Consider the following 72,089-nt stretch of genomic DNA (forward strand, 5'->3'; position numbering starts at 1 on the left):
CTTGGAAGTGTGAAAGCTACTGACTATCAAAAAAAAATTTGTAGTATGTGTTTTTGAATAAAGTGTTACAAAAAAGTATAGAGTTAAAATGAATAAAATCCCAAAAAACTTGTGCAACACAATCTAGACTATAAGATAGTGGACCAAGAGACCAACACTTGGGAAAGTATTTTTCAATGTAGAGTAGACTACTCTTTGTAGAGCATATCCATGTTATGTAGCATCTGATTATTCCCTTGCGCTATTGAAACTCCATCTCTTGTTGCCTGAGGTCAAGCAGTCATTATGTCTTCCATTTATTTTTGCCATTTCTATTTCCTTGAAGACAAGCAAACCCTTAAGTGTGGGGAGGTTTGATAACTGCTTGAAAGTGCATATTTTCCATATCAGTTATACTGTATTTAGCATGAGATTTTACATGTTTAGCACCAAACTGGTACATAATTTTATTCTTTTGTTCATTATGAGCTTTTATTCTGTCTTAGTGCCAAAGAAGCGAATATAAGGGCATTTCAAAGCAAAATAAATCAACTTACTGAATTAAAGCATCACCACGGCTCACAACGGCCATAGTGCATCACATCACAACCATTATCTACTTTCATCACAGTCATTATCAAGCCGTGGCAGGGTAGAATCATAGAGAATAACATAGAAGTCACAACAGATTCAACAATAGCTATTGTGACCCATCACGGCCGTGATTCATCCACGCAACGCCTAGGAAGGATAGTGTTAGGACGCGACTGGAGACTAATTTTATTATAATTTTAGCAGATTCAGGCAAATTTTCCAATGGTGATTCAACGTGGATCAATAATGGAGGCGTAAGAAGAGATTTAGCACCACATTGATGATCTTGGGATCCTCTCAACCTCAACCATCGAATACCTATTGGAGGGAGTTAGTTTAGGAATTTTTTATTCTTTATTCTTGTGGATCTATCTTTATTAACATTTTTATTCTTGATCCATAGGACCCCAATTCTAGGGAAATTGTATGTCTAGTTACTTTGATTATTGCTTGTGAATCTTTATTGACAATCCAATAAATCTTTCTAGTCTTTTGTGATTCATTATATGTTTATTTAATGACTATCTTATTGATATGGTGAGGAAGATATGTCATACATTAGAACACACATGTTTTGTTAGATCTATGCGTGACCTAAGAGATTAGGCATATCTAGGTTTCTGGATTAGGGTTTGATTGCTCCTAAGGCTTAGGGTTTGATTTGTCCCTTTTTGAGGAAATCCTGAACTTAAGGCAGGCATATGAGGCCGATATAGAAGAGATTTCAACTTAAGTTCCTAGTGTTGTAGACCTGGTTGCCAAGAGATTGGGACTAATAGGTCCTTGAATTCCCCCGGTCCAATACTAGATCAAATTGTCACCTCTTGATTCTATTTCATAAGTACTTGTCGAGGGAATCATCATATGATTACCCAACTTCTTCCAATTGAACTTAGCGATCCTCAATTGTATTGTATGAAGTAATTTGTAGAAGAACCAGCATAGATGTTAGGCTATTAATTAAGCAAAAAGGAAGTAATAGGAGCCTCTAAACATTCGCTGAAGAATACGACCCTCGTGCTTACTCATGAAATATTAGTTGATGACCCATGCAGTTTGGTTATTCACAGACCTACATATTGCATCTGTGAGGAGACATGGAAGCAGGAAACAAGGAAGGATCCCAAGGATCAAATAGGGAGAGAAACTCAGTGATACTAACGTCGAGGGTTTGAATGGATGAGAACTGAGAAAAAATTCACATTTAATACTTTTTTAAACAATATTATAAAAAGGACACATCAGCTAAAACGAATGGCAAGACTAACTCCCATTACCTAAGTTTACTTGATTGACCCAATCGAAAAAGTAAAGGGACAAAATTGCATCAAATTAAAGTGGATGGACTTAATGGGCAGAGTTGTAATACCCTGAACCTGTGATTAACTGTTGGAAAATATATTCAGGGTATTACTATAGTTGCAGTAAGATTTTTCTACAGAGTAATATTGTTGAGAAACCCCAAGTGGACAGAACAAGGACTTAAGTGTAAAAGTTTATAAAAGATTTTGGGTTAAAGAGTAATAGAAAAAGGATTGATATAAAATATTTATGGAAACCAAGGACTGAAAGGTAAGTTGAAGGGATCATATGGAAATATTGTGTTATACTTCAAGGACCATTGGATAATTTGAAAGGATCTTTTGAGAATACTATTTTATAATTCAGGGACCATTTGTGAGTTTTTCAGAGACTGTTTTGTAAGGAATTATGTTTTGAGGGACTAAATGTAAATTTCGGCTGAAAGTTAAATTTGGAGAAAAATCTAGAGCTTGAGTGTTGTTCATCTTCTTCTCCACCATTTTGCTACAGTAACCCGAGGGTTAAAAAAAAAAAAAAAATGAAGAAATGGGAAGAAATTTGAGGTTTTAAGGAGAGGGACTTGGAGATCGTCGGAGTGAGCTCGCCGGAGGGATGACTTGGCTTGGTAAGAAGCTTCCTTGTATTGTTTTTGGCATGTGTATGTATGCATGTATATATATGTATTTATGGTTGGATTTGATGAAAATGTTGATGAATTTGAAGAAATATTAATGAGAATGATGAGGGTGTTGTTTTGAGATGAAATTTGTGTCGAAAAACCTTGTATTTGTGATGAAATTGCTTGGATTGGTGGAGTTGCTTTGACGGATTCTATGTAAGCGTTCTTTCGTAGCACCGAGATTAAAATTTGGTTTAGTTAATTAAATTGATGATTATGATGATTAAGGTGTTAATGATGATTGTTGGATTGAAATGGGTTGAGTTAGTCCAATTGATTTGATTAGATTAAACCAAGTTGGAATTGATTTGGTTGAGTTGGGCTTGATCAAATCAAGTTGAGATGGACTTGGGTTTGAATGAGAATTGGTGTGGTTGGGTTTAATTGAATTAATTTGGTCTAGGTTTGATCAAATCAAATTGAGTGTGGTTGGAATTGAATTGTTTGGTTAATTTGAGTTGGTTGAGATTGATTTGGGCTTGGTTTGGATGTTGGGCTAAGGATTTTGGCTGAACCAATTCAAGAAAATTTGGGTTCGGTTGAACCAAGTTGGTCCAGGAAATTTTTGTATAAGAATTGGGTTGGTTCAATCTGGTTCAGTGAAATTGAGTTTGGTTCAGTGCAATTAAACTTGGTTCAGTGGAATTGATCTTGGTTCAAAATTGGTTCGAGCAGTGTTTAGCCTAAATTAAGTTAATTTAAGTGCAATTGGAGACCGATTTAACTATTCAAGGCCGAGTTTTAACCGATTGGAATAAGTGGGCCCAATTAGAGAGTCAATTACTTGGTTTTTTTGTATTTTCTTTTTGGGTTTCAATGTGATATTTATTTTTTTATTATATTATTCTCTAGGGTGTTGTTCGAGCTTAGGAGGGAGTTCCAGTGTCCGAATTAACCCAAGGACACCAGGTGAGTTGGTAGTGGCTATTATTTTAAATAATTGATTAATTATTATTATTTTGAAATAACTGTTTAATGGCTAGTATTTTGGAAATAATTATTTAAGTATTTCATTTTATCATGTTTAATTTGCGTATAAGGTTAAAATATACGTATATTTACTTGCCGTTGATGTTCCTGACAATCGTATTGATACATCAGTTTGGTATAATTATACGTATTTGTGAATAGTGAAAATACATGTATATGTGATTTAATTATTCAATTCATGTATTTATTTTTGATGGTTATATATGCTTTGATTTGGAATGATTTGTGAAATCATGTGAGCATTTTAAAATGTTTTACCAACAATATTTGTGGAATTGGTTTTCATTCCTGGCATAGGAATGGTATTTTGTATTTGGATTTTACTGATATTATGCATGTATCGTACTGTGAATGTCCTGGATAAGGACCATGTGATATGATTTATACAGTTTGTATTGTTGCTGCATCTACATGTTGGTTTGGATGGTGACGGCGGGCTAAGGCCCGACTACTGCAGTAGTGGGTTCCCACGGGCCAGCCTTTAGAGGTGGCGTGGTGGACCTGATTGTTGATTGGTCCAGATCAGGTGGGAGCGTAGAGCCCTGATTGGATGATACATCGGGATCCCGGGGTCACCACACGGGACCGATGGGCCAACGTCAAGGGTACGAAGACCTTGACGGCTCCCAACCTAGTCGCGACGGCGGCTAAGTCGGGGAGAGTTTTCAGGCTATGGATTTGAGAATGGTTTTATATTATCAGTTATTTTGACATTGATTTATGATGAATTTATGTTTCAAAAGTTCTTTAAAAATGTATTTTGCTAGAATTCTAGTATTTTGGAAAAGTTGGAAAATTATTTAAGCAGTTGGTATTTATATACTTTATATACACTGTATTTTAGTATTTGAAATTATTAAGCCACTACCGACCAACTGAATGTGCTGTAGCTGCAGGAGCATGACCCTAGATTGCCTGATCGAGTATAGAGCTAGTCAGGGTTGAGTCCAGGACTGCAGTGGGTCCCTCATTTCTTTCTTTCTTCTTATTGGTGTCATGATCTTGTAGCGGTTGTACCCGCAAATTAGAGTAATTATATTTATTGTATTTATGTATTTGAACCTGTACTTGGTGAAAAATTGTAAATTGTGATTTGTAGGTCTGCTTTTGTTTAAAACAGGGTGTCAGTTTCCAGTTAAAAGGGAATTTTAACTGATGGGTGCCACATTTACCTCGGTAGAAGGGGTGGGTGTGACAAGAGTAGCATAAGTAGAAGGAATATTTAGGGTACTACACCTCATAGCAACCAAGACAAATACAATCAAAAGAAGCACATAATGTAAAACTCCCTTTAACACCAATCTCGGTTGGTGGAAAGTCCTTCATGGAGACACATTTTTGCTCTCCAATCTTTTACAAATAATGTGAATAATACCACCTAAGATATCTTCCTAGGATTTCTTTAAAATATAGATGCCTTTGAGAAGTCAAAGAAGAAGATTAAAAAGAAGTACCAGACATATCCACTAGAATTGGGTTTTACCTTTTATTTTTAATTGAACACAAGTGTGCTCTGCCCGTGTACTTAATCTTCAAGACACCAAGATCGAAGTTCTCAACAAAATATGATAAAGCACTAATTTCTTATGATTTACTTAGTCTTGAGCTAATTTATATGACCGTGTTGTGCTGATAGAGATGTAAGTGTACATGACGATTGTATAATAATAGAGTGTATAAAGCAGAGTGTCAGTCCACACGGAAGAAAGTGAATACTAGTAATAGCTTTAATTCTTAAAAATAGCCTAATTGATCGAATGATGTGTGTCTGAACAATAGAAACTAAAATGAGAAATACGGAAATAAAGAAAGAGGAAAATCAAGGGAAAAAATGATGTCCATGCATAGCATCCCTCTATGGTTATGAAGTATAGGACAAAGATTGTATAGATTTACAATCCTATTTGAACCGAGAGGTTTCCAGAATTATACTAAACTCTAATTTCTAAGGCGCAGAGTAACTGAGTAAGTGTAGAGCTGATACAGACATCCACACAATCGCATTAATACTCTATGAAACCTTACTGTAGGCTAATAAAAATATCTTAAGTAGATGATCTCCCTAGTAGAGATAAATTATTCCTAATCTGAATACAGAGTAAAGATACAATTTCTACTAAAATGTATTGCACGTGATTGCAAACAGTATGGAGATTATCAATAACTCACTATGAAGGGTTGTGGGAGATGATGTCTCCAAAGTACCTAATAAGTGCTTGAGTAGACATATTTTTCTATATGTTTTACTTGTATTGAGCATCATTTTTACCATGGTTTATGTCTCATATACTGTATTTGGTGTTCTTTTGTGCAATTAAGTTGTGAATGCCTTGAAGAAAGAAAAAAGAAGCAAAGATAGGTTATAAAGACACATTTTGGGAGTTTTTGTGCAACATAAGGATCAAGACACAAGAGGAGCTCATGTACATAGAGGTGTGTGCCAACTTCCAAGAGAATTCAAGCCAATTTATGAGTTGGAAGGGCAAAAAGGCAGTCACACCCCCATGTCCCACTTGTGTGAAAAATGCAAGAGCTTCCAGATGATGATTCGACGATTAAAAGATTTATAACCTACCACGTGGACGTGTGCCCGACATATGGCCGCGTTTATGAAGAGCACTGTAGAAGTATTGTAGCAAAATCACTGTTCATATGACCACATGAAAATTCCACACGGTCGCATGGGAATTTCTGCAGCTCATGTGGGCGCATGAAATCTCACATGGTCACGTGAAGACACGTGAAAAACGCGGTTTAGGCTTCTAAATAGCCCTTTTGCCCTATTCTATGGGACTTTTTTGCTAGCATTTGAAGGGCGAAGTCGCTAGGATTTCAAAAGGAGGTCTTTGCCGAATTTGGGGGCCATTCTTCACCAACTTTGATAGATCTTTTCTTCATCATAGCATCGAGGAGGCCTTCGGCAACCTAGCTTCGAAAAGGGATCCTTCAAGACATTGAGCGACCCATAAAGGCCATCATTAGGAATTCAAGGGGGTTTTACTCTGTCGTTTTCATTGCTTTTTATTGCATTATTCTTTACTTTGTAACTTGCCCCATGGAGGGCTAAAACCTAGTAGGTGTTTAGGCATGTGAACCTTAGGATCTTATCTTTGTATTGATTTACTTTATATTTTCTAATAAATCCAAGTTTATTTGAGTTTCAATCTTGTTTTCTCATTGCTTGCATGTCGTATTGATCCTTGTGATTGATATGGATTACATGATTTGTTACCTTGGTGAGAGAGAGGTCTCCATTAGGGTTAGAACTCCAAGATTGAAGGGGGTTGAGAGGGTAAGTCATGATATAGTGGAGTGTCCCTTTTCCCCTCTGATGAGAGCTTCCTATCTCTGTATTCCCTATGCATTATGCAACCATATTTGCTGTGAGGAGAGAGATTGAGAGATTTCTCCGCTGGGACCTTGTAAGATGTTAGGGATCTTTCTCCTAGAAGTAGGGTTAGATCTATCTTTAGGAATCAGTTGCACTCCTAGGTATCCCTAGAGTTTATTGGGGTCATATGTAGTGTTAGGTGTTGAGATTGAGCGATTTCTCCACCGGGACCTCGTAGGGGACTAGTATTGGTGGCCTGGAGGCAGGGACCAATTACTCTTGGATTACCTCGACTAATTTCACTCAGTTTAGAAACATTTAGTAAATCTTATGCTTCATGTTAGATCCCAGGGGAAACATTACTCGGGTACCTCATCTTTATTGATTGAGATCTCCCTTGTCTTTTACTTTCCTTTTTCTTGCTTATTGGTATTCTTGCAATTAAGTTTATTTTATTACAATTTTTTATTCTGACTAGATAACTGAGAATTGGTTAGTACTGATACTTCCGTTCCCTGTGGACTCGACTACCTAACTTGCAGGGTATTTTTATTACTCCAACACCAGTGCACTTGCAGAACACGCATACAAATTGGTTATGTCAGTACCCTGACCAGAGGCATACTCACTATCCTCTCGAATTACGGCATGTCTATGCTATGTGGGAATTTCTTTTCATCACAAAGCACACTAGACGTATGTAAACTAGGGGGCTGTCACCACAATAACAATCATTCGATAAAAACATGCCATTATATTCAAATAGAAATGATTGCAATTAAGAAAACAATTAAATCATCAAAGATCCAACAACCAATGTCACTGAAATAAACTCTAGAGCTCAACTATGCCCAAATATCTACAAATTAGCCCTCTATTAAAGGAAGGCAAGCATTCAAGATACAAGTAATAGAACGATACATGAAAAACATGAAAACCATCTTCTCAATCGTGCCAATGGAGGATCGCCGGAGAAGCCCTAGGAAAGCTTTCATGCACGCAACGAAGATGAGCTTGATGGCTATAACCTCCAATCCCCTTGAATATGGATCCAAATTTCCCTTCAAATAGCCACTTGAGTGCTAGAGATTCATCTCTATTCTTAACTACCTTCGCCTCCGCCCAAAAGAAATATAAAGAATGCCCTAAAAATCTACATCAGTTTTATTTATACCTGAATGCTTACGGGCTGCTTACAAGCGTAAGGACGTAGCCGTAAGGGAGCTGGAGAAACTAGTCATGAGCCATATGAGACAGCTTACAGCCTTAAATCACGTCTGTAAGGTCCTATGATTGTGTTATGGTCCAGCTTATGGCCATAAGCGTTGGACAATAAACTTCACTATGTATGCTATGGTCGTAAACTCCTCTGGATGGTCCTTACGGGCATAAAACATGCCCGTAAGGTTCTCTGATTTAGTTTTGAATACTCCTTACAAGCATAAGCATGCCCACAAGGTTCTCTAGAATCTACTTATGGCCGTAAGGTTGGCCGTAAGGTTGGCCGTAAGCCACCCAGTTTGTCTTGTCCTTATTCAAATGATGCCGAGAGAACTCCAACTCCTTCGTTTAAGGTCTAGAATGTTTCTTTTGCCTCTCTCTTGTCTTGAAGTCATGCCTTAAGCCTGAGAATGTAAAACACATTATATTTAGTATCGAATTCCACAATACGGTTTTAATACAAGTCGAATGAGTGTACAAAATGATATGAAATATATGATCATTGTACAATCATGTGACCATGTAGATCCTAGGAAATTTGCTACAATAACCTTACCACAGTATTCGCCACTAATGCTTTGTTGTGGTGATATCGTACAATACATGAGCATGTTCAACACATGTAGATTGCAGGAGCTTTGATAATTGACCTAACACTACAAGAAAAATCCTAAATCGGCACAGTAATATCGGCATGGAAATAAATTTAAAAACCGTGCCAAATTGATTTTGGCACCGTATTTGGCACCGAAAATTAACTATGCCTATATAATGGTCACAAATAAATTTTGGCTCCGTCTTTTTATACCGTGCCAAATTGTGTCACTGTTTTTGACACCATTTTTTTACTATTGTGCCAAATATTATCATTGATTTTTGGCACGGACTTTGGTTCCATATTTGGCACGATTTTGGTACGGTTTTATTGGTTCAGTATTTGGCACGGTTTTTAGGCACGATTTTATATACTAAATTTTTTCACGACATTTGGAACAGTTTTTGGTAAAAAAATTTTGTTACGGCTTTCGGCACGCTTTTGTTTATTCTTTAAAAAAATAATTTATATGAAATTAATTTTATTTAAATTTTCTTGAATTACATCAATCAAATTTTTGTTTGAATTGCTAAACAAAAATCATTTTATTGAATTAACAATACATACACATTCCTTTAATCAACTTCTTCAACATCTTCTGACTAGTAATTAAAACATTGGCTGATGGTAACTGGAGAGCTTATTTGAAGCTCTGCATACCCACCTGAAAATAATTATAATATCAATTGTGAGAAAACAACAACTGAACAAACAATAATAATAATTTTTCCCACTGAAATAATTGATTCGAAGACCTTGGCCAACCAAACAAGCTTTTTCCCCACACTTTGCTTTACTATCCAAGACCCCTGCAAGCACACCGAATCATTGATACATAATGTCGAAAGGATTTCTAATAGCTAACAGTAATAAGAATGTGATAATGTGCTTACTTTTGATATATATGGTATGAGCCTGAACCTTGAATTCCTATATGTATCGTCGCCTTTGACATAACTTTTTAAGTAAAGGAATGGTTTCCAATGGGTCCATCATATAATAAAAGGCAAGATTGTATGTTGTCGAACCGGGGACCTAATGTTCAATCAAGAAGTTCAATGACTTGATTTGATTCTATTGTTTAAAATGATTTGATATTAAGAAGATGAGAAGAAATAACCTGTATGTTAACAATGAAAAAAATTCGCTACCACCTCCTGCAGCATACTCCTCCAACATACAAATTCAGTGAATTTCTTTTGGCAATGATGTAGTTGAAGAAGTTTATTTTCTTAAAAGGAAATATACATGTACCTGAACTATGCTCCCCGATCGACCACCAAGATCATCTTCCCGCTTATCAGACAATAACCAATCAGCGCGCACCTACAAGTTTCATCAATGTACTCATCACTTTCACTTGTTGCACAAGTTAAATTAGTGAAGAGAATATGAATGGAATTAGTGAATTGATATGTATATGTATTGACAAAACCTTCTGATTGTTTTGCAAATAAGTTGGACCATGGATCAAAAATGACGAAGGATCAGCAATGGCCCAAGTGCAACATGAAGCACAGCTTGAATCATTTGGAAGAGTAGTTCCATATATGCATGTCACCATGTTGCATGTTCTTATGTCTAGTGAATACATGCTGTTACTCCTTTCAACTATAGATGCATAGTTAAAATTAAGTCAATGAAACTTAACAGTCAGATTGTGGGAGGTATATATCAAAAATCTTGAGACAAATATTACTGAAACTGACTAGTAAGGTTCTGAAGTCCATGCACAAGCACGGCAGTTGTTGGTAAAGAATGACACTTATCCTGCACGAAAGACAAGAATCATAATGCAAAATTTGGACTTGAGAATTTAGTGTCAATCATGAATACAAAGTAGAATCTAGAATGCAAACTTAAACATGAGGTGAAATAACCTGAGAGAGCATTTTGGCATCAGATGGCCAAGTAGAATCTAGATCATGCTCTGATTCATCAAGAACATCAAAGAATTCCTCAACAACATCATTTCAACAAGGAATTGAAATATAGAATTCCACACACCATTTCATATATAATTGTGTTAATCTAGTGACTGAAAGCACTTGTTAATACATATGTTATAAATGAATCTGAGCAATACAGAACCCCATACAAGATAAACCCACACCATTTGAAGGAGGTTGGAGCATACCATGCCTGAGGAGCTAATCGATCAGTGGATATAAGTTCTTGCGCAAGGTAGCTCAGCTTCATTTCCTCTTTCAAATGCTGCCAAAAAGAAAAGTCATTTAAACTTTAAAGCCTCACTATTAAAAATCTGACACACAAAGATAGGGTTGTTTACGGAAACAAATAGCATGTCACTGCCATGTGCGTTCCAAGGATATGCAATGATATGCAATAATATGCCCAAGCAATATGAAGGAACTTGAGTAAGGTGTTCCCAGTAGAGCATGCTCATTTATGTTTGATGTCATGCTGAGTAGAAAAAATATGCTCTGTTGGCTTCCCAAGGACAAATAATCCTGAAACTATACAAAGTCCAATGAACAATCGCAGGAAAAACTAGTCATGCCTAGGTGCAGCATCATTAAAAATCATGGTCTGAAGTGTTAGGTGATCCTGAAGTCTAAAAGGGACAATAAAAGATGGATAGATAGTATAACATCAACAAAACAATGTAATATAAAAATCTTTAAGCAAGCCATGAAGTCATCCCCCTTGACCAGCCAAAAAAATGTATTATCAATGTAATAACAATACCAGGACAGAAAATAATGATTAAAATGAACTTACATAAAGGATAGTGGAATAAATGTCCATCCCTTCTAATGAGTATGGTGACACTCGACGTGCCAAATCAAAGCAGCGAGCAGCTTCAAAATAGTCTACCATTTCAAAATGTGCTTTCCCTACCTGCATTAAATATAATTATTCAACAGAAGTTTCCAACAGCGAACACATGCATAGTATGATCATCTATATACTTGTAGTCTCATACCAATTATCAATATACTACTAGTTCATATCAACAAACCATCGATTTCATGACAAGAGTCTTCTAAGCCCTAGACACTAGACGCATTCATGAATGGTACAGCTACATCAATTTAATTTTTGTTTTGTTTTTTTTTTTGTTTTTTTTTGTTTTGCTTGCACACACACACAAATGAGCAATTACCATTGTAAACATGCAAAACACCATATCTACTTATACACCTATACAAAATCATAGTTATTTGCTAGTATTCCTCTGATCGTAAGTTAACCAAAAAATTTTATGAAAAACCAAACTACCACTTTCTGTCTTCTCTTCACAAAAAACAAAAATGATAAACGAGCAAATCTTTATAGAATTATCTAAAGAAATCACAGTAGTCCAAACTTATAAACACAATTTGAAAAAAAATAAATACAATTCAAAGAAAAGCATATATTGTTTATGAACAAAGTAAGTTGGAGGAGGCTAAGTTGTTCTGTAATTATCGAATTCATGCTTCCATGAATTTATGACAGAAATTCTTTGATTTAAACTTTGGACCACACAAAGTATCTGTTTCATTTAAAAAAATTGCTTGTGCTTTTCCTTGGAGAGAAACCTTCAGAATTTTAAAACCAGGTTAAGATGATTCATAAACCAGCATATCTGATATTTTTCAAGAAAGTTAAACCAACATCTGACAATGATTAAAATCATTAATATTCCACAAATGACGACAGTCTACATAAGCAAAATACCTGAGAAAGCACCCATCCAGTATTATATTGATTCTGTGAAAGCTTTTGATAAACTTCCAAAGCTTCGTGCTCACATCAGAAACACACACTATAAGCCATAGAACATATGAAAATGAATGTTGTTTTTTGAATAGTTTCCATACCTGCCTTCTATGCATACAAGAAAATCTATAGCCTTCCCCAAGAGTACGCAAGAGTCCCAATAGTTCTCAGATGCCATTTATCAGTTTTGAATCATGCACAGATAACCCACCAGCATGTAAATTAATCTTCTCTTCTTCAAGATATCTACAATCAACAAAAATTGCTACAGATGACATTGTTGTCGAAAGCATCCTCTCCACAGGAATCGCCAAAAACCTCTGTTTTCCTCCCTTAAGAAAGAAGAATATAGATCACAATTGTAATTAAGAGATACATAGAGAACCAGCTCAAAAAATCTGGGGATTTTACTCCTATTACACACAACATAAGATTTCTCATAAGAAAGCTTGCAAACTACCTTCATCAAAACTTTCAGAAATGCATGATGGTCCCTTACGACCTGCCATGGTCCGAAAGGCAGCTGAACTAGTTTTAGAAGATGATGAAGAGAATCATCCAAGAAATCTAGATGATGAAGAATGATTAGTCCCAGTTCCTCCTCCTGCTTGTGAGGCATTGGAATTTATACTAGAAGTTGCTTCTCCAGAAAGTCTTGTACTTCGTCGTGCTCATTCAAATCCATCTTCAATAAAAAAAAAGGGCAAGTTATGCGACAATATGATGTGTTTATGCATGCACAAATCCACACATAAGCAGATGAGGAGTCAAAAACTCAAGACACTTGTATGATTAACAAAAATCAGAAAACTACATGACACCTGCAATGGCATTATGAAGTAAACAAACCATTACTAATTCTATGGCGCAGAGTGATAAGTAAGTCTCGTCTCTCAAATTTATACTTATCCTCATGACGAAGCACATCTTCCAAATCCAATGAACTTTGCATTGAAAAAACTTTCCCAAAGATTGATCAAAATGATGGTAGTCTTATATTAACATAATGATCATTCTAGAGAATCAAAGGAAGATGCTTATCAAAGGTCAAGTTAAAGTGTAAAAGGGAATAAACAATAATAAGAAAACCACAAAACATAACAATTGCTGAACTATGACAATATAACAAAGCATTCCTCTAAGAACATGTTACAACCAAAAACCCATATATATAAGCATGTAAATCATACCAAGTGAGTTAAGCAAAAGCAAAGTTAAATTTAACTCCATAATCAACTTGCAGTCAAAATAAAAAGCATGCAAAGTTTATATGCACTAATGTGCTATCCCACATATCGGCGCTTTCAAGTTTAAAGAAGAATTCTTTTTAAATGTTAAGTTAGATCCTCAAAGAAGTACTTCTCAAGAAATCTATGCACTACATATAGTCAAGAACATAAAACACATTAAAATTATCTAACAGGAAGTAGTTCTCACATTTTGCTAAGAACATGAAGATTATGTTCAGATATTCAACGAATTCTAACCAAGTCATATAAAATTCCTGCGGAATTGGTTCCTATACTTCAAATAACACATGTTCCAATATAAAAAAAAGAACATCATAATGGTAAACTCAAATCAAAATTATACAAACTCCAACCCAAAAACATCAAATTCTACCAAAAAAAATTCCAAAAACTTCAAATAATTCACATAATCTGGGGTGCCACATCTCAAATCAATACCTAATTCTAAATCCCAAAACCTACCAGAGAGGTAGACTTAAACCGAATACATAGTACAACAAAAAAACAATCAAAAAATCTCACATTCAATACGGAAAATTCTGAATAACATTAGGCTCGATAGAGATCAAAAATCGAAGAAGAAAAGAATGATACCTTCGAACTGCTGAGACAGCGAATTGAGCAGCATCTGCCGCGAACCAAGAGGAGGGTGAGGTGGGCTGCTAAGTACCAATGATGATCTGCGATGATGCATTCATCCGCAACCTAATCTCAGTTAAAGCCACGATCAATATACCAATCGAACAAGAAGGTGAGATCGGCGGCAATTAGAGATGGCGATGATAGTGCTGGTGAATGTGATGGAGGTCTCAATGAAGATGGATTAGGGTTTGAAGGGGATGAAGATGTGATAGGCTTTTAAGTTGTGGCATTGTTTAAGATGGGGTTAAATAGGGTTAGTCTTACTTATAAGAGTGAAATTGACCTAATCATGCTACTAAACTCCCAATTGTATTAATTATTTTTAATATATAAAAACTTAACTAATTATTAAATTAATAAATATATTTATATTTTTGGCACGGTATTTGTCACAGTATTAATAAATTATTATATTTATATTTTTTTGGCATGGTATTTATAAAATTAATATATTTATATTTTTGGCATTGTATTTGGCATGGTATAAATATATTATTATTATATTTTGGTTTTGGCACAGTATTTGGCACGGTATTAATTAATTAATATATTTGTATTTTTGCCACTGTATATGGCACAATATTAATATATTATTATATTTATATTTTGGGCATGGTATTTGGCACGATATAAATATATTATTATATTTTGGTTTTGGCACGGTATTTGCCACGGGTATAATAAATTAATATGTTTCTATTTTTGGCACTGTGTTTGGCACAGTATTAATATAATAATATATTTATATTTTTGCTACAGTATTTAGCACGGTATAAATATATAATTATTATATATATATTTTTGGCACGACATTCGGCACGTTATTAATATATTATTATATTTGTATTTTGGCACGACATTTGGCATGGAATTAAATATTATTATATTTGGGTTCTTGGCACCGTATTTGGTACAGAATTAAAAAATATTTTTTAAAAAAATTAGATATGTGACATAGTTTGTTAGTTCCGTGCCAAATATTGTAACAAATTTGTCATAATTATTTTTCCGTGCCAATTTCTCCATGCCGATTTGCAATTTTTCTTGTAGTGTAATTTGGCTTTGAAATGTTCCAATATCACTCCGTTTGCTCCATGTGTATAATTTTTATACCTAAACACAAAATAGAACTAAATTGAGTACCAAAATCGCTTGATTTCATATGGAAGACAAGCTAAGTGCATTGAATTATGAAACAAAAGAAATAAAAGCATATATAATCAAGCACTCATCATTTCCTCTATTGTTTATATAATTGTTTAAACTCTAGTTACAAGGACAAACCTCTTTGGAATAGGCTGCATGCCCATTGAAACTCCAATTAGTCTCTAAAATAAATTCTTCATTCAGATCCTAGCCCATGGCCAAGTTTCCACCTTTCTGAGTGTTGATTTGCTCTTAAAGTTTAGACTCATGTTTGGATGAAAACTAGATTTGCTTATAACTAGAATATTCTGTGATGGTTCCAGGCTCATTTACGACAAGATTATCTATTTTAGTTGGAATTTAACTACCTCAATTGCTATGATGGTATTTTAGTACATCTGAAAGGCAAGTACTGGATATGTATTTTAGAACAGCAAGGTAGATAATTCTCTTGTTGTTGCCAGTTGTTTTACACAAGTTTCTATCTAATTAATTATCTATTCCTAAATATTGTGGGGAACTTAGCTTCAACTCTACTAAGTATATTTATAACCATAACTCTCTTCTTAATTTGCATGCTTCTCAGTTATACGTGATGCATATCTCGGGCGAGTCCTTGAATGCAAGTTGAAGCGAAGTTCATTTACTCACAAATATATATGAGTTTGTTCGTCCAGGATTAACCCTTACTTTTGTAAGCTCATTGAAGCTAAGGCCTTGACTTTCCTTTTGCCTAGGAGCATCTGATTGGCTTGGCTACCTTGGTTGACTACCTTCTATACAGGAGTTAAGGATTCATAGTGCATGACAAAAAATGTCAGGAAGCCATTGTGATGGTTTACTTCTAGTGATTACCCTAACCATGCATACAATGCCGCAAGAATGTAGGTTGCGCAAGAAGCAAACTATACCTTAAGGTTAGGGCAGTCGAATCCACAGGATCAAGTGCTTCTAGTACTAATTCACCCTCTATTATCTAGTGACTCAATCAAGTGATGTTGCTAAATTTCTAAACTAAGAAAGCAATGAAATAAACTAAAAATGATGACAAATCTAGAGAAAAATCATGGTGAGAACATGGTACCTCAGAATCATATCCTCTTGAGATTCTATGCAATAATGTCCTATATCGACTAATTGTTTAGTGTTCTTGGACTATGGAAACTCCTAATTTAGTTGACCCCTTTCTCAAAATGATCAAACCCTAGTCACATCCAATGACACCAATTGGCCTAGGATTTCATTAGACACTCCATGAATCCCTCTATTAGGTATCTTGATAGTTTGACACCATACACCCTATCTCTAGACGCAAACTCAATCTCTATCCTTTATATGTGATCTATACATGGTTGATTTTTCAATCCTAATCATGCAAATCAAATATATATTTGGAAGTTTCACACAAGCTAACACAAACATCAAGCAACATAGAAACTTCACAAGGACAACTCAAATAGCCAATACAATAGCAAAGGAAATTTAAAAAAAAAAAAATCATCTCACATTCAATAGTCCAAGGAAATAATAAAAGTTTAGCCTCTTATATTACAAAATAATCATGACAAAATCCAAACAAGAGACATGATTAAAGACATTGAAAACACTCCCAATGCTTCTCTTAAGATGGAAGATGGAATCTCCTGGATTGAAGTCGATGTTATCGTCGAATCTGGTACCCAAAGCGCAGAAGGAGAGACGTCAATTCATCCCTAATTGGCCTCCTTTAATCTCAACATGAAGTCCTCTCCTCCTACTGAGATTTCACCAAAAGTCTCTTTCAAAACCTTAGTTGTTAGGCTTCATACTATAGGTAAAAAAGATGATGAATGGCCATGTTCTAGGTGTTCTTCATCCATGTTGATTGTTGGCAACACTCGAGACTCAAATGTTCATAATTTCAGACTTCCAATAATAAGCATGACCAAAGAGTACACCAGTGCTCTTTGAGCATAGTCATGCTCTAAGCAGGAGTGTTATGCTTAGGTTGTGCTCATCAATTTCCACTTTCTTGTGATTTGCACGCCTTAAGCACACAACGTGCTTAGGTTATGCTCTTCTCTGGAAAGATGCTCAATATGTTGCTCACTTTGCTCTGATTTATTCTATTTTTCTTCTTTTTACTACTAGAATCTAATTACCTGCTAATAATCACAAAATACTCAACAAAGAACAAAATTGGAAAAATTTATGCTAAAAGACAAGCTAAGTGCATGTGTTTATGGTATGAAAAATGTGTACTTCATGCACTCATCGGTTTCCAAAAGATCAAGCTAGGGCTTTGATAACATCATCTAGTAAAGGTCCTTTTGTGGTTATCCAGATATATTGATTCTCGTGGTATCACTACAAGAAAAATCCTAAATCGATACGGAAAAATTGGCACGGAAAAAAAATCGTGACAAATTTGTTACAAGATTTGACACGGAACTAACAAACCGTGTCAAATATTTGATTTTTTTAAAAAAATATTATTTACTTCCGTACAACATCATGCCGAATATACAAATTTAATAATTTTACATGACAGTGCTAAACATATTTTTTAAAAATAATTTATTAATACAAGACTCAAATACTCGTGCTAAAACCCAAATATAATAATATATTAATACTATGCTAAATACTATGCCAACAATATAAATATAGTAATATATTAATATCGTGCCAAATACCGTTACAAAAAAATAAATATATTAATATATTAATGCCGTGCTAAATACCGTGCCAAATATAAATATAATAATATATTAATGCTATGCCAAATACAGTGCCAAAAATATAAATATAATAATATATGAATACCGTGCCAAATACAGTACCAAAAATATTAATTTATTAATACCGTGCCAAATACAGTGCCAAAAAAATAAATATATAAATATATTAATCTCAGAATAAATACTGCATGATAAATATATAAATATATTAATATATTAATGCTCAGTCCCAACATCATGCTAAAATATAAATATAATAATATATTAATACTCGTACTAAATACGATTATCAAAAAATATAAATATATAAATATATTAATCATCGTGCTAAATATCGTGACAAATATATAAATATATTAATATATTGATGCTGGTCACAAATCATCAGTCTAAATATAAATATAATAATATATTAATACCGGTACATAAATCAGTCTAAAAATATAAATATATAAATATATTAATATCGTGCTAAATACCGTGACAAATATATAAATATATTAATATATTAATGCTGCTACAAATCATGTGCTAAATATAAATATAATAATATATTAATATCAGTCTAAATACTAAATACTAAAAATATAAATATATAAATATATTAATATCGTCTTAAATACTGGTGACTAAATATATAAATATATTAATATATTAATGTTAGCTACAACATCGCTCTTAGAATAAAAAAATATAATAATATATTAATATCATACGAAATCATAGATCTGAAAAATATAAATATATAAATATATTAATACCATATCAAATCTAGTACAAAATGTTAATTTATTAATACTATATCAAATATAGTACAAAAAAATATAAATATATTAATATGTTAATATTGTGTATTTGATGCCTAAAATATATTTAATATATTAAATATAATTTTTTTCATTTTTTTATTAAACAGAGACACGTCACAGATATTAAATATTTAATAAATTAATTTTTTTATTAGTTATAGTAATTAAAAGAAAACAAAAAAACAAAATTTATTTCATTAACCCTAAAACCCCTGTCCCCCATTGAAGCTTTTTTTCACCGCCATCCATTGCTCCTCTCTCTCTCTCTCTCTCTCTCTCTCTCTCTCTCTCTCTCTCTCTTGGCCGCCATTGGAGGAGCTACGAGGAGGAGGAGAAGCGACAATGAAAGGGGGGATCGAGGGCGGATGCGATCGGTGGTGAGCTCTTTAGGGTGTTATGAAATTCCAAAAGATCTGGGAGAATTCAGAAGAGGTGTTCATTCTAGGGTTTGAATCTTCTTTTCATATATCTCTCTGTTGCCATTGGAGGAGCTGGAAGGAAGAGGAACATCGGTGACGATTGGTAGTGAGATCACTGTCTTTAGTTTGTTTCTTTTCTTTAAAATCCAGAGGAGATTCAGAATAATGTGTTCTTCTTAGGATTTGAATATGTTTTTCCCTTTCTGTGTGGCCATTGCAGGAGCTCGGAGGAGGAAGGGAAGCATCAGCGTGAACTGGCGGATTAGAGGTGGTACGATCGGAGGTGAACTCTTTGGCGTTTTTTCTTTCTCTGTTTTTTTGTTCTTTAATTGTGATTCCAAGCTGTGCATTCCATGCGATGAAAATAGCTTTCTTGGTGTTCTTAACATATTGTTCTGAGACTATTATTGTAAATTTATGATCATAGTCTGTATTTTTAGAGCTGATTAACATAATGCCAATTAAACATATTCTGCTATTTTGCAGGCTGTCAGTTGGATGCTTGCATTATAGCATTTTGGAGCTTTTCTCTCTTCAGGCTTCAATTTCACAATAGATTTCTCCATTATGGTATCTTTCTATTGTTCAATCTTAGTAGATGATTTTTCAAAAGTGAAATGAAGACATCCACAACTCATTGTTTATGCCCTTGCTTCTAAGAAATGCCATCTCTTTGTACTGCATGGCCTACTAGCTAGAGATAATAAAAAAACCATGTAAAACCAGAAGAACCAAAAAAAAAAAAAATTATTTAGCATGAACTATTCTCATGTTTTTTAAATTGATGAATGATGATTTGTAGCTGTAGTTGCGGCCCATAGGATCTATCTTTGTATTATTTATACCATGCATCCTCTGCTGCCAGCTCCACCATTAATGTTAGTTATTTTCAAGAAACAGACATTTTCTCTTTATTGTATATATAAATATTGCTGCTATTACCCTACTTGTTCAGTAATCTGATTTACCATCACTTCTGGAAAAATTTGAAAGAAAAAAGCATTTTACATTGTCTTCAATTGATTTATATATATATATATATATAAATTTGCATGATAAATATTAAACAACTTTCCTGTAGCAGAGAAATAGAGTTTCCACAAATTAATTATCCAGAAAAACATGACCAAAGTTTAGTAAATGATAAAGATACTTATCAAACATGCAGAGAAGAAAGAAAGACACAAGGTCTGCAGCTTAATAGACACAAGGTGCATGCTTATAATTATAAATGCCTTAACAGTAGTAGATAAGTTAATTATACCACCACCACCCTTGTTGTATCCCCCGTTCGGTCCACCATATCGACCACCATAACCACCACCATAGTTGCCCCCCAGGTTGTTGCCAGGTTTGTAGAATGAATGAGCTGGGTGCGAAATGTATTCTATTCATTCAAATGCCCCGTGAACTGATGCTCCATTACATACCTCTTTTGTTTCTTTTTCTTTTTAAGTTTGTTTGAGCCCCGATGCATCATCGATTATGGTTGCCATACAAGCTTGTAATAATGTTTAATATTTTCGCTAACTTTATGACCATTTGAATCAACAAAATTACAACACCTTTGTATTCATTTTAGAAAAAAATAATTCAGCTGACCTTTTGCATCTTAATTTGCAGAGATCACTCAAGAAATAAGAAGTGTTTTTGTGTGCAACAAACCAACACTTGGCATCTTCAACACTCGCACATGAAATCAAGAAGAAGATGATCACATTGAAACTAATATATAATAAGCACTGGTTTCATCGAGATCCCCACCCACCCAAATTTATTAAATATTTCCCCCAAGTCCAACCCAACTCAAGTGAAAGTTAGTTTTGACCTTGATCCCATTGAAACTAATATAAAAATATTCTTAATAGTCCAATATATAGAGGCATCACAAGATCCACTCATATAATAGCCTGTTTTAGAAAACAACAATATGAGCAATGGGTTGTGATAATTAGGCATGCTAAAGTTTAGAGTTGTTATTACCCTTTATATTCATTATCCTTAACATATTATTATTTGTGTTAGACTTGGTGTTAGATTTGTTCTGATATTGATTTTTTTGTTGGTTATTATACGAGTGGTACCTGTGGATCCTCTTGAATGGCATATTATTATTTTTTATTGCTATTCTGTATCTCCTAGCATCATTGGGAAAATTGGCATTAGGAGCCACTTTGTTGCATATGTTGGTAAGTGCGCATGATAGTCCATTATTATCCACTGTTCCTTGAAATATTAGAATCCTATTGTTGGATGATTATGTTGTACTATGTTTAAGGAACTTTTTCACTTATCTGTTTTTTTAAAAAAAATATGTATACATATATGAACTTGTTCTTGTGTTTTTCTTCATATTTGAGGTTTCAATGAATTATAAAAAGTTGAAACTTATATATGTTGAATTTAGTGCACTTAGGACTCTCTATGATGGTTATGGTTATGGTGCTGTTTTTGAGTTGGAGTGGAATGTGATTCTTCACATCTTTTTTTGTTCACAGACAGAGCACTCAGGGGACATGCTTCTCATAGGCTCTGTTTGAGAAGTCCTCAACAATCTGCTTCTCAAATGAGTACGTCTCCTGGAAGTGCCTTTTTTTTGGCATTTGTTCTGTTATGGAGAACTCTTTTTTTCTCCCTTTTTTTAAGATGCCTTCCGCTTATTCCGTTTATCAAAAGTACAAGCAATCCATCTTGGGAAATCATTCTTTTTTTTTAAAAAAAAAAAAAAGTGTGAATCATTAGTTTTTGCTCAATAAGATTGAAGGAAGCTTTTTAGATTTCAGCATGAAAAGCTGCTTCTTTAAACTAATCCAAATAAAACCGATATCACTGGTTTCTCCAGGTTAAATAGAAAATAAACATCTCCATCATTTAATTCTCTAGTTTGCTTTATTTCTACGTTTTATGAGATATATAGCCAAATGTGAATTTCACCAGCTCACTTCACCAGCCCTTTTCTATGATCGATTGAGTTTTTCTTGGTATATGTCACCATCACCGGTGGAAAAGAACAGTCATCCCTTTTTTTTTTCTTTTTTTTTTCTTTCTTTTGTAGTTTAATAGTATTGCTCAGACTCCTGAAGTGATGCCACTGTTGCATATGCTGATAAACAAGTTGTTTTCATATGTTGTTTTATTGCAATGAATTAACAACTTTTGTCAAACTCTGTTAGTACATATGTATGGGGATGAGGAAAAGGTTGTTAATTACTTGATGATGATTTGGGAGAACATGACTTTTAACTAATTACTAAATATCTTCTTGTGTTTTTTCTCTTTTTTTTTATAGGAACTTTGTATTTCTATGTTGTTTCTAGTTTTTTTACTGGATGTGTGTGGTGATAGATATATGTCTCATTTATGATCATGTTTTTTTCTTCTACCTTTCCAATTAAGTTATTCTCATTGTAATCTTATCATTTATATTCACCCAAGTTTTCTTGTTGTTTGGACAGATTGTTTAGTTGAAGTGGGATGACTCATTATCCAGACTATAGCTCTATATCAGGTTTGACTAGGTTTTTTTTAAGCATTGATCTTTTTGGTTAAGCTTATTGTCTTATTGTAATAATGTTGGTTGAATTATTTGTATAATATATTGGTAGTATGAAGCATCTTTCCTTTTCATTTAGCTTTTAATTTGAGTGAAATTTGTTTCCATGCTTTACAACTTATATTTAATGTTCTCTATTATAGGTCGGGGTGGATCAACATTGAGATATGGTGGTCGATCTATATCAGGCCGAGGTCGATCAACCGCAAGTATTCGTCAGAAGTCTGTTAGCTCCAAATTAGTCTCCAATAACTCACCAGAATTAGGAATGCCTCCATGTATACATCCAAATATTCAAGCACCAGAAGTGAGCCCTTCGATTACACAATCTCCTCAAACTTCACAGCCTCCGCTAACTCCACATGCCGAGGCATCTACCCATGTCTCTGAGGGCCAACATGAGGCAACAGAGGATCAATCCAATGAATCTAATAGCACTGGACCCCCTTGGTTTATTACTCCTGACAGTGTAGTTATGTAAGTAGATTTTATTTTTTAAAAATTTTATTTTGTATATATAAATTCCTCAAGAAAAGTTCCTAAATTTTATAATTAAATGTTTATTAATTTGACTTGTTTTTTCAGAGATTACGAAGTAAAAAAAGCAATACATGATTTGGTCCAAGGCCACTACAAAGAACCATGGACCGGATGGGGAAAAGTGCCTAGAGATGTGCGACAGAGAATGTTCACAGCTTTTAGGGTAAATATCATTTAATTAATAATATTGTTTTACTATTAAAAAAATATTAATGTAGTTAATCTTTCTTTCTTTCTTTCTTTAGGGTATTTACACATGGGAGTCGCATCATGAGTCTATAATATTATGTCATTTCAACCATGAGGCGAGTGAGTGGTTGAAAAAACATTTGTACCTTGCTCGCACTCTTTACAAGGGCTCCACTTGAGTGGATGACCCCTTCGGTTTGGGAGAGTTTGCAAAAATATTGGGGGTCGGAAGAGTTCAAGAAAATAAGTGAGCAAAACAAAAAGAATAGGGCAGTAAATGGAAGTTCTTCGATTGTAATCTATCGTGGTGGATCTGTCAGCACTGCTGTACACCGCCTCAGGCTTGTAATGTCCATATTCTATGTAATTATTATTATTATTATTATTTATGATTTATTTAACTCTTTAAATTTTTTATTATGCTATTTTTTCAGATTGAAGAATTGGATAGGGAACCGACACCGAAAGAATGTTTCATCCGCACTCATGGGAAGAAGGATGGCACTCTCGAGGGTGAGCGTGCTACACAAATTGTTCTAAGTATACTATAATTTCCTCAAGAAGTTAATTTTTTTCATCAATTTGTTAAATTAGTGGCTTTTTAGTAATAGTTTCATCAATTTATTTGCAAGCAATTACATTGATTGTTCAATCAAGGATTTTGTTTTTGTGAAGGCTATATCCATATATATTTGAGCAAATTAAGGAGTTACAGGCAGAGCTTGCTAAAACCCAAGCTAAGCACAATGCAATGCTTGCCGAGCATGATACGATGCGAGCCGAACATGATGCGATGCGGATTGAGTGGGCTCGTCGTGAGTCATTTGAAATGTCATTGCTTGCAGCACTTAGGTTGAAGGGCATTGACCTCTCCGATATGCATGTTGCTACTCTCACGTGATCTATCCCTAGAGCACCAACAGTGGAGGCGCAATCGCATGTTGATGAGCACTCTCCAACGAGAAAAAGGCCTCGCACCACACTCGTTGCCGACAACACTCTTGATGGCCTGAATGATGAAGAGGATATATGTTAAAGCTTACTTTGAGTTTTGTCTTGTTGATGTTGTTGGTGTAGAAGTTAATTTTTTTTCAATTGGCTGATAAAGAAGATGAAGCAACAATTCAAGCCATAGTTCACTTCAATTTATTTAGCAACAATTCATTCTAATGTTTTCAAATTTTTTTGTTGAAGGTAAAGGTCATGAATTGTCATTCAGTGTGTTTTACATTAGCCTTCTTTGTTTGAACATGATGGAAGGAAAAAATTACGCCATGCACAAAGAAACCTCCATCTTTTGTTGAAACCAGAATTATCAAGCATATGTGGAACTTTGAGGCTTCCGGTACTCGTTTTCCCTGTATGTTGACATTGTAAGCTAGAGTAAGGTCAAATTATATATGTTTGTTGCTTTTGCTCTTTATGTAGGTGGATGTCAAGTGTCTGGCTGAAAAGCTTCTTGAATATGTCATGAATAACCACCTCGTTGTTCGAGATCTTGAGACTATTCTGTAAGCATTGAAAATATCGCTGGTTAGAATTACTCATCTGCATTTTTTCTTCATGCTGAAATGGGATGTTTAATTTTTTTATTAATCTTTTTCCGGAAAAATATGGCCTTGCTACTTTGCATCACCAACTGATTTTTTTCTTTTCTCCGGAACCTCCATTTACATAAGTTCACTTTGCACACACTTTGGGTTTGCTATGTTTATGATGCCTTTCTGGCATTCACACATATAAACATACATCTGATTTGCTGTTTATGATGGTTTCTTTGAATACAACCGGGTGTGAATATACACACACATCAGATTCTGTGTTAATGATGGTTTTTTTGAATACACCCGGGTGTGAACATATATACACACATGCATCATATTTGTCTGTTTATCATGGTTTTCTTGAATGCACAGATGGGGGTCGATATATATATGCACACATGCATCGGGATTTTGCTATTTGGGATGGTTTACTTGAGAAGCGAGCAGGCTGGCGCGTTTATCTGTATATATAAATACATTAGGATTGCTATATTTATGATGTTCCGTGCCTTTGAACACACTCAAGCTTTAGGTTTGCCATATTTTTAATATTTTTCTTGAATTCAAACAATCGCAGCTTTTTATATTCATTAATTTTTCATCACACACCATTTTGTTATATTTATGATGTTTTCCTTAAATTTTACACACTCATACACACACATAGTTTTTTTCTATATTATCTCTTTTTTTGAATGTGTATTTTTCAAAGTGCTTGGAAACTAAGAGTACTATATCATTACCTTCAGTAGCTCCAATTGAGCTCCATGGCAACAAATTTATCTGTTTGCTAGGAAGCAGAAGAAGATATATGTTGAGTTTTTTTGAGTTGGCTCCTATCAAGTTGTCTATAAGGTGAAGCTCTTAAATATTGAAGATGATATTCCATTTGCGAGTTAGAAACTATTAGAGTACAATGTGTGTTTCCCTGGTGAAGGAAGTAAATTCCTGTTACAATCTCTTCTTTCTTCAATTATTCTACTCGATCTAACTTAAGGTTTTTCCATGTTAAAGCTTTTTCAAGCACTCCATGGATGGTGAGGAATGAAACTCGTGCGAGGGAGCAGAAACTTTTTATCCGCGTAGAGTGGTGCAACTTTTCAGTACAACTCGAAAAATTTATTGCAAAAAGTTATTGTTTCTTTTTATTATATAATTTACTATAATTTACTCACGTGATTGTTATTTTTGGCTTATAGTTTGAATTTAAGCGGCATCAAAAATTACTTGAATGACCCTTTTGGTTTTACGAAATGACATTGAAATAATGCATCGTCCCTAGTTCACTAGCAAATCATAGCCTTAATCCTTCACTTGAACCTCGAGCTTTTTGACTTGCAATTAGAGTTAGGATGATGTAATGGTGCAATTTTTCTTTTTATTAGAGTGAAGATATCCTATACTAAGTCTCGTAATGGAGTCTTCACAAGCAAATATATGCTTCAAATCAAGCACAACCTGCGTTATGGGTGTATTTGGTTAAAACTAAGACATCTTATATTCTCCATAACTTGAAACTTCATAAATCGATCTCTTATTCCTAAATTTGTTAGGTTGAAGACAACACTAAGTACTTGCAATCTGGTCCTCCTTTTTCTCATTCTTCTTCATCCCTGCTTTGGGTCCACTTTTGGGAGATTACTCGACGGAAGGTATTTGCTCAATCTACTATACATGGCTGATTGTCAAATTTTTGCCATTGTGATGTCTTATAATTTTTTTGTTCTTTTTTTATATTAATCCTATTTGGACCTTTGTGTGTGTTTTTCTATCCTCGGATAAGATTAAGAAAAAGGACATACAACTAATGTTATCAGGATCTTGTTTGTTCCCCAGCAACAAGGCTGCAATACTGAGTTTTAATGTTGCATGTGGAATGGAGTTTTAATGTTGTTTTGATACGAGTGTTTGTATAATTATACTACATGATTTCCAATGTATATATAGGGCATCTATATGTATTGTTAATTCAATAGGATGATTTTTGTTTGGTAATTCAAAATTTTTAACTAGTGCAATTAAAAAAATTAAATTAAATTAATTTCATATAAATTATTTTTTTCACAGATTAAACAAAAGCGTGCCGAAAACTGTAACAAAAAAGTTTTATTAAAAACTGTGCCAAATACAGTGAAAAAAAAGTATAATATATAAAATCAATAAAACAGTGCCAAAATAGTGTCAAATGTAGAATCAAATCTGTGCCAAACATTGATGGCAATGGTTGGCACAATAGTAAAAAACCGTGCCCAAAATAGTGACAAAGTTCGGCACAATATTAAAAAAACGGTGCTAAAATGTATTTGTGACTACTGCTATAGGCATAGTTAATTTTTGGTGCCAAATACAGTACCAAAATTAGTTTGGCACGGTTTTTAATCCTATTTCCGTGCCAATTTTACCGTGCCGATTTATGATTTTTCTTGTAGTGTATTAGATTTTGAAAAAGTAGGAGAAGCATAAGCATTTTATAATTTTTCCACAAGTTATCCAACTTATTTTATTACAATCAAAGATGATAGCATCACCAATCTCACCGGTTAGTATCCTTGTCATCTCATGGCAGTTTAACATGTTTAGTAATGCAGTGACACACTATTGCTTGACCTCGAAAAGCTTTGGCATACTCTGACATCTTCAAACTCCGGTAAAAAACTGATTTGTCAGGTGATATTAGCTCTGGCAGAGGGCCATATAGATCTACCTCATCTCTTTTTCCAGGACTAAAGAAAATGCCAACTGATATTCTTGGTTCATTGCTAGAATTAGCCAATACTCGATGTTCCACGCTCTTGTACTTATCATTGGAAATAATCTAAGAAAGATGGGAAAAAAAAAAATTTTAATAGGTTTACATGGTAACGTGATCAGAAGAAAAGAGTATTTATTAATAATTAATAATTAAATAAAAATTCTTTGTATTACACATTTATGGATGTCCCATTATAAGGGTGTACAAATTAAGTCTGGGATATATAATGCATCACTAGCTCTTTCATGTCATATCACAAATTATTATTATTATTATTATTATTATTATTATTATTATTGTTGTTGATTTATCTCATAATAAATTAATGACTAGGTCAGCCGTATGAAGCGTATAACGACAATAAGCTTAATCCAAAAATTTTATATAATTTCGTACAGATGTTTTGTTTTATTTATTGACATAAATATGTGTCTAGCGTTGTCAAATAATCAAGTTGTCAAACTCAGCTCTCTAAATGCAAGAGCTTGTCTAAAAATTTCAAGCTTTGGACTTAAGCTTAACCTCAGTTATTTTAGCTAAAAATTAGTTTTAAACAAGGCTTCCCTGAATGGAAATCGATGGAGCTCAAAATATATGAATATCTTTTTCTTAGATCATTAATATACAATAATATTATATATGATTTATATTATTTATCTCTAAAAGTAAAAATCAGGTAATAAGTAATTATGTTTTGGTTTTCAATTAAATAATTCGAATTTAAATTCTGAAAAAAAAATAAACCAATTTAATTTTAAGTTTGAGCTAAAATTTAGTGGCGCTAGAGTACGTTTTCTTAAGCTAATTTTGAGATCGGACTCGAGTTTTGGGAATTAAAGTCAAGTTGAAGTTGAATAAATTTTTATAAGCTAATATCAACTTTAGGTTCAAAATTACTCAATTTGGAACCAACAGAGCAAGGCTATGTGCTTTACTCTCTATATAACTACAACAAAAAAATGGATTATACTCTAGTCATTATTTTGGTGATATCAAAACTGTTTTAAATAATATGCCCAAACTAATATGTTTATTCAAAATTATATTAGAAAGTACCCCACTAAAAAATAATTAATAAAATAGTATTTCATCCCTACCCCCACTGTTATTAAGCTTAAGGGTTTGGGTTTTTCTTAAACCAAAAATATATTCTTATATATATATATATATATATATATAGACCTATCAACTAGGAACGTCGCTAGATTTCAAATTTAAAAATGTCCATATTAATTATCGGATGGTAATTTGACGGTTTTTATCATTATGAACCGTAGAAACAACGTTCTATAGTATTGTACCGTGATCATAAATAATAAAAAAGTGTATAGTTTTTATATAAATAATTAACCATCGAATGATGATCCAACGTCTTAGATTTAAAACATTCTTAGTTTCAAATCTATGAATTTACCTAGATGATCTTTTTCTATATATATATATATTTCTGTTTTACTCTTATAGACTAGATAAAATTACTCCTAGCTAATTTCATGTGTGTATTTTATAAGAATAATGTTAGTGAAATATGAAGCATACTACATACCTGAAGGAGTTCACCAACGTTGACAACAAGAGCTCCAGGGATGGGTTTCACATCAACCCAACACTCGTCCCTCATACTCTTCACCTGAAGCCCACCAATCTCGTCTTGAATCAGAACCGTCAGAACCCCGACATCCGTGTGCGCCGCGGATCTGAGCGTCCGATCAGGCTTCGGGCATGGTGGGGAGAAGTGCCCCGCTAACGCTCTCCCCTCCAGACACGTCAGCTCCTCCAGCCTCCCTGAGCTCACTCCGAGCCCCTCACACATCATCCCCATCACTTCCCTCGCCACCTCCTTCACCTGCTCGTCCCATGCCACCAGCTCCGACCCGCAAACCTCCGGGATCTGGTTGAGTTCCGGTCGGACAGGGCCGAACGAAACCTTCAACGTGTCTTTCCAGGTCGCCGCCGAAGAAAGGAACAGGTCCTCGTTGGAGTAGTACATGAAGGTGGCACCTTGCGCACGCGTGTAGTGTTTGGAACGGATGGTGGTGGGAAGTTCGTGGAAGGATCGGACGGCGGAGATGGTGTTTTCGATGGTGGAGAGAGGGATGCCATGGTTAATGAGCTGGAAGAAGCCCCAGTCTTGGCATGCGGAGCGGATCAGATCGACCGTGATAGGGCGTGGGAGGGAGAGATCGACAGTGGGGATTGAAAGGTGGGTGGTGGAGGGGATAGAGAGGCGGATGTTGGGGTGGTGGAAAATGGCTGGAAGGGAGGTGATTCCGGAGTCAACGAGACCTTTGACTCCGGTTTTGCCAGAGTCGAACTCTTTCAGAGCTGTTACTCTGTCGGTGGTGGCTGAGGACATGGCCATGCTTGGTTCAAGGATAATGTGCTCTTCCTTGTTTTTTATGGGAATATTTCTTTAGTTATGGTTATATTTGCCAAATGTGTTATTTGTTGAATTATTTGTGTGCGTTGGAGATCTGTCAATTGTTCATGATGGGTTGAACCCGTACGCTGGTCAGATGCTGCCAGTAAAAGTTAATAATTTGTTTGAGAGACATATAAATTAAATTAAACTTAAAATGGTCACACCTTTTATATGATCATATGGCTGTTTTAGTCTTTCTATTATGAAATATGTTCATTTAATTTTTTTATTTTATTCAATTAGAAAATATTGGTCTTTGTCCTAACGATCATCATTATCACTATTCATTTTCACTGCTGTGGCATCTACTAACACGGACGTGGCCATGGTTAATATAAAAAACAATGAATGGCTTAAAATATTAGTAAAGGTTTTCACGTCATTTCAGATCATGCTGATGTCGTAGCATCCACTAACATTGATATGAAAACTTTTTACCAATATTTTAAGACATTTATTAGTTTTTTTTATATCAAACGTGGCCACATCAGTGTTAATGGATGTTACATCAGCGAAAATAAACGACGACAATGACGTTCGTTAGGGTAAGGACCGACATTTTCCAATCAAGAAAAATAAATGGACCAATTACCAATGGTCTCTTATGTTTTTTAGTTTGTTTTTAGTTTTAGTTTATTATTTTTTAAAAAAATTATGATTTCATTCTTATTTTTAATTTTTATTATGATTTAGTCATCTTAGAAAAGATGCGTGGTGTAGTATTGTAGATGCGATTGTCATTAACAGTGTATAGTTCGATGACCAAATTATAAAAAAAAATTAAAATTAAAAGATCAAATCATAACGAAATATAAACACGGAAAAAGATATTATACCATTTAAGTTATTTAACTTAAAATTTTAATATTTAGTTTCCGTTAAAACATTTGAATGTTAATTATTGGCATATATATAATTAATCCTCTGTTAATTGATCAAGATCATTGGATTGTTGTTATCAATAGTTGCACAGTGAAAAGTTAGATACACAGTATTTTGATCTCAGCCGTAATCAATCTCAACTGTCCAAATTAATTCCTACTAGAGCCACAGTTGTAAATAAAAAACTTCTTAACTAAGAACAAAGTGACACCAGAATAACCCTAATCACCCTCATACCATGGTCGTGTACTATCATGAACCAATATGTGCCTGTTTCTCTCACCCTTACTCTGACTCTACCATTTTAAAATCTGGGGACATCTTTTATCGACGCCCTCGGATATTTGTGTTGCTCATTTATTTTTTATGGACTCGTGTATGGGATTTAAGATAGGCTTTCTTTAGAATTATAATTTTTAAATTTGGTGATACGTTTGCAAAAATTATTTTGAAAATTTTAATAAATATATAAATATGTAAATAACTTTTTAACTGTCATTAAATATAATTTTTCAACTTAATGCAATTATTTATATACCTATATATAAAAGCATATAATTATTAACTGATATAATTACTTTGAGTAAATTTTATATTTATTTATATATTTTTTTACAAATAGGTGAGAAAGAAGTTAGAGATGTGTATAAATATGGAGCACAATCACAAGCTCTACAAATACTAACATCCTACAATTCAATGCCAATAAATTAATGGGTGTTGGCCTAAACCTTCTATCTTGACCTCACTATTATAAACAATAAACAAATTGTTAGGGAACTCATCTCTCCTTGTTATGTATATAAACAAATTGTTAGGGAACTCATCTTTCCTTGTTTGAGAAGTAGAGTATTTTCTGATTTTCTCCTATCACAGTCTGACATATGACCTCTAAGCATTACAATGATTTTTATGATGGGCCACAATGTTGGTTTCAATATTAAAAAACAAAAAGAAGATCATGAGGCTTTTAAAAAGATGCACATCACCAACCAAACTGTTGACATTTTCACTAATTTATAATTCCGTGATAATTCATATTTAAAAAATTATTTTTTTATAAAATTATAATTATACCCTTATCTCTTATCTGGTTTTTCACCAATAGACTTATCTTATACATGCCCATCCTTGTGAAACAATAAATTCCTCAGTAGTCATCCCAAAAATAATTCAAAATATATAATTATTTCATTGACTTTGTCCCATATTTAAAATTTAAAATACATCATTATATAGTCTGCCGATGATGATGGCGGTGAAAATTTTTTTACCTAGTCTGCCGATGATGATGGTGAAATTTTTTTTACCCTTTTATCAAAATATTTCACCACGGCCATAGTCAAGGCAATAGCTAACTGTGGTCTAGACAATAAGGAATCATAGTGATGATTTTATTTTATTTTTTAAAAATTCTGGAGCCAGCACCGGCACATATTCTGGAGGGTGATTTGCCATGATCGAAGCTATCTAGCCCGATTATCACGGATATTTTGATTTATATGTCAAATAGTAGTTGAAATAAGTTAAAATAAATGACAATAACAATAACTAGATATATAATTCAGAAATTATATTAAATATTTCTGTGAAAAAATTAACACCGTGATAAAGTACAAAATAACTTCATCTAATTTTAAAAGAATTTGCATTTAAACAAAAAAAACCTTGATAGAATTTTTTTGCAAAAGCTTCTCCAACAACATAAACAAAATTATTCTTTTTTTTCCTTTTAACTATTTACCACAACAAATTATAATCACCACCAACACCACTCTCCAAACTTACGCCATGATAATTAAGTGAGGAAGGGATCAACATGTGATATTTTGTTTTCTATTTGTTTTGATAACTTTTCTTTATTTTTTTAGGGGTATTAGTTTTTTTATTCTTTGTCTTTTTCTTGCAAGTTGAAGGGCATTTTTTTAATCTTTATGGCATTGTAGTGGTTTATTTGAAGAGTTGAGGGAAGAATGGTCTTTTTGCCTCAAATCCTACTTTTTTTTAACATCATGTTCTCCCATGGCTAGACTAAAGAAAATTCTTTTCTCCAACTCTTGGCTAGTCATCTCTTCTTTAAAATTTCTGTCAAATTCTCAAGCTTCTTTGGTAATTAAGAGTCAAGCTTCTCTAATTGAAGTTGATTAAAGTGATTTTTTTTTTTTTTTGCAAGTTTGTGTTTTTATTATCTTGTTTATAATCTTTTGCATGTTGTAGTGAATCGTGATTCTTTATGTTTTGTAAGTGTTAGCCTTTGTATGGAGGTCATTGTATCCTTGTTTTGAGTAGAGTTTATCTTGTTCTTGTTTATTTGGAGAGTTGTGAAGTCTTTTTTATGTCATTTTGGATCGAAACTGATGATCAGTGTATGATATTTTATTATTTCATATCATTTTGTACACTCATGAGACTTGTATTAGGATCATATTTTGGAATTCGGTGCTAAACAAAATGTGTTTTGCATTCTCAGGCTTCGGGAAGCACTTAAAGACGAGAGAGAACCAAAAGAAGCACTAAACAGCAAAAACGAAGAAGATGGAGCTCTCTCGGTATCAATTAAATAAGTACAAGGCCAACAGGATGGCTTACGGGCAGCCTACGGCCTCACTTACGGCAGTAAGCATCTTCTAGAGAACCTTGCGAGTATACTTATACCCGTAAGGCGGAGTTCATCAAAGGACCTTACAGGCAGGACTTATGCCCTTAAGGATCATTCAGAGGATTTTATGACCAGAGCTTACGCCCGTAAGGACGGTCGTAAGGGTAACATAGTGAAGCTTACGGTCCAGTGCTTATGGCCGTAAGTTGAACCATAATACAAAGAGAAGACCTTAGGGATGGGACTTACGGGCGTAAGCAGCCGAGTATAAATAGACTTGATAAGGATTTTTTGGGCCATTTTTAGAGGCGATGTTAGGGAAAAAAGAGATAGATCTCCAGGGCTTATTAGGTACATTTTAGAGGAGATTTGGATACATCACTAGGGGGAGAAAGATCGTAGCCGTTAAGAATCATCTTGGTGGGTTTTGTGGAAGCTTCTTGGGAGTTTTCAGATGATCTACTTCCGGAGCGATTGAGAAGGGGGTTTCTATGTTTACTTCTATTCTCTTCATGTCTTGTAACTTGGAGAATTTTCCTCCATTAATGGAGTTCTAATTTCTCTAATGTTTGGGCACAGTTAAACTCTAGGGTTTATCTTTTGACATTGGTTGTAGATCTATGTGATTTACTTGTTTACTTAATTGCAATCTATGCTATTTTAATCTAATTGGTGTTTGTGCGCTTAAATGTTATCATAGTGAAAGCTCTAGTTATCATATTTGATGTGCCTTGTGACAATAATAAATTTTCACCTGGCATAGACATACTACGATTAGAAGGAATTGTGAGTAAGCCTAGAAATGAGGTACTTTAGAGACCCGTCTCCCTTAATTCTCTCGGGTGTGTTAATGAGAATTTACCTACTCTTTGCAATCATGTAGAATAGATTTTAGGAGAAATCATATTTCTATTCTGCATTTGGATTTAGGGTAATATTTCCTCACAAGTGAGATTACCTACTCAAGAAATTCTCGTTAACTCACATTGAGGTTTCACGGAGTGTTAATGCGATTATGTAATGACTACATCAGCACTGCACCGATTCAGTTACTCTTTACCTTTGAAAGAAATGTTTAGTATGATTTTAGAAACCTCTTGATTCAAACAGATTTGCATGCTTACACAACCTTTGTCTTGCACTTAACAAACCCTAGAGAGATGCTATGCCCGGACATCATTTCTCCTCTTGATTTCTCTATTCTTTTATTCCGTACTTCTTAATTTTACTTTCTTTTGTTCACACACATCACTCATTTGGTTAGGCTAATTTTCAGAACTAGGGTTACTACTAGTAATCTCATTCTTCCCTATGGACCAACATCCTGCTTTTTTGCACTCTACTACGTTGCGTCCCTATTAGAAACTCTAAGCTTTAGATGTTATGAGAAAAACAATTATACATTCCTTTGTTGTTTTACTTAAAAACCTTAGTGGATGAAGTATGTATTCTAAGGAGATTTGCAAAGTTTTGACTCTTTGTTACTGTAGCTCACTAATGAGTGTACAATAGCCTAATATTTAATATCATTTTGTACACTCATTTGGCTTATATTATAATCATAATTAGGAATTCGATACTAAATATGGTGTGTTTTACATTCTCAGCCTTCAGGCAATGCTAAAAGATGAGAGAGAACCCAAAGGAAGCATTTTGGAGTGAAAATGAGGAAGAGGGAGCTCTCATGGCATCAATTGACTAAGGACAAGACAAACAGGATGGTTTACAGGCTGCTTACGATCGTAAGACTCATCTAGAGAACCTTGCGGCATGCTTATAAACGTAAGGGGGAGTTCAGAGCGGAATCAGAGGACCTTACGGGCAAGACTTACGGCCGTAAGCATACTTGTAAGAACCATCCAGAGAAGCTTATGACCAGAACTTACACCCATTAGGGATGGTTGCAGGAGCCGTCTAGAGAAGTTTATAGTCCAGCACTTACGGTCGTAAGCTAGATAGTAACACATATAGAAAACCTTATAGGCGGGGACTTACGGCCGTAAGGGTAACCATAAGATGCACGACCAATCTTTCTAAACTCCTTATGCCCTTGTGCTTATACCCGTAAACAGCCCATAACTGGCACAGTATATAAAGGCATGATAAGGTTTTTAGGGCAATCTTTTTACCCAATCATTCATCTAATCTTGGAGGCGAGGCTAAGGGAAGAAGGGGTCGAATCTCTAGAGCTTTATGGGAAACACTTGGAGGAGATTTGACCTGGCATTCTTGGGGAAGAAGACTGTAACCGTGAAGACCACTTGGCGGTGTTAGTGGAAGGTTCTTGGAATGTCCTCCTGTGATCCTACTCTGGTGCGACTGAGAATGGGGTTTTAATGTTTTCATTGTATTTCTTAAATGTTTAGGCATAGTTGAAATCTGGGGTTTATCCTTTGACATTGATTGCAGATCTTGATGATTTAGTATTTCTTTAATTCTAATTCTTATTTTCATATCTAATTGTGTGTTTTGTATGGCTTGATTGTTAATGTGGCCAGAGCCCTAGCTATCATTGTTTAATGTGCTTTATAACGAGAAAAGATTCCCACCTAGCATAGACATGTCACAATTAGAGGAGATTATGAGTAAGCTTAGAGATAGGGTACTTTGGAGTCGAGAGTTCTGCTCCCTCAATTCTTCCGAGCGAATTAACTTGTTATCTCCATGCTCTATACAATTATGTGGAATAGACTTTAGGAGAGATCGCATTTCTATTATGTATTTGGATTAGGGATAATCTCTTCGAAAGAAGTGATTATCTAATTAAGAGATTCTTGTTAGTTCACAATGAGATTTCACAGAGAGTAATGCGATTGTGGTGACTGTTATCAACATTGTATCAATTTAGTTACTATTCACCTTCGAGAGAGGGGTTTAGTATAGTTTAGGAAGTCTCTCAGTTCGAATAGAATTGCATGTCAAAACAACCTTGTCTAGCACTTAACAAGTACTAAATGAATACTATGCCCAAACATCGCTTCGTCTCTTGAGTCCTCTAATCCTTAATTTCTGTATTTCCTATTTTTACTTTCTATTTCTTTGCATATATCATCATTTGTTTATTTAGGTTAGTTTTTTGGATTAGTATTCTCCATCTTCTCTGTGGACCCATACCCCATTTTTTAGGACTATATTACATGATTGCCATGTACACTTACATCCCCATCACTCACCTTGGAATTACTATAGATCCAAGAGTTAGTTTTTGGGTATTATAGTAATCGCGTGTTGCCGCATGTTGTTTGAAATCTTTGAAGTTATGGTTTGAATCCTCTTCCTGTTGTCATTCCACCATCCTAAGTGTAGGTCGATATTCTTAGTTTTCGGTATCTATACTGATTCATTTTGTTTGTTACAATTGATTCCATTTTTGTAATTTGCTCTTATGCTTTCAGATTTGTAGAAGGAGAGCCTCTGAGCAAAGGCAAAGGCCTTGGAGGGAGCTTGAGCATATTTTGGGCTTCATTTGTAAGTGAATTTGTGTTGTTAAAACACATAATCGAGTAGGATTTGAATGATAACTAATAAAAGTATTTACACTTGTGCATGGCTTTGGAAAATGATTCTACTGTTGGGATTTTATTTGATGTTTTTTTATCCTTGTTCTTCTTTGATCCTTATTCTCTTTGGAAAGGAATGGTTTATATTCTAGAAAATGTGACATTTCTTGTGAAATGAAAGCTTTATGCTGGAATATGCAAATGTTGTACAAATACTTTCATGTTATTTGATGGTAACATGCTTTTGTGTGATTCACTGTAGTGGAGGTCCCCACGGCTGGGCTATAGAGGCAGCATGGTTGACCATTATATTGTCCATAGCAAGAGGGGTGTAGAGAGCTTGAATGGATTAAATGCTAACTGAGACGCTCAGGGTCACCACACGAGGTTCTTAGTGGCCAACGCCAAGGAGGACTATCTAGTTGATTATGTCATATTTCAAACAAACCTTGCAGCTTCAAACCTTAATTACGGCCGCAATTAGGGTGAACATTCTTTGAGGCTAGCCTATGAGTTTTCAAAAGAATGATTTGTTGGTGATATATGCATTCGATTGTCTTTTCTTAATCTTTTTTTGTACTTAATATAGTAATTATACTTTATTTTAAGCTAAAAGTTTGTTGGTTATTATTGCTATGCCTCTACTCATACTCAATGGTTTCATTTTGATTCTATTCGAATTATGTGGCTTATTCACTCCCTGAGTAATAGCATTACTCATCACTCTTCTTTTTCCTTCCTCAAGTTTAGTAATGTGTGTGGTCTTCCCTTGTGTTGGTCAACTGCTCGTATGTGTTCTTTTAAGTTGGGTTTGTGCATCTTTTGGAGCATATTGTATATTAAACATCTTTGTATAGATTGGATCCATTGGGTTATATATTTGAGCTGTATATATCACATTGTGTACATGTACTTTGGTTATATGTACATATATAACTATCTATTGTGTTCTTTCTAGTTTTTGTTTGGTGTATTTCCTAGTTGTAATACAATATAGGTTTGCTCAGATTCTTTGTAAGCCTTGGCTAATTTAGAAAATGTGTTATTCACCTCACTTGAATTACTGCAGCAATTGTCACATGTCTGACTGTGAGTGGGAGCGTGACATTAACAATGGGGATTGAGAGCTGAACTATGATGGCCACTCATGGTGTACACCAGGGCATGTCACCGATGAGCCAACCCGACTGCTATAGTTTTAAACCAGTAGCATAACTACACTAGGAGGAGGTTGGCAACCCCATTATTGTGCTGGTAGAAGGCATGGTATACTAGCTGGTCATGTCATTCAACTAGGCCATGCTTTTATTTTTGTTTTTAATATTTAATTATGAATTTATAAAATGAACCATTCTAACATGTATAAAATTACATTAATGGCTACCAGGATCGTCTTGGAATTGAAAATTAAAAAAAAAAATTCTATAAATGCTCTAAACCATCCTACTCGTTTTCCCAACACTGAACTAATTATTGTCAAGTTCATCTTGTTGAAGCTCAAAATTTCAAGCTTTTGCAGTTTTTCAAACATCAACGTCTCAGAAATCAACGACCTCAAGTACATTTGAAGAAAATCAAATTTTCAATTGTTTATATTGACATGTTCCTTTGTTTCTTTCATTATAAATTTCCATTTTATCATCACATGGCAAAAAAAAAAAAAACATTTTTTTGTTTTTTTGGAAACTTTGGTATGGCACTAATCATCTTGAAAGATGCACCGACTTGCATGCTATAGACAAATTTGATTCCACCAAAACCAAAATTGCTAATCTTTATTTTTCTATTTCTCTGAAAATTTTTAATTTTCAAATAATGATGCTTTTCAAATAATGATGCATACAGAAAAATGTATATTCATACCCTTCATACAAAATTTGGGTATGGTATTAAAAGGACCTATAAGTCAAAAAATTATTTAAAAAACAATAACATTTAAATGCAAGCCACTTACAACTTTGAATAAACCTTAAATAAGAGGCTCATGTTAAGTTAAAGAAACCAATAACTCTTCAAAAAAAAAATAAAAAAAATAACAAAGGCTAATCCACTCACTTTTAATTATCCTTCTCTTTTCCATCTTGTTCTTCTTTGTTATTGAATTGGCATGATTTGATACTAAGTCAAGATGACATGACAACCATTGTGACATTACATAAATGATGACATGGCAAGGAGTCTTGGATTGAAGGCAAATATCTTGGGAGATCTTGGTGGAGCTATTTCCGGTATGTGTTACAATTTGAAGGAAAGATCATATCAAGACCATATTTAGAGAGATTTGATTGGAGACTAAATATGGATAGAGCTTAATTGAAGAAATATCTATCAATGGTGTGATTGACAGCTATTGAAGGTATGATTTGTAGAACCTTAATAAGTATAATTGAAGATTATTAAGGGTATGTTTGGAGACATGCCTATTGTTGGTATGATTTGCATGATTGATTGAAGACCTATTCTTGGGTAGATTTAAAGGCCAAACTTGGGTGAATTGAAGATCAAGTTTGGATAGTTTCATGAAGATGCACAAAGTCATGCGCCCCTTGCGAGGGGACTACGTGGTCAGGAACTGAGGAGGTAGGCTAGTTGCCGGTAGTCAGGATTGGGAGATCTGGCTGCATCGACTTGGATTAAGCATGACCAGGAGGTTGATGGGTCTTGAGGTCGCTTCACAATATAACCGAAACTCAGTCAAGTTAGTAGTCAGGGCCATGTTGCAAGTTGTCTTACAATAGGAGTTGCAACAGCTAATTTTGGAAGGTTCTAAAGTTAGTAGCCGCGGAGATTCTAAAAGAGGTATGGGCTATATTTGGGACGTTGAGGCGTCTATATAAGCTACCTTGCTCTGAGATTGGGTGTGACACTTGAGCAAGAGATAATGTGGGCACTAGACAGTCTATTGAGGATAGTGATCTTTACTTGTGAGTGTGAGTGACAAAGTGTTCGTACTCATGAATTTTTACCTCTTTTACGGGAATGTTTATCTCTGGGATTGGCCTCCCAGACATAGGCGAGTGGATACCGAACTGGGTTACCAATTTCGTGTCTCCTTTTGTTTGATTTGTGTGAGTTTTCTATGAGTGTTTGAGTGTTCTCTAAACAACAAACTACACCGGCAGAACTAACATTCTTCTTCCAAAGCAAGCGCGTATATTTTATCTATGCCCAAACTATGTGAAAACCCAAATTCAAAATCTCATAGAAAATAAATAACTATATCTGATCTATATTGCACTATAGTCGGACAATATATAATTTGTCAAATATAACTGTATAGTAATGACAATAACAAAAATAGTTACAAATGAGAGGATTTGAGGCAGTACAAGTATAATATATAATATATACTTACTTTAATTCTATCCCCTAAAAATATTTTTTTCTAAATTTTATATTGAGATTACATTTGGTAAGTTTTAATTGATTAGCATGTTACATCATATTCTATCCCTAAGATGTTTGTCTTCAATCCTGGCATGCTATGTGGATAGTTGATATATTTTAATTAATTTACATATCCCATCACATGAAGGCCCAAAACCCCAAATAATTTTTCACTAAAATAATCATTTCACACCCACCCACCCAAATCTTTTTTTGTAAACTTAATATTGAGATTACATTTGGTAAGTTTTAATTGATTAGCATGTTACATCATATTCTATCCCTAAGATGTTTGTCTTCAATCCTATCATGTTATGTGGATAGTTGATGTCTTTTAATTAATTAACATATCCTATCAAGTGAAGGTCCAAAGCCCCCAGTAATTTTTCACTAAAATAATCATTTCACACCCACCCACCCAAATTACTATGAATATGAAAACCTAGATCAAGCACTCCATTCTTAACCTTTTCCAGATGAATTTAGTTGAATAGAAGGAAATTAGGAGGCTCTCATTACTGTCGTCCACGAACGAAGGCTCCCGCAGCTAACCGCGACCCTAGAACTCACCAGCGGGAACAAAACTTACCTTAGACTTTGATAAGCTTGAGGTCCTTAGCCATGGCAACGGCAGCACCACCGCACTGCCACCCTCTAGTTCCACCACCTGTCGCCAAGCCACCAACGAGGTCAAGATCCTTCGTAGACTCAGATCGCTTTTCGGATAAGAAGATATCCAGGGACTCGTCCTCTCGGTGTTTTCCATTTGATTTTCTGTTTGTTTCCTTGATTTTTGATTAGTTTTTTTTAATGATATATTAGAAAGAATAAAATGGTTTCAGTGTTGATTAGCGCCCTTACACAGGACCGCCGTCTGTTGGAGATGGTGAGGAGATCGGTTTCGGAGAAGGAGATCGGAGTCGGAGATGCAGGGTGTTTTCCATTTGATATTCTGTTTATTTTCCTTACATCTAAAATCTATTTTTCATTGGTTTTTTTTTCGGTGGATTGGAAAGAACCAAAGGAAGCTTTTGTTTTATCTTTTTTATTTGTTGTTTGTTGTAATGAATGATGGTAATTGATTATCCTTCCATATTTTAGATGTGATGAAGTTGGGCATGATTGAATAGATTTTAGATGGTTAAATTTTTTTTATAGTAGTTCTTGATTGAAAAATAGATTTCATCTCATTTTATTTGAAAAAATAGTTTTTTATTATATCTTGGTGTTATTAATTTTTAAAATTTTTTAATTTTTTTTTAATTTTATGCCTCATGTATGTTATAATCATCATAAAATATATGGACCCAAACAAACTAAATAATTTCATATTTAATTAAAAAAATTAATATATTCTCCAAACAAATATTCTTTAGTGACATAGTTAGTTAAATATTTTTTAACAAAAATATAAATTAATAATAATCTCTCATTTTAAAAGAAATTTACAAACTTGGTAATTTAAAAGATTTGCTTTCCAAATTTTTTTCCTTATACAAAAAAATTCAAGTCAAGGAATGCATGGGGACTTTTCACAAGTAACTTAAAAATAATAATAAAATAAAACATTTAACTTGCATTGCTAAAACAAGTGAGTGATCACTTGATCCCGTGGACCCCCTTTCCCTGTATAAAGTTATATATATATATATATATATGAGAACCCATCATCTAGGGACGTCCCTAGATTTCAAATCTAGAGATGTCCATAGTAGCCATTGGATGAAAATCTGACGGCTCTTATCATTATGAACAGTAGAAACCGCGTTCTACAGTGTTGTACAGTGATCATGAACATTAAAAGGTGTACAGTGTTTATATAATCAATCAACCATCGGATGATGATCCAACGGCTTAGATTTAAAAACATCCCTAGATTTGAAATCTAGGGACGTCCCTAGATGATGTTTTCCCTATATATATATATATATATATAGAGAGAGAGAGAGAGAGAGAGGCATTTTTAATTGGATGATGAAAACGAGCTCATCTAAATACTATAAAAACATAACTTGAAAACATGATCCTCCCTCTCCTTTTCCTACTCCTACACCACAATAATTGAAACACTATCTTTATCTAGCCCCACACTAATATCCTCAATAAAAATGATTTAAACCAAAACTGTTTGCTATAACAAAAAGATCACCGGTAATTATCAATTAAAATGTGGTATTTTGTGGAATAAACATTGCAATGTAACCCTCCACTGCTAAGTTGAAAAAAATAATACATATATGTCATATTGTAACAATGATTAAAATATTATGATCAAAAATCATTGCAGTAATATATTTCCTAACCCTTCAAAATAAATAATTTGTACTGAGTTGAAATCTACTTTTTTTTATTAATTTTCGCATCAACACTACAACAATTTGTATTTTTAGTGATAACAAAAGTAATCACTAAAAGCAATAATTTTAGGCACAATTAGTAATAGTAGCAAATTTTAGAAGTCATCACCTCCCATCACAAATACCTCCGATGCTAATACAAAAGTGACAATTTTAGACAAATGGTTACAATTACTCCATATTTTTGTAACCAATTTCATGACACTAACAAATTTAATATATGTGGCAAAGCAATGTGGCTACAATAACCTTATTTATATATGTCACTATTGTTGACACAAAAATTTTAATTGTGATGAATAAAGTGTTTACAATAATTTGTTCTGTTATGTCAATTTTGTTAACACAAGAAAAATACTAAATTGTGACAAATAAGCCTTCACAATAATCTATTTTATTGTGACAATATTGTTAACATAGAAAAAAAATACAATAGTGACAAAAAGTTTTTTTCAATAGTAATATTTTTATTAGTGGCCAATACTTCGTCACTAATGTTATTTTGAGATATTGTTATATGTTTATTATTGTCACAAATAAAATTATTAATATAAAAATAATATTGTCAATAAAATAAAAATTATGTTATGATAATTTTGTCACTAATATAATAAATTATTTTTTATTAATATAGAGTTTATTTTAGATATTTTTGTCAAGAAAAATTTTTAATAGCAAAAATAATGTCACACAAACAAATAAATTATTTAATATTATATGAAAATAAATAAATAAATAAATATCATCAAAATATACAAAATTCAAATTTTGAATTTATAAAATTGGGAATTTTAATATCCAAAATACAGTTATAAAATTATCCTTTTAAAAAAAGAATAAATATTATAAAATTATCCTAAATTTGGAGATGAAATACTCTTTTATGCATTTGAATCTCCATTTTTACTTTTCAGCCTCAACTCTTGCTGGAATTTGACTCTTTTGTTGGGACTTTAATATTATTCCCTTCCTTGATGTTTATTCTGCACATTTATAAAAAAAAATAAGAATATAATGAAATATTTTTAAATTTTAAAAAATTTTAATTTAATTACAGCTTTCATACCATTATTTCTTCTCAATTAAGATAAGTTCCATGTTGCATTTGGCTTTTGTGATTTTCAATAGATAAAAAATCATAAAAAAAATTACATAACCAAAATCTAAATAACATATTCCTATGATGAACCTGAACCTATGATTGAAAGTATCGAAAAAGAAAACACTAATAACCGGTTAATCATCATTAAAAAATCAATAAACCTAACTTTGAAGATTAAAAAAGATAAAGTAAAAAAATAATTATCTTTTATCCATTACATAAACTAAGCAAAAGAATTTAAGAAAAGAAAAATAAACAAATCTTATGACTATCAATAACATATACCTTTACATCAAGAGCTAGTTGAGTCACTTTAATTCTCTGAATAAACTGAAACCGAATTGTTGCCATTGATCTCCATAGGCACATAATTACGCGAGACTTTACTCTTTTTATATGTTAAGTTCATTAAGGATATATATCTTTTTAAATTTTTTTTTTTAAAATTTATATTATTTAGATTTTGTTTTTTGAGATTTGGTAAATCTCTATTTAATTTTAATTTTAAAACTTTCTCTAATACTATAAACCCTAGGTATAATCTAAATTAAAACCTTGTTTCCTATCCCTTAAAATATCAATTTTAAGGATTGGGTAAACAATAACAACTTGCAAAACAATGAATTTGGAGAATTTTTTTTTACATCGAGTTTTTATCTCATATTTTTATAAATATTTATAAATTTGAATAGATTATCTTTTAAAAACGTATATATATTGACACACACATATCGAATTTGATCTAAAATATGTTAAACATACTTTAGGGTTTTTTGTCACAACATTTAGTAGATATTAATAGTTGAATTTTTTTGTGACTAAAAATGTGATCACAAAAAACATAAAGTGACCAGTGGCGAAGAACACTTCGTCACAACAAATGAAAATATTATTTACGGCACTACAGTATATTAATAGTGACAACGTAATTGTGGGATATCCTAAATCGTCACAATTATAATAATTTTAGTGACAAAAAATTATCACAATTAACTTAAACAATAGTGTTAATTAATTTTTTTACGACAAAAAATTCATATTTGTGACAAAATGATTGATAGTTACAAAAAAATAATCATAATGTCGTAATTCTTGTAGTACAAGCATAATTAATTTGGTATATTAAAACTAGATTGGAGAAAGCTAGGCCTATATTTTTTTCTATTTTTAATATTTTTGAGGATACTTTTGGTATTTTTATGTAAAAAATAGTTGTTTATTTGGTAAATGATTGATGAATATATATATATATATATATATTAATGGAATATTCTTCTTCGCATTGTAAATACGTATTTGAATTTTTGTATCCAAAATTATTGACACAAAAGATAAGTTGTATAATTGTGATGGGTACTAAATTGTCACAATTGAAATTGTAATAGTAACAAAATAATTAAATGTCACAACTAATCCAAACTATTGTGTTAATTAACTTTTTTAGCATAAAACCCCCAATAACATGGTTAAGAAATTTATTTTTTATAGCAATATTTAGTGGACACTAAATCGTTGAATTTTTTGTGACAAAATTGTTGTAACAAAAAATATATGTTGAGTGACGGAGAACAAAAAATTATAGTGACGATAATATTTCTTGTCACAATTACTCATCATTCTCATCAAGAAGTTTTTGACATAAAATCTTGTATACTTTTAGTAACGAACATTGGATACAAAATTTTTTTTGCCACTGTTAATATATTAATAGTGACAATTTAGTTGTGACATATACTAAATTGTCACAATTATCATTATAATAGTGATAAAAATATAAGTTATCACAATTAAGTTAAACAATAATGTCTATTACTTTTTTGATACAAAAAACATAATATTTGTGGCAAAATAACCAGGTTACATAAAAAGTTGTCACTAAAAATCTTAATTCTTGAAGTGCAATCAATTAATTATGTCCTTTGATAGGATTTCTTAATATAACTTTTTTTGGTTTTTAGATAATTCAGCCATAAAAATATATAGAAATAACGATTAATTTTTCAGTATATTCAAAATTTCATAATATCAACTTTTACTCAAAAGAATGTTAATAAAAATTAAATTATTTCCTACAATTCATACAATCTTGGAAATAAATATTTGAAAAAAGTACATAATTTGCAAGAATATTTCAAAAACAATTATAAAAGAATTTGAAAAGAATGAACACAAACATATGGTTTATATTAAAATTTTAATTATCATGTTTGAAAAGAATTATTGAAATATTATTGTCTCTCATAATTTTTTATTAATAATATATAAATAACGGGAAAAATTGTTTCATATATATTTTAAAATTGAATAATATACTTCCCATATTATAAATGAATTAAAAAAATTATATTATCAATGTCTTCTTCAACATAATTTGTACTGTTTTTACAACACATATTTTGATATACTGAACCCACAGCGTTAGTGTTGGTCTTTCCACTAGTTAAATATTAAAGTTATCCCCTTGAAATCTTATCTTTCAAACTTTTTTGGTGAGGGACATATGGTCATCTTGTATTGGTTGTCCAGTTGACTCCCCCCCTTTTTATTGGACAAATGAGGGTGTTTGGCTATAAATATACACACAAAATACTATATAATATTATATGTATATGTATATATATTTAAAACCAAAAACCTCCACAAAAGAAGGTGTGGTGCAGCCACTGTCATCGGAATGCTGGTGTGGTGCTCCCATGTGAACTCAATGCGGCGATGGGGTAGAATGACACGCATTGTAGCGAGTCAATAAAAGATTAGGATCTGAGCACTTCCTCAATTTTAGATACTGTTATTTGTTTTGTATTTCATTAGATTTCAATTTCTTATATATTTTATTTTATTTTGTTTTTTTTTTTAACTAAAATAATATCATTGTTAATATGTGTGGGTGTTGAATAAAAATATTTACAAAAACACCGGTTGCAGACTTGAATATGACTCTCTCAGACTTTATGAAAAATATAAACTATGTGTGTATTTAAAACTACTGAATTAGGGAATGCAATTCCCATCAATAATGTCAAAAGTCCTCACAATTCGGCTTTTTTACCATATCGTATAGCACAATAAACAAAACTCAAGATACTAAGTTAACTACAAATGGTTATTCTCTACGTCATGATTTGAATGTTGAAGAAAATTAATTTTTTTTTGTAATTTATTTATATATGAATAAATCGTTCTTAAGTCTTTCTTAAATATGTGACTTTTATTTATTTATTTTGAACTTACTATTATATGCTCTTTATTATAAAGATTATTAACCAGTATAATATTTCTTAAATATTTGAGATCTATTTTTACTATTGAAAATTATTTAATTCATTTATAAATATAAAAATAATTAATTAATAAAAATAAAATAAAATTATGTATATAATTTCAAACAAATTTTATTTTATATATTAAATCCCGCAAACATAAGCGCAGCCTTTTACTCTAGTATAATATAAGCAAAGTAAAAGGTAAGTTGTGGAAGCTAACTAATTATTGATAAGATGGCAAGAATAAGAGACAAAACTTCATAGGTAAAAAAAAAATTCAGGGGATAATTATTACCTCAACTAAACAACTCAAAATAAAATACAAAAATATTTTTAAAAACTTTAATTTTTTAATAAATATTTTAATAATTAATTTTAAAAATATTTATTAACACTTTAAAAAAATAAAATTTTAATTTAAAAATTTTAGGTGGTCTTAGGTTGGGGGATAATATCGAAGAGTAAGAATTCGATGTAACAGTGATACCAACTCAGCTTGTGTCCCCCTCCAATAAAAATCTGCCTAGTTAGCTTAACTAATCACCTACTTACTCCAATCCAGTGATTAATTCATTTTGCATTCATATTTTATTTTATTTTTAAACTCTTTTCTTTACCTTATCATTTTATTTGAAATTAAATTTTAATTTTTAAATCTAGACTCAAGACATTGAATGCTGACTGCCTCATGGTCTCTTCTCCCATTTTATGCCATTGATGTGAACACCCGCGAATGCAAGGGGTCATTAAGTAATACCTTATAAGCGACCTAGGGTTCGTATTCCACGGAGCCAAGGAGCTACCTTTACTTCCTCTTTACTTGTTGTTTAGCCTACAAATCGGAGTGCAAGTGTCCTAAATTAGCAAAATGGAATAAAAACTATTAAAGAAGGATGCAAATATGCCTGGATGAAAGAGTGGGAAATCTAGGGGAAAGGACGGTCATGGATGTGGATTCCCTTGGGGCTATTAATGCTTGAAGAATGCTGAGGTTATAAAGCAGTGGTGATTTTGGACCAAGAGATTCCTAAAGTAGGTAATCCCTAATCTCTCGGTGATTACTCCTAATCTCGTACGAGTATTGGTCCATAATTTCTTCTGACCAAATCCTCCTACTATTGTAATGGGGGCAAGGAATTCTCTAATTAGTGTCAAACACACACCTAGGTTCATCCGTAATGGTTGGAGGGGTATAAAATACCCGAATCCCTCGGTGTATTTGTACATGGATCCTTTTCAAGCTATGTAAGTCTAATACAATGGCGCATCCCGCACATCCAAGTACAACCTAGGAGTCAAACTGTAGAGTTCTTATGCAATTCAACACATCAAAGAACAAAAAGCTTGAATCATAAATCAAACCATATGCATTCAAAGCAAACTAAGCAATCATACAAGCAAGTTTAACCCAAGGTTCACCGACATCCGGTAACCTTGGTGTTTAGCCATCCATACAAGAAAATACAGAGTTCATCATGGTGAAAACAATTAAAACAATCATAAGCAAAACTCCCTCAAAGATTAGAAGTCGAATGACACTTTGGATTGCATGAAAAACTTCCATATGGACGGCAATGGGGGTGGCTTCCCTCGTCGTCACCAAGCTTCTATAAGTAGGATCAAGGGTGGATCTTGGTAGATTATGTTTTTACTGTCTATTTCCTCTTCAAAAATGTCTTCAATCATCGTCTTTCACCTCGGATTTAAATTGTAGAGTTGAGAGCTTCAAGGAGAGGGATGAATGACTGCTCAAAAGCCCTAAAACCCTTATAAAATTGGGTTAGCTTCACAGCCTGGTTCACGGGCGTGAAGGAACCCGTAAGAGCCTCGAGATTTCTGCCAAAAAATCCTTGAAGTGATATAGTGAAATGCTCCATTAATTGCTACAGTAAAGTGCGCATTCTTCGGTCGGTTCACAAAAGTCTTTACGGCCGTTCGAAGACCCGTCAACAATACCCAAGACTTCGTCGATTCTTAACTCCTTCGTGCTACAGTGTCTATTTCTTTCTCATTTGCATTGTCGAGCTCACCTACCTTGAGGTCTGTGACACAAATAGGACCAATTAAACCACAAAAATGACATCAATTCATCAATCAATACATAAATAATGCAACAGATATACGTATAGAATACACACATTTAGGCGTTTATCAGCCATGTTCTCTCTTTTCGAACTATTTCTTTCCAAATGTTTTTTTTTAATTTTATTTACTTTATGAAAATTTCTTTTCCCACTTTGGCACGATATTACTCTGCTTAAACTCAATTCTCTCCTCTCAAGATTTCTTTATCTCTTCTCCTCTTAGAATCTCTTTAGCTTCTCCCCTTGGATCATGTTCATTTAATTATTAAGCTTGTGAAATTTTTCGGTAATTCCTATATTTTTCTTTTTAATTTCATCATTACATTGATATTTCAAGTCAATTTTAAATGTTTGTAGGCATCCTTCCCATTCATTAAAGCTAACATGAATTGATTCCAAAACAAACAAACCCAATAAAATCACATCTTTATGCATAAAATACTTGAAAAAAATGTAGAGAATAAAGAATCCAAAATTTATGCAAAAATTAGAATTTTTTATGCATGTTCTTCAAGTTAGAATTTTTATCTTAGTCTAAAATCATAAAAAGAACATGAAAACTGATGAGTGTATAATATTCTAGTATTTCATATCATTTTGTACATTCATTTGGCTTGTATTAAGATCACATTGTGGATTTCGATGCTAAATCTAGTGTGTCATGCATTCTCAGTTTCAAACAGCACTTAAAGATGAGGAAGACCAAAAGAAGCATTCTAGACCATAAATGAAGAAGGTGGAGCTCTCTCGGCATTGATTGAACAAGGACAAGGCATATTGGGTGGCTTACGGGTAGCTTATGACCTTCCTTACGGTCGTAAGCACTTTACAGAGAACCTTGTGGGCATGCTTATGCTCATTTGGAGGAGTTCAGAGCAAAAGAAGGCCTTACGGGCATGACTTACGCCCGTAAGGACCATCCAGAAGAGCTTATGATCAGAACTTATGCCCGTAAGGGCAGTCACAAAGAACAACACAATGAAGCTTACGATCCAGATTTTACGGCCGTAAGCTGAACTGTAACACAAACAGAAGACCTTATGGATGGGACTTACGGCCGTAAGTGTTCCCGTAAGACTCATGAATATCTTCTCTAACTCCCTTAAGGCCATGTCCTTATGCCCATAAGTAGCCTGTAAGCGGCCGAGTATAAATAGATCTAATGAGTATTTTTGGGGCATTCTTTGGATTTCTTTATTTCTTTTTTCTTGGAGAGAAAACTAGGGGAAGAAGGAGATGAATCTCCAGTGCTCAAGGGGCGATTCTAGAGGATATTTTGATCCACATTCAAGGGGGTTGGAGCTTGTAGCTGTCAAGCTTACCTTGGCGGTGTGCTTGAAAGCTTTCCTAGGGTTTCTTTGGCGATTCACCTACGACATGATTGAGAAGGGGTATTTTATGTTTTCAATGTCTCTCATTGTGTCTTGTTCTTTGAATGATTGCCCTCCACTAATGGAGGGCTAATTTGTTAGATGTTTGGGCATAGTAAACTCTAGGGTTTATGTTTTGACATTGGTTGTTGGATTCATGTGATTTAGTTGTTTTCTTTATTGCAATCTATTTGAATCTAATTGCGTGTTTGATTTCTTGATTGCTATTATGGTTAAAGCCCTAGTTTTAATAGTCGATGTCCTTTGTGACTAGAAGAAATTCCCAACTAGCATAGAAATACTACAATTAGAGGAAATTGTGAGTAAGCCTAGATATAGGGTACTTTGGTTGCCCCATTTCTCTCAATTCTCCCTAGTGAGCTAATGAGTTTCTCCATGCTCTTTGCAATCATGTGGAGTAGATTTTAGGAGAAATCGCATCTCTACTATGTAATCAGATTAGGGTAATCTCTTCTCATAAGAGATATTACCTACTCAAGAGATTCTCATTAGCCCACAGTGAGGTTTTATAGAGTGTTAATACGATTATGTGGATGACTATATTAGCTTTGCACCGATTCAGTTACTTTTCACCCTCTACCAAAGAGTTTAGTATAATTTAGAAAACTTTTCAGTTCAAATAGGATTGTATACTTAGACAACCATTGTCTTGCACTTTATCAAACCCTAGAGGGATGTTATGACTAGACATCACTTCTTCCATTGATTTCTCTCCATTTTTATTTTTATTTTTTTGCTTTATTCTCTTTTATTCACACACACATCACTTGATCAATTAGGCTAATTTTTAGAATTATGGTTACTATTAGTATTCTCATTCTTCCATGTGGACCGACATCTTATTTTATGCACAATTTATTACATGATCGTCACGTACACTTGCGTCTCTATCAAAAACACCAAGAAAACAAAAGAGAAAACTTATACATTAAAGCCTCAAAAATAAAAAGAATAAAAAAAAATAAAATATAGGTTGGAATAAAAGGCAACAGACCTAGACACGGCCTTCAACATTGCAACGGTGATGTAGAGAGTGAGAAAATGACCATTATTCGATGGCTCCCTTTTCTTTTTGCCTCTGGAAACTACTCAACAGTTAAGAACTGCTCACGGTGGCCTAACAATGCATCCCATGCAAGGAAGAAATGATTTGCTCCTAAATAATTGAAGATTAGATTATGTTGAAGTTTTAAATAAAATGATAAGGTAAAGATAAAAAAAAAAAAATACAAAATAGAAATAATTGCTGAAGTGGAAGATTAGATAGGCTAACGTGGCTATAATATCTAACTTGGCAAATTTTTATTGGAGGGGGGCATGAGTTGAGTTGGTATCACGGTTACATAAAATCCTTAATATCGAATTGAGCAATGCTATTCATACCGAATGGCCTTCTCGAACATACCTCCCGAATCATGTGGCATCGGCTCTAGCATCTATGTCATACAAAAACTTAACTTTCTCTCTTTGAAACCAGAAACCCTAACTTTTTCCCTCTAAATAAAAAACCAAGATGCAACCATCAAGAGGTGACACAGCGGCTCTCTAAGATTAGTGAACAAGATGCAATAAAGGTGCTGAGGTTAATTGCTACATGTGGCTATACTCACTTTGACAGTGGTAATGAAAAGTTAAAATAAAGAGGTGTATCCATACTAGATGATGAGGTTAATTAGCAGATCAATGGCGGCTGAAAGAGTAGGATGGGAGGAGTGTCAACAATGTCGGAGGAGCTCATTGGGTGTAACTCATCAGGTGACGTTGAATTATGGGTGCTTTGATTGCTACATTAGCTTCAAGTCTTGTTGGAACTGTTCCCCTAATCATGAGTTCATTCATTATGTGATCAAGATTTTTGAGGAGCATGTTGCAAATTCAAAGTGCATTAGCATGCATCCCCGCTAGAGAGGCTAGGGGCAGGAAAAGAGGAAGAGAGAAAAAGAGAAATAGAAGAAGAACTAGATGAAAAAGATTAGGATGTGGTCATTAAAACTGCGATGAGCTTACGAAATGATCCTTTGTGATAGCAAGAAAAAAGAGAAAAATGATGAGAATGAGGTGGTGGTGCCAATAGTTATTTGGAGTGAAAAGTAAGTGGTTGTGTACAATGAGAAAAAGGAATGTGAGGGATAGAGTGACATGGACGCCAACACGGATGCCACATGGATGTTATGTCATTTGGATGGCATATTCAGGAAGGCTATTATTTAAGAATGGAATTACTTTATGGTGGCTTTTGGATGGGGGTAATGTCAGATTACCGCTGGAATGTGAACCAGGTAATGTTACAATACCTTATTTGGCTATTTAGGATGGAAATATCATATTCCCATAATCTGATAACTTGGCCAACAATACTGGGAATGTTATTATGTTTGAAGAGGTGGTAATATCACAATTCTGGTGGAATTTAATCCCTTCTCCCCCCTATTATATAACTTAAGTTCAATATAATTTCCAAAAATATCAACTTCAAATTTTTTTAAAAAATATTTATTATTAAGCAACTTTCATACTTTAGTAAATGTTAAACCTTAATGTATTTGACCCCTATTAAATAAGAATATCTTTGCAAAATAATAATTAATAATCTAAGATTCCCATCTAACTAAACATGATAATGCTACATTCTAATTACATTACCATCTTATTAAAAAGCATATTACTATTAATATAACTTAAGAATCAAATTCCTATAATGTTATTTAGACTGGTGATATAAGGTTCCTTGAACTAAAGAACCTTTAAGTTTTTATTATTATTCATTAAGTCAAACATTCATTAGTTCAAATAAAAGTTTTTTTCTCAAACCCACCATTTGAAAAAGGTCCCCTTAACCCTCTAGGCAATCTTGAAATACTAGTATGCCCTACAAAGGCAATTTTAGTTATTATTTAATAATAAAATAATTTTATTTCATTGCATGCATAATTATGGGTATTGTATTATTCATGTTTAATGATAAATTTTTATTTTGGGCTTGACTTATATAGAATTCAAATTAATGATAGAGATCATTAAAGTGAGACATGATTATCTATGCTCATTGCAAACCAAAAATTGTTCACGACCTTTGAGATAAAATATGATTTTGCAATCATTATTGGTTGCCACATGTTGTACTATTATATGTGATATAGTGGTCTGTCTCAACCACTAGAGTGGAGACTCTTAGTAACATTGTGGATATTTTTGGTTGATAATATTGAACTGGATCATTACAAAACTCTTAGACCAAACACTATTATAAAAAGAAAGAGTTATTTTGTTTATGAAAGTTCATTTTACTTGAGAATATTATTAAATCTTATGTATAAATTATATTACTTTGATGGCGTCAACCAGCGATGCCTAATTGGTCGTTATATATAGACACATTAGGTTATATAATGAATACAGGAAGGTTTATAGTCGAGCAAAGAGCACTCCTGTGCTCCTTGAGCACGGTCATGCTCTAACAGGAGGCCACTACTTAAGTTATGCTTTTCAATTTCCACTCTCCTGTGATCTGTACGCCGTAAGTACGCAACGTGCTTGGGTCATGCTCTTCTTCTGAAAACTGCTTAATTTGTTAATCATTTCACTCCGATTTGCTCAATTTCCCCTCTGTTTGCCTCTAGAATGACCTGCTCAATATATAACCACAAAATGCAACCCCTCCTTTTCTTTTTGCCCCTAAAATGACTTGCTCAATAAGCACAAATACCCAATAATGGACAAAAATAAAGAAATTTATATTAGAAGACAAGGTAATTAAATAATATCTTTAATTTGCATTTAATATTCAACCAAAAGCTTTGCTCAGCGTTTTTTTTTTTTTTGATAAAATAGATATCTTAAATAGATAAATAATTATTAACAGACCATATTAGAAAAATAAATAGGTTCACATCATTAAATAAATATAGATATGCTGTTTACATGTCTCATCTTATAAACTTAAGAATTTAATTCACTACTAATTCAATGAAATGAGTCTGAATTAATACAAAATCTAATTGAATTCCATTGGGAGTAGGCATGACTGACATGTTTGGTGACAATTTGCACAAAAGAAGAAAACATTAAAAAAGATTTTTTTTTTTTTACCAAAGTGACAAGCGGTGCCCACAAAGAGGTGTCAAAGAGGACAAGTAGGTACAGTGGTACACCAATTACGGACAAAAGGTTTTGCAAGAGAGATGCACTAGTGTTTCATTAATGCTTAAAGCTATATATATATATATATATATGCTTCTTGATGATAAAATGGTTGATGAAAATATGAATGATTAGTGATATGAATTTTTTTTATAAAATGAATAAACCATAAATATAGTAAAAATTAAGAAGGTCCAGAGAGTTCAAAAATATATATTAAAAAAAAAAGAAATTGAGAAACATAAAGGCCTTTAGGTATAGTGAGGATCTTTCCCTAGTGACATGAAAATTTGAAAGAAGAGTCTAAGACCTCAATTAAAAGGAGACACTCTGATTGGCACTAAATCAATGTTCTCTTTCAAGTTTAATGACATATATATATATATATATATGCATAACAGAATAAATAAGTCAATACCCTTTTTCTTTTGTATATATATCACTACACCATTTTCCTCTTATAGAACCGGATAAGTAGAGGGATTTTAAAAAACTGCCTCGATAATAGAGTTTGAAAATTTTCTCCCTTTAAAAAGAGCCGGTTTCAAAAACTCCCTCTAGATTTTAAACTAATAAAAAAAATGAATCTCTCTCTCACTCCCTCGTGAAACCCTATCTTCTCTAGCGTGCTCTTTCTTTGACTCTTTTGCTCTCTCTAACCCCTAAGGCTTTGCTTGGATGAGGTGAAGGAGGGTTTTGTAAAGTAGGGTAGAGTAGAGCAAAGTAAAGTAAAAGGAGGTAAAAAAAAAGATTTTAAGTTATACCTTGTTTGGATTGAAGGTAAAGTAAATGGAGGTTATCAAACCTTCTAGTGTTTGGATTGAAGGTAGTAGAAGGTAAGATTTTATATTAATATTACTAAAATGCACCTTAAGCTATGAATAATATTTTATGCTAATTTTACACATATAATATTATTTTTGTAAATTAAATTTTCTTATTTGACAATTTATAATATTTTATTATTTTTTTTTCGGAAAAAAACTATTCAAATTCAAAATCAAAACTTAAACTTTTCTATAGGGCATGGATGTAATTATCTAAATTCAGTAAGAATCTTTTTGTCTTGAAAAATATTCAACTTGCCAAAACCCCCGATTTGGAGGGTTGAAAAGGGGTTAAATGGAGGTTTTTCAACCCTCCATTTAACCCCAAAATACCTTACCCTTCATATAACCTTCGATCCAAACAAGGGTTGGTCCATAACTCTACTTTACAAAACTTTTATTTACCCCCTCCCAAGCAAACCATAAAAAGTGCAGCTCTGGTGAAGATGGCGGCGCCGTGGTGGAGAACTACCTATCTCTGCCCAAAAAAACCATCTCCCACCTCCTAGGGCTTTGATCCTGCCGGCAACCTCGCCAATACACACCACGAGTTCGGCGAACATGGTGGCGTCAATATGTCAATTGAGGCCTCAGTGACCTTCACTGCCATGGAGCCTAAAACTATGAGCCGGATGTTCACCGGTGAGCTCAGCCCCGATCGTGATTTCTTCATCTATAGCCGCCATTTCAACCATCCTCAATCTCGGCCGCCAGATGGCTACCCTAGAGTCTACCGAGGTGACGTACTGCACCTCCAGCGGTATGTGCTCCATCTCCTCCGCTCTCCTACAGCTCTGCCCCGACATATCCCACATCGTCGCTTCTAGCTAACTCTATGGCGGCACCCACTCCCTCATCCAAACATTGAAACTTTGGATTTGACTTCTTGTTCAAATGATTGATACTAAGCAAGATTCTAATGTTCATTGATGAGGTGAAGTTGAGCATGCATTTTTTGCATAAAGGAAATTCCAGCAACTAAAGTTAATATAATCTAATTTCTTTTTCCATGAATTATTAATTTTAAGTACTTCTATATACTTTTTCATTCTATTTGGATTCATTCTTATTAATTTTATTAACAGTAAATATTTGCAAACATTGAGGAAATATGGATTGAAATGTTGGATGGGAAGATAAAAAAGTAGGAAGTTCAATCTGATGTACAATAGTAATGTTTTGGCATACTATTTCTTTAATATATGTTGTTATATGTTATTTTTTAATTATTAATTTGTTGCATATTTAAATGAGGTGATCAAATGGTAGATTCTAACATGGTTCTCATAGGAATTTGTGTCGTGTTCTTCATGGATTAAGCACAATAATGCATGGATTAATCGAAATGTTTTCGGAGATTAAGAGTGGATCAATGTTATATTATATATATATATATATATATACGTATATTATGTTCTGAAAATATGGTTGTTATTTATGACTCATTCATAGTAAAATCTATTAATGTCTTTGGTTGAATTTCAGGTTCTAGCACATTATGCAAATTTATACTGCTTTTGCCTTCCGCTAATCTCTCTAATATTTATATTGCGATTGGTAGGAGCAGAGCTATAGAAGCTTGCCGAGGGAGATTCAGATGCTTTTTGATCTCTTTCTATGATTTACTTGAAATCCCAAATATCAGTTTAAGTTGTTAGTTTGCATCTGTTCTCATTTTATGTTGCATTTTGTATCACAAGTGTCTGTAGCAGAAGAATTTTGCCTGGTGGTCCTATTTCTTAAAACTGAATATATTGAAATCATTTAATAGTTATTATGTGATGAACATATGGTAATTGTAGATTCAAATGCCATATTTTCCTGACATTAATTCTCGAGGGGATTAAGGAAGGAGGTGAGCAATAGATAAAATCATGATGACAAAGTTAGATTCATGGTAAGAGAGAAATACGTGTTTGTGACATTACAATGTCTTGTAAGTATAGTTTATGAAAAGGATATTAGATTGTTTATGGATTTAGTATCAATCCTCAAAAGGCTGCTAAACCACTATTCTTGTAGATGACATGGTTACCTTTTGATCCAATTAAGCACTCAGAGAATTGCTGAAAATGAGGGATCTATGTGGCCAATTTAAACCATATGTATTAGGCTTGTTGGTCATGTTGTTTATTGATACTCTATGAAAGATAACTAGTGATCTTAATACATTTGCTTAAATATGTCAAGGCAATGTTTTGTGGCGAGGTGTATGTACTCAACTGTTTATTTTGTGTTCTGTATACCTTTGTATTTGATTAGCACTAGCAGAACACATTAGTTTTTTCCCTATTCATAGAACCTAAAGGAAACTAACATAAGCAGGATGTGACAATGCGTGACAATGATTCTCTTAAGTAGAAGCTTGATATCAAGTCTCTACTTTGGTAAATTTTCTCGTTCTTCAATGTTTTCAATGATAAGTAGAATGCACTTTTGTTTACTAATCTTTCCTAGTGAATTATTGGTTCATCAGTCATATGCACAGGTTTTCTTATGCATAATGAGATAAATAAGCATCTCATTTAAATCTCGAAGGATTTTTACGAATGAAAGTTAGAGTTAATTAATATAAAAGGAATTTACAAAATTGGTTATTTTTCTTTATGTCCAGTGACTTTAGATGCTTGAGTTGTGAACATAACATAAGCTAATGATTAAAATGCCTTTTAAGAGTTTTCCATATTTTGTGAATTAATTGTATGAAATTTTATTTGATTTGTATTGTGACTTGTTCTTGAATTTCCAAAAAATCTCAAAATTTATATGACCATGATTTCCATGTTATTCTCTGCATTATTTTCTAACACCTTCTTAGTACCTTCAGATCCTATTTACATGGTTCTGCTGCTATTCGGTTGTTTAGATTTGGACAATCTTTACCTGTGCTATCTTTGTAGTATGGAATTCCTATCCAATGTTGCTGTAGGTGATGGTCCTCTTGTTGCATTTGGTGCTTCAGATGGTGTTATTAGAGTTCTTTCAATGATAACATGGAAGGTTTTGACTGTCAATATTCAACTATGTTATATTTAACATAATTAAAATATATTGATGCGATATCCATGGTGCTTTTTACAGGTCGTTGGTTGCTATACTAGTGGGCATAAAGGATCAATAACTAGCTTGATGACATTCATGGCGTCTTCTTGGTGAGGTAGCCCACTTTTGAAACTTTTATGTTTATTAAATACTAAATATAATGTTTCATGTGCTATATTTATTAGATTTTTCTGGTATAATTGAATTCATCTTCTGTGATAGACTTATGCTAAGATTTGGTCACTAGGCTAAAGTTGGTATTTTGAACTTAAAAAAAAATTGCTAGATTGGAAATGGACATGATTCATACATCCATATTAAATAATGTGTTAATATTAGTGCTTGGGCATCTTGGATAATTCGCTTTGATATCTGAATTGCTGAAGTCTATTTTCAAATGTTTAATTACATCTTAATAATGATTTTGATTGATGTGATAACATATTTTATCAGCTAGAAGATTTTGACATCATTGAGAATTGGGGATGCTTTGAGATTATGTTGGTGTGTGAGGACTATTAAATGGGTGCATAATTTTCATCTCTAATACACATGTTGTTGCATATATAAATAAGCATAATATACAGACTTCATTGATTGCCCAAGTGCTATAACTTAATTTCTGTTATGATTTAAAATTTATCAGAAGAAATACCATTTTAAGGTTATGACTAATCAAGTTGAGATTTTCATGTTTCATGGTTATGGCTTTGTATGGTAAAGACTTTCATGTTTCAGCATATAATAGTTTTTTATTTGCTTTAATTAAGATTATAATTCTTTATTTGACTATGTTTATTTATTTAGTTAGGAGAACTCATGATTCAAGGATTAGGAGGTTTGAAAATTAGGGGCTACAAGATGGTGCTTTGTTTGTTTGTTTGTTTGTATTTATTTATTTATTTATTTATTTTTTTTTTTGGAGTACTTACAAATTGTACATCTAAACAATTGTAATAGAGATAGATAAGATGGTGCTAAGTTCTTTTTATGATGTACTTATAAAATACGTTGCCCTTGTGATGATAATAATTTCTCAATTATAGTAAATGAAAATGAAGTTATAATACTTATGATTATTTTTCAAGATTTATTTGTAGCTCAAAAGTTTTATTTTTATGATTATCAAAAGAATATATTAAATTAAATCTAGTTAAGAGGTAGGTTTTGTGAGGTGTTTATAATTGCCTCTAAAACTTCAAATTATTGAGGTGGTTATAACCACTTCTAAAACACTAAAAGTATAAGTATTTTTTAAAAATTTTTAATTTTAGAGGCGGTAATAACCATCCATAAAGGTAGTATGAGTAATATTTAAACATTTGATGTGGTAGAAGCAGTTAAAACCACTTCTAAAGGTAGTATGAGTAGTATTTAAGCATTTGAGGTGGTAGAGGCAGTTATAACCGCCTCTAAAGATAGTATGAGTAGTATTTAAACATTTGAGGTGGTAGAGGCGCTTAGAACTACCTCTAAAACTATAAGTAGTTTGAGGTGGTAGAGGCGGTTGGAACTGCCTCTAAATTAGTTGCTAGAAATCTCTTCCATAGCCAAAAGTTACCCAACCGGTTGTTATAAACCGTCTCTAAATCATAGAGCCAGCTTTTTACGAGGCTGTTTAGAGGCAGGTGGAAAACCCAACACTAAACCTATAGGATATAAAACTGCCTTTATAGGATCTAAAAATCACCTCTAAAATTGTTTTTTAGGGTAGTGTATATATATTAAAAAAAAACCATTCTCAAACCCTTTCATTATTAGGATTCAAATCACCATCCCAACAAAGCACATTGTAAGAAATGAACTACTATAGTCACTCAATAAAACAAGATAAACCACTCATGGTGATTTACTAGTTAGATCATTGGATTTAGAGTGAGATTTTCTCTGCAAGTGATGATAGATAGAATTAAAAGAAATTGCTCACAAGAAACCAGCAAGAGGAGAAAAAAGAGTTCAGTGATTTACACCAAGAGAAAGGTTGAACAGATCAAGGATAGAGGATCTGTAAAAAGGGTTAAAGGATACCCCCATCTAAGTTCTCTAAAAAGGGTAAGCCAATTAGTGGCTCTACTGTTAGTCAAGAAAGCAAACCTAGAAGATTTATTACAGACTTTAATCCATTTGATCAATATAGTCAAAAAGTTCATCTTGGATAATGCATAAAAATTACATTCCATATAAGAATATTATATGATTTTCTCCGATCAATCCTAACCATCATTATAGTGTCATCCTAGGAGTTAGAATCACTAGAATGAGAAAATCCCTGAGTAGCTAGGTTGTCATCAAAGAATGTTCAACATTAACGAGAGAATGTAAAAGAGGCTTTTGTTTATTTGCAAAAATCACTACAAGAAAGTTGGGCTATAGCGGCAAATTTTAGCGGCGGATTTTATATGAGCCGCTAAATTTATAGATATAAAAATATTTTTACATATACACCCTCTATAAAACTTGTAATCAAGCATGTACCCTCATTCATTGTTTCATGACTATTTTTAAGTTTAATTAACTATGAGCTATTAATAATATATATTTAAGATTTTATATAAATTTTTTAAATAAATTAATAATTAAATAAATATTTATTTGTAATAGAATTAAAAAATAAATATATATTTTTAGATATATTTTTAAATATATTTAATTAAAAAATCAATTAATGACCGTTGTAAAATAATTATAACGTACAAGCTAGGGTAGAGGAGAGAGATTCATATGTATTTATAACGTACAAGGCTAGAGGAGAGAGATTCATATATATATATATGTGGTATTGATATGTAATATATATTTTTAAATATATTTAATAAAAAAAATCAATTAATAACCGTTTGGGTTTGGACCGGAACTCAAAAGATGTTATTAAATTTATAAAAATCTCATCCCCAGCTTCATTTCAAGTCCTCTTTTTTACACTCCCTCTTTTCGCTCGCTCGACCCCTCCGTCGTGCCTCCACTGATCCACTCCCAGCTTTCAATAATCCCTTCTCACGCTGCCAATTCGCATTACGCTTCCCGGATTTGTTCGCTTTTCGTGACGATTCTTGGAGAAACGAGCTCCATGCTGCCGGATCTCGCCGTTGTTGATAGGATTCCAAACCCTCTCATTCCTTTCGATCTCAGGCACTAAAGGTACTCTTGAATCCCTTCTTGTTTCAGTTTCCTCCTCTTGATCGGCATTGCATTTCATATTTCTCAGCTTGCTCTTGCGATCTGGTTCTAGGGTTAGCGTTTGCGTTTGTGTTTAATCTGTGTTCTAGGGTTAGCCTACTCTTGATGCATTTTTTGAGATGCTTATTAATATAAAGAAGATACAACAATTGAATTTGCTAAAAGCTTAAGCTTAACTTGAGATATTGGAAAACTAAACTAGTGAACTAGAGGGAAACATCTTCCTGCCTGCCTGGAGGAATTCTCATTAGAAAATGTGTCATCCTTAAGTAATTGAGAACAAAATTTTGCAATTGAGAACAAAAGGCTTCCATATATGGTGTCCAAAATAATTTTTAATTTACATGTATCATCCTTAAGTAAATGTTTCTTAAACTTACTTTGTAGTGCTTTTGAAGCCACAGATTGTGCTCTGATGATCTTTTTTTCACTATTAAGTTCAATGAGTTTTTATGAAGGTTGAGAATAGGAAAGAATATGTTGCTCTAGATTATGGATTCCTTGTCATGCAATACAGTAGTGGCATATTGTTGGTTGATTGTTCTCCTGTGATACTCAGCGTGTCTCTTTCTTGTAAATTTTAATCGCATGCCTATTGCAAATTAATCCTGATATCACAATTGTACCATCATCTTTAAATAGTAGAAGTTAATAAATTTCCATTTCACATTAATTATGACCTAAGATATATTTGTGTAGGTGATCTATGCTAGAAGCTTGCTGTTCTATATATGTGTTTATTAATTTTGTGTTCTGTGATCTCATTCTGCAATCTTGTGATATATGTCGTCCAATTATTTTTATTTGCGGTATAGCAGCTGAGTTTGTTGATGCTAACTATCTCCGTTTCATAGATTTATGTTCCTTCAAATCCTCGAGGTGCAGAACGACTACCACCAGATATAGTTGTTTCAGAATCAGATTTTTACCTTCGCAGATTGTGGGGTGTTCCTAGTGAGGTATATAACAGCTTCTTTTAATCTTTCCTGCGTATGTGATTAAATTATATTTCTCACTTGGACTTATTGTGTTTTGCATAAGACTGCTATACTTTCTATTGTTGTTTGGGCAAATTCATATCTTCTTGCCAGTCCCATGTTAATAGAGCCTACGCCATTTTATATTTTAAATACACAAGAATGTATTATTGGGATTTAATTTAATAAAGCAAACATTTATCTATTTGCTTGTGAAAATGACTAGAAATTGCTGCAGAGTTTTCCTATTGTAATGCATTGTGGTGAATGAAATAGCAGATTATGTCTTCTTTTCAGCCAATTAAATAGCAGAACATTTCATCATAAATCTTAATTACACAGTAGCTTCATAAAATTTAGGATATGATTCTCATAAGAGCAGTGAACTCAAATGCAGATTTACAGATTTACATTTGTAAAAGTCATAGTCATTAAGTATTTTAACCAAAAAAACAGAAAAAAGAAAGTACCTTGTAGATGGCATCCCAGGGGAAGCAAGAAAGAAAGTCCAAAACAAATCCAGACTTCACATAGCTGAACATATGAAATGCTAACAGTTAATTGATCAGGTGTTTGATCCTTCAAATATACATTTTAATTATGTCTTCTTTTAAGGGGTAGTAAAATATAGCTTATCTATGTCTTGAATATATTTCACATTTAGAAACTAAGGTAATACAGTATTGGAAGGAAGTTTCTATAAAAATTGCCAACTTCTTTATGTATGCCTCTGACCGTTTATGTGAATTAGTGCTCTTTTTTCTTTATTTTTTTAATGAGGAAAGTGAGCTTTAAAATAAAAAATAATAATTAAAGAAAAGGTTTCTTCTTTTCATAGTGGTGTCAAAAAGAGTAGGCCATTGATTTGATACAACAACCATGTCAAAATTATTATTTTTTATTTTAGTTTATTTTTAGTTTATGTTTATATACCATTTATGATCAGATTATTTGATGAATTATTTAATAGGGAAAAAAGGAAGGAATATAATTTAATAACAATATGAAAGATGTCACTCAGAAGTCATGCTCATGAATACTCAACGCTTGAAACTAAATGCGGATGTGGGATCTAGTAGTAGCTAATGGAGTGGGTGGTTTGTAAGGTGGTTGTGTAACTTAGATGCTCTCATATGGTTTGTTTATTTTCAAAATTACATAAAAATCAGGGGTGAAAAGCATCCTCACCTAAACCATACCAGAGTATTAAATGATCTGGGAAAAATTCAAATATGTATTCTGATTGATTGCATATAAATTAGGACTTAATGTCAGAAACTACTGTCATTCTTCAAGAGAACTGAATCTCAAAATGCACATTATTGAATTGTCAAATATGAATTTTCTACTGCCCATTCAATATAATTTCTGTTCTCATTGTTTGATTGTATACCTTTTGAACATGTTGAATCTCAACGTATTGCCCTCATAGCTTGTTTATCATGCTCTTGAGATCGTGCCTATGTTTTTGTTCAGGTCTTGGCTCGTGATAGGCTATTGGGCTCATATAAGGTACCATTTCTTTTATACAAAAAAAAATTCATGTCTAATCATTTGTTATTCTAACAAGGATAAACTTTGAAAAACAATGATTTGTACAATTCTAACAACATTATATGAGATCGTCTAGCACCATTGAGATAAATTCATTTAAATATCAAAGGTGGTAAATTAAAATTTAAATGCCGCAATCCCACCTGTTTTGGAAGAATGGACAGGGTGATCTAACTATGATGTAATAAATAATTTGTTTTGCTTTCATGGTTTGAAACATGCCTTATATGTCAATTGGTGAAATAGCATGTTGTTTGCTACCAGCATGCAATTCAAATTCTGATGGTGGTATGACCTCCTCACAGCAATTATTTTTTGTTTGATTTTTGTTTGTTTATTTGCTGCTTTATTGATTATTTGATTTTTGCTTATTGGTCACAACTTTATCATTAATTGAGTCTTTAAAATCATTTTAAAGTAATAATATGATAACATGATTTGAATAGTTTCTAGATTAACAGATGTGAAGTTTATCAGCAGCTATCAACAAGCCTGGACTTTCACCAGATACCAACTTCATTTCTGGAAATTCTGCATGCTTACCTTGATGAACCTTCTCTAATGTAACTTTTCATTCAAGTAATTGAGATTTTGTGCTTAAATGGAAAGGTAAATCATATATTCTGCATGCTTACCTTGATGAACCTTCTCTTCAAATTCTCATAAATTTCAAGAAACATAATGATGAGATTGATGAACGTTGAAATGAAAATTTGGTGAAAGCAATGTGACAAAATGATTATAAAAGAACAATATTGGACAATGCAACAATACATTCTCTCATGGAGCTCTTGATGATTGCCAGAGTTTGCTATTTATCATATATATATATATATATATATATGTTTAAGTTATCTAAGCATGCTAGAATAATAGAGTTCGATCATGTAAAACTATAATGCATCCAACTATAATGCACAGACAAATCAAGCTTGTGAGGACATTTGGTTGATAACAATGTTTTTGGATCTGTTTTGTGCAGTATAAAATCGACAATTGAATGGTACAAGAAGGCAATCGCTGACAATTCAAACTCAGGTTGCATCATAGAGGTCAACTCTCAAGTGAGTTATTTTCTTATCTTCCATAAAAACTAAATCCTTAAGTTTTCAGTTGTTGTACTACTTTGACATGTCTTGCATCTATAAACTAGAGTTCAGCAATGCCCAAGTTACAAGCAACTATGCATGCTTTGCACTAATTGTTTGTGACATAAATGTATGAATCAATTTGTAGTACCTCAGAAAAAAATTAGGAAGACTCGACGTGGTAAAATGACAATGAATTGTCAAACAAGTATTGTATTACAATATCTTTCAAAACAAATCCATGTAAAAGATTTGTTGCTCTAATCTGGTTTAATTGCAGCAATACTACCAGAAGGAAGCAACAAAGTTACGACACCAAATACAGATTCTACAGAATGCAAACAGGTAAAATATAACATTGGTTAAAATGCAAAGTAGAAAAATGTTAACTTTCTATTTGATGTCTTCCACTAGGAGACCTACAAAAATCAGATCCTCATAATAACTTCAAATAGCTTATGATGTGATTATGTCTTTGTGCATATGTACGTACGACAACTTCCAGGCACTTGGCAGGAGAAGGTTTAAGTTCTTTAACCATAAAGGAACTCAAGCAACTTGAAAGCAGACTAGAAAGAGGAATTGCACGTATCAGATCAAAGAAGGTAAAATTACATACCTCAAGGCCTTTTGGTAACTAGAGTATGCTCACCAAGTTTAGCACTTAATTATAAAAAGAACTTGAGACCTTGCTGGTAACTAAAAAACTATCACCATAGAAGATAAAATAATTAATGATTTATATACAGAGGAGTTTACTGCCACATTTTCCATAAGCCATTCTATTTGATTAGAAGAACATGAGCTATTATTCATGTTAACTGCAATATACATTCATGTTCAGCTATAAAGGAAGGATTGATTATTTCAACAAAATCTTATATGCAATTTAATTTGCATTCCTTGGTCTACATGGCTTACTCATTAATGCTGTCTTAACCCATGGGTTGGTAGTTATCTTGTCATGTAGGCACAAGAGCATTTTATCCATTTCAGAAGGCTATACAAGAGAGAAACTTCATTGAGGAAAGGTTCTTCCTTTGCATCCATGATGGAGTTCATGGCCAGGAATCATCTTCGAGACTACATGCTGCAAAATGCATGAATTCTCTTGTTGTGGAAACCCCCGATGATCATGGTTCCTATGATTCATCCATATATTATTCAACAATGATTCATCCATATTGTCTCCAATCAACAATGGTTCTGCTACTCAACAGGTATCTTGTTTGCGAGTATCATAATTCATTGTTGTTTTTTATTAATGTGTTATCTGATCCTCGTGTACTGTAGGCGTCCAAAATAATTGAAGAATTTGAAAAAAAAATGTTGGCTTGGATCCCAGGGACCCAGTTGTCTCATTTGTACTTCTCCTTGGAGTTTCAGCCACTCTTGGGTACTTGAATACCATTTCTTAAATTTTCTCCAATCCAATTGTTGAGCAATTTAACTAATCTCTTTTTGACATTTATCTTGAACTTACAGGGTTTCTTATTGGCTATTGGTATATGGTAGATACTCTAGAGACATCTCCTGAATTGACCTTGGAGCTTCTAAAAAATGAAGATGGCATCGTGCTCATTGATGTCCGGCCTGAGGCAAGAGACTGTACATTTTAGCAGCCTTTTCTTTTTTCGTGTTGTTTATTTAAGAATATTTGAGACTTTTCTACCTACATTATATTTTGTAATGTTTCTTATATATATCTCTTCTTTACATTTACTTATTTCTTCTGCTGTAAATGATATTTCTTTCGTATATGATAAATACCACTTATTAAGATTTCTCTGACCAAAATTTGTTAAAATTTCTCTCACCAAATTTTGTTATTATTTCCATTCCTACATACATATAATACATTCTTTGATTCAATGATTCAATATCTCAATATTTTTCATATCAAGGTCTGTCGGGTCATTTCTGCAACAATTTAAACTCTGATAAATGATAATCATGCTCCTGTCTAAGGTCTGTCATGTCATTTCTGCATAATCTAGATAGGGCTATGAAAATAAAAAAGCCTGGTGTTTTCTTATGCAGAATCTAGATAGGTCTATGAAAATAAAAAGCTACAAAAGCTTGTGATCCAGGAACTTCAGGACTCGGGTGTAACGGGAGACAAGGCTCAGCTTCAGGAAATGCTAATGAACAAGGTTAGACTGGGTTGACAAAGCTTTTTCTTCATTCCTTAAGTTCAGTTGTATATTTATCAGTTAGTTAATTTTGCAGATAAAATCAAGTTCTCAATTTGTTATTGATGACAAGCGTATTCGGTTGGTGGAGAGGACTGAGCAATCATGAATTACGATTATATTTTGATCATCTCTTGTTATAGGTCTTTCCACAAGATATTGTTAACTCAATTTTTCTTATGCTCACTAATTGTAATTGGTTTGATTTCATTCAAACCAGTTTTGTAATTCACATGCCATTCTTCCATTTATTTTTTGTAAGAGATCACAACCACTTGTATTGTTGGTTGAGGACCACAACTACATGACATTCTTCAGTTTTGTGATGTAATGAATGCAAAACATTTTTGCATGTATCAATATTACAATTGTGGATGTTCATTTTTAATTATTATTGTATTTTAGGTTGTGGGAATAATATAAATATGAATATATGGAGCAGCACAGGGAAAATATAAATATGAATATACGAATAGAAATATGAATATTTGGAGTTGGGGACCTACAGAGGCGGATTTTTCCGCCGCTGTAGGCATAAAAAATCATATAGCGGCGGATTTTTTTTCCGCCGCTAAAAGCATATATAGCAGCTCTAACATCCGCTGTACACTTCCGCCGCAGCCGCTATTACGACGGAGGATTTAATGGCAAATTTAATATCAGCCACTATGGGCTGTAGCGGCAGATTTAGGACCTATAGCGGCGGATTTATCCGCCGCTATAGGTATATTTTCTTGTAGTGAATCTTAGATAATTTTATATTTAACATTGTCAAAAGATATAGGCATACCATTTTTTTTTTTTTGAGGAAAGAGCTCAGAGAGCTGATTTTATTGATAAAGAAGAAAATATACAATAGTTCAAGGAGTACAACCAAGACCAGAAGAAAATAACAAAAAACAAACCAGAATAACAGAATTAAAGCAAAACAGAAAACTAAAAGTGAAAACCAAAATCAGATACAATCTTCATAATCCATCTGGGCAAATCTCGGCTAGAGTGAAATAAGCAGAGAGGGTGATTATTGCTGCCGTGAGAAGCAAGGGCGAAGGCAGGGGCATTCCAGCTAAATGGTATAGAGATTAACGTTGGGCTGCCAGCAGTGATGAGGAGATGGGATATATCCGAGAGTTCCGAAGCAAGTCTCCAAGCAGCAGGGTTACGATCATTTGAAAGAAGATTGGAGAGATCATGGGAGCAATGCAAAATGCGCTGGATGTTGAAATGCCGATCAGAGGAGAGACGGATTGCAATATGAAAAGCTTTGATGCCAGCTTCAATGGAGGACTCAGCAGAGAAAGAACCACTGCCTGCATAGGATATAATGTAATTATTGTTTGAGATGAAAAAACCAAGCTTACCTGAGATAGGCATACCATTTTTAATCTTAGTGGGATTATTGTATATGAGAATAAGAGCCACAAAAGTTTGATTTCATTTCGTGGGCATATTGGCAAGATCAATTCTTAGGGAACCATAGCAGAAGGCATCCACTTTTTTAAATCAATGTATTTTTAAAATTTTTCCGAAGATGATACACTATTTAAATCAAATAAATTGGTCATACAAAATTGATTTCATCCCAAAATAAAAATGAGATAAATACATAAATAATATTAAAAGTATATAAAAAATTAAAATACTCAAAACTTTAAAATAAAATGCAAAGATTGCTTCACTTTAAAAAATATATATTTTAGGAAATAAACAAAAAAAAAAAGAACCATTAGGACAAACGAGTAAGTTTCTAACGTTTTAAAAACTTTTTGCCTAAACGAAACTTGGTTAAAATTCTCTAAAATTAAAAATAAAAAGAAAATTACATTAGTGTTTATCCATTTAAAAAAAATATTACATGTTTTGTACTTTGGACACATCATCCAACGTTTAAGCAGTCGTTAAGGTCATATTGTCAAAGACATGACAGCGCACGGCTGCTGCAATATTCCCCCATTTGTATAAATATTAAACAATTTTATTAATTCAAACTTGACACCAATATTTCAACAATATAAAATATACATCAATCCAAAATTTTTTATTTATATATAAAAACCTATCACATCTACAAAATTAACAATTAACTCAACTAATAGTTAAGTACTAAATTAACAAATAATAAAATTAAAAAAATAATTTAACACAAATTCACAATCTAATTCAATTATTAAATACAATAATTGTTCAAAAATAATCAAAATTTTTATAACAATTAATCATAATAAATATTTAACAGTTTTTCATAACGATTTTCATAACAAATAATCAAACAATATTTGACAAATAATCACACAAAAAACTTAAAGAAATTAAGTTAGATATAAAATAAATAAGATAAATCTTGATGAAAAATAAAACATAAACTCAGAAGAGATTGCACAAAGAGAAAACTCACTGATCAACGCAATGTACAATAATTTTTTCTAGAGATTTTGAGGAAACAATTATATTTTTGTAAGGTTTTATTTTTTATTTTTATTTATTACTACTATTTTTTTACATTAATATCCTAAAAATAGATAATTATATAATGATAAGTTCAATAAAAACATATTTAAATATAAAACTTAAAAGCAAAAATATTTGAAGATCCATGATTGGCTAACCATATTAGTTGTTATTATCACTCATCGATTTTATTGTTTTCATTTAATTTATCTTAAATACTATAGGTAGAATTTTAAAATAAATAAATAAAAAAAAATATCACTTTTCATATATATATATATATATATATATATTTGCTTTCATGGCAATGGGGTGCTAAATTAAAAGCAAAAATATTTGAAGATCCATGATTGGCTAACCATATTAGCTGTTATTATCACTCATCGATTTTATTATTTTCATTTAATTTATCTTAAGTAGTATAGGTAGAATTTTAAAATAAATAAATAAAAAATATCACTTTTCATATATAAATTATAATTACAGAAATGCCCTATAAGTCCCTCCATATTTTGTAGAATCCTTAACCATCCCTTGAAATTTGCTTATTCCTCATAGGTCCCTCCTTTTCAAATTAAATCCCTTCAAATCTTGATGGCTCTAACGGTGTTTAATGGGCTGTTAACTGGGTATGGAAATGTCATGTTTATCCCTTGTGCAAGTTCCAAAATCTGAAGGAGAGAAAATGACAAAAATGCCCTCAAGGGGCGTTGGAAACCGTCCAACGGTTGAGAACTGGCAACCCGTAACCGACTAGGCGACTCTTTATGTTATTCTTATACGCGTGGTTGCAGTGGAAACCTTTCTTGTTCTTGTTCTTGTTCTTCTTCTTGCGCCTAGAACTCAGTTCTCCTTGTTCGTTCGTTGATGAGCTTGTTCTTCTCTTCGCACTCATGGTTTCCCAAAAAATCGTGAGCCTTCCTGGAAACAAAAACACAAGCGAAAAGGTAAGGAGAAGTCGACCGACTTTCGTGTTCTTTTTGTGTTTATTTTTGTGGATTTCATTTGTAGAATCTGACATTCGACGGTGTGGGTTTCATGCTTTCGTGTGTATTATTTTGGGTTTTTGGATTTTTTTTTTTGTGTAATATAAGTTGTGTCATGTGTAACATATCCTTCTTTTGTGTAAAATGTGATCATTTTGTGTAATTTCAATTGAATGCATAAATGACTACCACTCTGGTCAATGCTAGGTCTTATTAGGCCCCTATCGTTGAGATGATAGAGGGATTGAAGAAAGTGATGAACAAAACACATTGACAGATCCTCCGCCAGACCCCTTTGGGGCACATGATAGACTTGACAGCCGTGGTCCAAGAAAGGGGGGTGGTGGACACGCTGCTCTGTATTTATGATGGCCGATCCGAATGGTTCAAGATTGGTGATAGCATGTTGCCGTTGAAGCTCGAGGACGTCGTCATCATTAGGGGCGTCCCATGTGTAGGAGAGATTGTCTTCTTCAGACACGAAAGGGAAAGGGTCTCATCTAAATTTGAGGTTACCTACCTGAACAAAATGCATAATCGGCATCGCGATGCCATCAAGGATAACTTGTTTAGAATTTCTTGTGGGAAGTCCAGAATGGAGGATACTTTCTTGAAGCTCCTTATAGTGTTCTTCATGAGCACCATCTTCTTCCCAACACCTCCCTAAATGCGCCTACCTTCGTGGCTAGG

At 33.1% G+C, this 72,089-nt stretch overlaps 4 protein-coding genes and 3 long non-coding RNA genes across 7 annotated transcripts; 3 read left to right on the plus strand and 4 right to left on the minus strand.

Moving 5' to 3' along the window:
• Window positions 1–9,264: 9,264 nt before the first annotated feature.
• On the minus strand, window positions 9,265–9,728 carry LOC120282700. The gene is made up of 3 exons (XR_005543023.1): window positions 9,585–9,728; window positions 9,447–9,500; window positions 9,265–9,355 (listed from the first exon to the last, which is right to left on the minus strand). It is a non-coding gene; the product is annotated as an uncharacterized LOC120282700 (long non-coding RNA).
• Window positions 9,729–9,818: 90 nt separating this feature from the next.
• LOC120282699 lies at window positions 9,819–12,444 on the minus strand. Its single transcript, XM_039289552.1, has 7 exons — window positions 12,376–12,444; window positions 11,434–11,553; window positions 10,829–10,905; window positions 10,401–10,461; window positions 10,127–10,302; window positions 9,946–10,017; window positions 9,819–9,848 (listed from the first exon to the last, which is right to left on the minus strand). Exons 3-7 carry the CDS (start codon window positions 10,829–10,831, stop codon window positions 9,819–9,821), a joined length of 342 nt encoding a protein of 113 aa, XP_039145486.1. The 5' UTR covers window positions 10,832–10,905; window positions 11,434–11,553; window positions 12,376–12,444.
• Window positions 12,445–12,547: 103 nt separating this feature from the next.
• LOC120281679 lies at window positions 12,548–14,502 on the minus strand. Its single transcript, XR_005542759.1, has 3 exons — window positions 14,262–14,502; window positions 12,878–13,102; window positions 12,548–12,749 (listed from the first exon to the last, which is right to left on the minus strand). It is a non-coding gene; the product is annotated as an uncharacterized LOC120281679 (long non-coding RNA).
• A 7,076-nt stretch (window positions 14,503–21,578) lies between these two features.
• Window positions 21,579–25,028, plus strand: LOC120282348. The gene is made up of 7 exons (XM_039289152.1): window positions 21,579–21,592; window positions 22,859–22,911; window positions 23,100–23,433; window positions 23,542–23,659; window positions 23,742–24,030; window positions 24,120–24,225; window positions 24,361–25,028. The coding sequence occupies exons 2-5, from the start codon at window positions 22,878–22,880 to the stop codon at window positions 23,862–23,864; spliced, it is 609 nt and encodes a 202-aa protein (XP_039145086.1). The 5' UTR covers window positions 21,579–21,592; window positions 22,859–22,877; the 3' UTR covers window positions 23,865–24,030; window positions 24,120–24,225; window positions 24,361–25,028.
• Window positions 25,029–27,678: 2,650 nt separating this feature from the next.
• Window positions 27,679–30,386, minus strand: LOC120281831 (1-aminocyclopropane-1-carboxylate oxidase homolog 1-like). The gene is made up of 2 exons (XM_039288524.1): window positions 29,528–30,386; window positions 27,679–28,044 (listed from the first exon to the last, which is right to left on the minus strand). The coding sequence occupies exons 1-2, from the start codon at window positions 30,341–30,343 to the stop codon at window positions 27,787–27,789; spliced, it is 1,074 nt and encodes a 357-aa protein (XP_039144458.1). The 5' UTR covers window positions 30,344–30,386; the 3' UTR covers window positions 27,679–27,786.
• Window positions 30,387–56,510: 26,124 nt separating this feature from the next.
• On the plus strand, window positions 56,511–67,087 carry LOC120282797 (agamous-like MADS-box protein AGL5). The gene is made up of 9 exons (XM_039289643.1): window positions 56,511–56,695; window positions 58,836–58,935; window positions 63,061–63,113; window positions 64,608–64,643; window positions 65,668–65,749; window positions 66,054–66,118; window positions 66,279–66,378; window positions 66,728–66,993; window positions 67,067–67,087. The coding sequence occupies exons 1-9, from the start codon at window positions 56,511–56,513 to the stop codon at window positions 67,077–67,079; spliced, it is 900 nt and encodes a 299-aa protein (XP_039145577.1). The 3' UTR covers window positions 67,080–67,087.
• Window positions 67,088–67,813: 726 nt separating this feature from the next.
• Window positions 67,814–68,325, plus strand: LOC120282560. The gene is made up of 2 exons (XR_005542988.1): window positions 67,814–67,926; window positions 68,003–68,325. It is a non-coding gene; the product is annotated as an uncharacterized LOC120282560 (long non-coding RNA).
• Window positions 68,326–72,089: the final 3,764 nt, after the last annotated feature.

The sequence above is a fragment of the Dioscorea cayenensis genome, chromosome 18 (genome assembly GCF_009730915.1).
Source record: "Dioscorea cayenensis subsp. rotundata cultivar TDr96_F1 chromosome 18, TDr96_F1_v2_PseudoChromosome.rev07_lg8_w22 25.fasta, whole genome shotgun sequence".
Classification (NCBI taxonomy): Eukaryota; Viridiplantae; Streptophyta; class Magnoliopsida; order Dioscoreales; family Dioscoreaceae; genus Dioscorea; species Dioscorea cayenensis.

What these genes read in the sequence shown, in the direction of transcription:
- LOC120282699 (XM_039289552.1), bottom strand. An exon ending in ATTTGCAAAACAATCAGAAG is followed by an intron (nt 10,018 to 10,126) that starts GTTTTGTCAATA and finishes TGAAACTTGTAG; the next exon opens with GTGCGCGCTGATTGGTTATT. An exon ending in GATCGGGGAGCATAGTTCAG is followed by an intron (nt 9,849 to 9,945) that starts GTACATGTATAT and finishes AGTATGCTGCAG; the next exon opens with GAGGTGGTAGCGAATTTTTT.
- LOC120282348 (XM_039289152.1), top strand. Translation starts at nt 22,878, where the DNA reads ATGACTCATTATCCAGACTATAGCTCTATATCAG. An exon ending in AGACTATAGCTCTATATCAG is followed by an intron (nt 22,912 to 23,099) that starts GTTTGACTAGGT and finishes TCTCTATTATAG; the next exon opens with GTCGGGGTGGATCAACATTG. An exon ending in GAATGTTCACAGCTTTTAGG is followed by an intron (nt 23,660 to 23,741) that starts GTAAATATCATT and finishes TTCTTTCTTTAG; the next exon opens with GGTATTTACACATGGGAGTC.
- LOC120281831 (XM_039288524.1), bottom strand. Translation starts at nt 30,343, where the DNA reads ATGGCCATGTCCTCAGCCACCACCGACAGAGTAACAGCTCTGAAAGAG. An exon ending in ACGTTGGTGAACTCCTTCAG is followed by an intron (nt 28,045 to 29,527) that starts GTATGTAGTATG and finishes CATCTTTCTTAG; the next exon opens with ATTATTTCCAATGATAAGTA.
- LOC120282797 (XM_039289643.1), top strand. Translation starts at nt 56,511, where the DNA reads ATGTCAATTGAGGCCTCAGTGACCTTCACTGCCATGGAGCCTAAAACT. An exon ending in GACGTACTGCACCTCCAGCG is followed by an intron (nt 56,696 to 58,835) that starts GTATGTGCTCCA and finishes CTATCTTTGTAG; the next exon opens with TATGGAATTCCTATCCAATG. An exon ending in GGCTATTGGGCTCATATAAG is followed by an intron (nt 64,644 to 65,667) that starts GTACCATTTCTT and finishes TGTTTTGTGCAG; the next exon opens with TATAAAATCGACAATTGAAT.